Consider the following 72089-nt stretch of genomic DNA (forward strand, 5'->3'; position numbering starts at 1 on the left):
TCCCTGAGATGATATGCCCCCTATAGCTTACAGGATTTATGACGTGGTTTTGTAATAAATATGACTGTCTTTGCTATTGTCAGACAGAGCGGTCTCGGAGCCTGCAGAGTCCTTTGCATGCCCTACATTGATTACATAAAAACCCCTTTTACATCGCCCGCACTTGGTCCTGGTCGCATTTCATTCCCTCCTGGGGATTGTCCTTATTGCCTCTCATTGTGGGGAGGTTACTGCCTTTTTGGGGATGCTTGCTTTCACTTTCCAGCTCTGTTTCCCAGGGTAGTCATATGATATGTCTTGTTTCTAATATGATTTCTATCATCAACACATGGGATGAGAACAACAAAGCTTTCACCCCTCGGGGCTGGGGGGGGTATTTTTTCTTTATCTCCATGAGAACTAAGTCTTTAATTTCTTATGTTTCTATCTAGGTTACCATAAGATGGTATTGTTTTAAGCGTTTTAAATGTTTGATGTTGAAGACAGAGGAGCATATTACTCCTATGCTTTTTTCCTGCCTCTTACTGTAGGAAGTCTTTTTAACCAGTTGATTTTGGTGGCCAGTGAGAAATGCTGGAGTTGGCTCATCTTCCTAGTTCTTTGCAGTTAAGACTGCTATGCCTTATACGACCGTTATTGGGGCAGTTTAGCCTGGGGGAATACATTTTGCAATCAGTTGATAGATCAAACTAGAAACATTTAAAACACTTCTTCTCCTATTATTGTATTGTTGCTATTGTATTGATCAGGTTGTAATTAATGTGATGCAAGGGCTTCAAACTTGCATAATATGAGCCTCCTGTCTTGCCATAGAATGACTAATCCCCCTCACTAGCATGAGAAGGGGGTTTAGATTCTATTAAAGATATGGAGCCAAGTATTATCCCACCAACCCACCCTTGATATGATATGATATGGCATTTGTAGCGCGCCTATACACAGGTGTTTCAAGAGAGAACATTCTTTGGTTTGTTCTTCCCATCCATCCACCCGTGTTTGTTGGTTGTTCTTACAGCTCCGGGCTGAGAGGTTCTGTTCAGAATCGTTGGTCACAGTTTCAAGATGTGGAAAGTGCGTGATCCGGGAGCTTTGCTGGATTTTGTCTTCATAATTTATCATCTGGTCTGTGCAGTGGACGTCTGGTTCAAGACAGCTTCAGAAAGAGGAGTTGGGATTGGAGTAAAGGACTTGTATAGAAGAGGGTCCCTGCTCATTGGTCTCCTGCAGGGCGGGACCTGTCCTCCATGATGGTTTGGGGAGTCACCCCCTGCATTGACATTGAACTCTATTTAGTTCTGTTTCTTGAACTTTTTTTGTTTGTAAAAGTTTTTTCTTTGTTGCTGTGGTTTCAGAGTAAAGATTGTAATGCATAATACTCGCCTCCTTGTCTTTAATAGAATCTAAACCCCCTTCTCACGCTAGTGAGGGGGATTAGTCATTGCATTACTTTGCATGATCCCACTGCAATCTTCCGTTCAGATCGGGAAAATAAAGCTATAATCAATCTGTTGGCTTTGTATGTTCCTGCTACACTTTGTATAATGTGAGGTTACATCCTTATGTTATTAAATTCATTTTTATGAAACTATTTTTTGATCTCCTGGGTAGATATCTGATAAAGTGTTTAAACTGCCGACTGGCCCCAGATCCGGGCAAAGTGTGTGCTATAGTGCCAGTCATTGAATCCCAATTTATCTGCCCACATTGGAGGTCCCCAGAAGTGAAACCTTTTGCTATTTTTCCAACTTTTGCCATTAAACAATCCTCTCTCATGGTTTAATAAACAATAGAAATGTTCCATATTGATAATATTGAGCTTCATACACTGTATCGCGCAGTTATTGGTCTCTTGGCTTCCATGTGGAAGCTTCTTTTACTGTTACTACCAATGATGCCATGAAGCAGGGGTTTGCAAGCTTTCACTCTCAATTTATTTTAGACCTCTCCCATCAGCCATGGGCATTACAGTCAATGATGAATGAAGGATCATGGCAGTTCAAGTCTAAACCATCTGGTGAAGCATAGGTGTCAGACTCCTGCCCTAGAGCATCAAAGACTGATGACAATCCTTGTAATGTTATTTTCCGGTATGTCACTTCCCGTGATGTCAACACATATCCATGCTAAGGGGTTGCCATGTGTTTTGCTGCATAGTGATGTAGAGATCCCAGTATACTCCCGTCAGCGGCCTGTATGCATGTAGGAAACACGACAGAAGGCGGTATTGATGCTCAAACAATACTTTATTTCCTTAATGCTCAAAGAGTCCTTGTTCCTTGCGTAACAAGCGATAACTTGCTTTGGAGGTAGTTTCTTCACTACTCTCAAAGCCTCGGGGTTAGACTGTCCCTCTGTAGTCTCCTTCTACTCACATGAGCCCAGATAGGCCCACCATTCACCTCCTCTCTCTCCTCTCCTTGGGTCTGAAAACAACACACAAAGGAGAATTCACGTTACTCCTTATATACGCTGTGATAGGCTCAGGTCCCCACCAATCACAAGAGGTTCCTGGCTTCCCTTAATGTACCGAACCCTTTTTATAAAAAATCACAAAAAGAAAACCAATGCATGACTTTGAAATGCATAATCAGCAAAATAAATAAAAAAGCTGTACCCTTCACATCTATTTTTGTCTGTATCCAATGAGTATTACTACATCAAGAATGTCTCTGCTAGATTGTGACATGATAGAATAAACCTAGGCCTGTTATATTTAATGAGTAGACCTCAAGACCAAAGACGTCAGGGCAGACCCCTCTTTGTATCATGTTCCCCACCCTGATAGGCTGTTGTCTAGAGGATCCCACCCTTATAAGGTGGTTTGCCGTCCCCACCTCCTCCCCAGCTGTACCAGTTAGCAGGCCAGAACCTCCCCCTCCAATACCATGTCCATCCTGGCAATGGGGTCCCTGCTGCTCCCTCATGCTTCCGTTCCCTGTCAGGGAGCGTTGAGTCTCACATACGGCCTCTGCCCGCTTCCATCTGGCATCTCTCCGGCTCCGCCCCCTGTCATTGGGCCTCTTCCCTGGAGACGCGACGGCCATGATGGCCGTATCTGCGGGATTAGCAGGCGAGTCATGTTGGTATGGAGTTTTTGATGGGAGCATGTCTTGAGGGACTACTCTCCCTCCGGCGCTGGTCCGGCAGGCAGTGTAAGGGGCAGTGCTCCTCCCTGCGTGCCGCCGGACGCCATCAGAGTAGGAGGGTGATCCTTCCCCAGCCGTCAGCCGTGGCAAGAGCGAGGGCACACCACGCCGTTGCCGAACCCGGCGCAGCCGTATGCAGCGGCCGTGGCAAAAGGGCATTAAGCCCTGAGTTTGCCGCGCCCGGTGCACTTGGTGTCAGGGTCTCCCTGCAACCCGCATCCCCAAGTGGGCCGACTCCCGTATCGCCCACCACACTCTCACAATGCATAATAGAAACATATGGTGAAGGGCATCCAGGGGCAGTTGTGGCAAGGAGAGGCTGCAGGGGCTATCTGCCCTGCTGCCAGAGCCGGATTATCCACGACTTGACAAGAGAGAGGCTTGAATGGTCTATTGCGGATTGAGACAGGAGCTGCTGTGCACAGCTGTTAAGCGAGTACTTCTTTCTCAGGAATTTTGAACATCGTTTGTATTTGACGATACAATACGCAGACTGGGTTGGCTGATTGTGTCCACTTATACTATAGATGCAATCTCTAGCGTGAAAGCAGGAATTCAAGGTGGCAAGGGCTGGTGGCCATTTTTTTTAATTTTTTTTTATTTGTATTTGGTTAAAATTAAACCTTTACAAAAATGAATCATAATCACATCTTAAAAATACAATTCATACAAAACACATTAAAACAGTATTAAACATTTTTACATTCTTATCATTTCACATATTCATCTGTTACAAAAACATATATTATACAAAATATTTCAAATGCATTTTAGGTTAAAGAAAAATTGTGAATTAAAATCGCACGGCTTTGTTAGTTAATTTCATCTTGAGTTTCAAAGCTCCTGAGTTCTTTTTCTACAATTTTAAAAACATGTTCCTAATGCTAAAATGAGTGGGTGATGTGCACCGTTCATGAGCCTTTCCCGTAGAGATTCAGTGCAATCAATCAATTCCAATGAAACCTGCGTAATCTTTAGAGTTTCATGCGGTTCTTTGCATAACGGAAATCTACATTGCATTGCTTGCATTGCTTGCATATACATTGCTTTTCCTGCCCAGTGCTGGCAACGTTCTTTAGTATGAAATTGATTTAGTTTGAAACGTATGTACAATCCCCCAATAAAAGGGCAAGGGAATAGAATAGCATAAGGATTACATGGCAAACGTTTCCGCATAAATTTAGCATATTCTAACTATGTAGAGTACTGCTTTGTTTGGTCAATTGTGCGAATCCAGTCTTCCTCAAATAATTTCTTTTTGCCTGTCAACACCACTCCCACATGGACCAAGTGGCCCGATTTAGTGAGCATAAAACGTAGCCCCATTACACTTTACAGGCCACTGAGACTCATTTTGAGCTTTAACTCGCCGCAATGCCAAAACCCAACCTATGTAAGTACAGCTTACGTAGCAGTGAGCAGCACAAGGGCAAACGCCCAAGAACCCAAACTGCAGGGAAGCAAGATCTAGGAGGCCTCCCACGCCCTGAAAAGGGCAAGAAGGACTGGAGCTGCAAGGCTATGGACCATATTGTAGCCATCAAGTTGGAAAGGGGAGGTCATCCAAGTTTTCTGCAGGGTGAAGACCTCAGTCCCAGTCAAATCTGCTAGCCCTCATGTGTTTCCAAGAAAAGAGTTGTACCCTCTTGTGATGCTGGACAGCTTTCAACATCAGCCAGTTTACCTCATACTTGAGCACTACCACGAAAACGTATGAGATATTACTTAGCGGACATGATTGGGAACTGAAACATTTGCTGGATAGGTACAACCTATACATGAGGCAGCGAGTCACGCGACCAAGAAATACAACCAGCTCACACAAAGGCTTCTCTGGCGAAGTCCAAGGCTGAGCCAAAGCCAAAGGGGAAACTCAAGGCTAAAGGAGTAAAACAACTCAGAAGAGGGAAAGAGAATATTCCCCCTAACTCACCTACCACTGAGGTGGAGGTAGTTGGCCAAGCACCTGAACCTGATGAGGAAGAGGTGCCTGAAATTCTCAAACCACATGTCCATCCTGAACTCCAAAGTATATTGGTTGAAGGTGGTCCTGATAGGGAAGAGTTTAGTAAGTACCAACGTGAGTGCCCATCTTTAGAAGGCCTAAGGAGACAGGCCTAGACCCAGCTTGAGGGCAAACCTCCTGGGAAACATAGGATTTACAGTGAGTCCACAGAGTCTACTGAAAGTGACCATAGGAGGTTGGTGGTGCCCCTTCAAGTAAGACCCATGCTCCCACAACTGGCTCATGAAGTTCCTTTAGCTGGTCTCCTTGGGATCAAGAGAACCAAGCAGAGGCTATCCGTGCATTTCTACTGGCCCAAGATGGGGGTCCACGTAGAAGGCCATTGTAGGTGTTGGGACACTTGTCAGATTTCTGGTAAGAGTGGCTCAACAATCCAAGCTCCATTGGTGCCACTCCCTGTGGTGGGGGTGCCATTTGAAAGGGTAAGGATGAACATTGTTGGCTCCCTTGACCTTCAGACATACTCTGGCAATAGGTTTATCTTGATGCAGGTTGACCATGCCACCAGAAAAATGTGACTGCATTACTTGGAATTTGTACCAGGGTTGGCTTCCCTAAGGACTTTTTGTCTGACTGAGTACATGCAAGCCATGTGAAAAGAGTGTGGGGGCATTTATTTTCATTGACTTATCATCCACAAACAAATGGCTTAGTTGAGAAGTTTAATAGAACTCTCAAAAGCATTATTAGGGGGCATGGAAGAACCCCAAAAGAGAAAGTGGGATCTCCTGTTACCATGCTTACTCTTTGCCTACAGAGAAGTGCCTCCAGAGGGTGGTGGTTTTAGCCCCTTTGAGCTTCTTTTTGGTCAACCTGTAAGGGGACCACAGGCCATAGTCAAAGAAGGGTGGGAGCTCTCTACTTCTTCTATTACTACCAATGCAGTAGATTATGTGCTAGGGTTAATGAAGAGAATGATCCTTCTGATGTCTCAGTGATAAGTCGAAGGCTGGCACAGCTCTGGTAAAACATTGGTATGACCAGAAGGCTTTGCTTATTCACTTTACTCCAGGCCAGACAGTCCTAATTATGAACTCTATAAGGCCTAGAGCTCTACAGGATCAATGGTCAGGCCCTTACACAGTTGTGGCGCAGCTGAGTGAGCTAAACTATTTAGTGGACCTTAAGAGGCCCGGTCAAGCCCCAATATGTTCCACATAAATAGGCTGAAGGCTTTCATCCCTAGGGTTGAAATAGCTGCACTACTTTTAGCATCCGACAAAGAAGAGGAGGAATCATAACCTATTCCTGACTTATTCCAAAGTAGCCCTTCAGATGGCTCCTTTGTGTGTGTCAAAGTGCCCCCTCACCTGACTCCTAATCAACAAGAGGAAGTAAGAACTTTGCCGAGGCAGTTCTCCCCCTTAATCTCACTAACCCCAGGTTTGACACCTTGCTGCAAACACGACATTGACACTGGGGATAGTGTACCTTCCAAAAGTATAGGGTACAGGGTGTCAGACAAGGTGAGATCCTACATCAAAACAGAGGTCAACAAGATGTTGGATCTTGGGGTGATTGAACCCTCCAGTAGTCCATGGTCTAATCCGGTGGTTCTGGTGCCAAAGGCAGGTACCTCTGAGCTGCGGTGCTGTGTGGACTACAGGGCTCTGAATGCAGTCACCAGGTCAGATGCACACCCTTTGCCTAGAACTGATGAGCTGGTGGATACCTTGGGTGCCTCCAAGTACCTCTGCACATTTGACCTCACTGCAGGGCATTGGCAAATAGCCCTAGCAGAACATGCCAAGGAGAAGACAGCATTTGTCAACCCCAGAGGGCCTTTACCAGTTCAGGGTAATGCCATTTGGATTAGAAAATGCACCTGCCACTTCCAGAGGCTTGTGAATCATGTGTTGAATGGGTTGGATGAATTCTGCTTGGCGTATCTAGATGATACAGCAGCGTTCAGTGCCACCTGGGAAGAACATGTGAAACACCTGGGAATAGTGTTGCAGACTCTTCAGAAGGCCCACTTGACCACAAAGGCCAGTAAATGCCAGATTGGACAGGGATCTGTGGTCTCCTTGGACATGAAGTAGGTGGAGGGAGGATTCAGCATCTATCCAGTAAAGTACAAGCAGTACAAGACTGGCCTACCCGCACTACACAAACCCAGGTGAGAGCCTTCTTGGGTCTCACTGGGTATTACTGAAACGTCATGACAGACTATGGTACCATAGCTGCCCCTCTGACTGGTCTACTACTCAGAAGAAACCAAAAAAGGTCTCTTGGTCTGAGCAGTGTGATAAGGCCTTGAATGGCTTAAAAGACTCCCTGTCCCAGACCCCTGTTCTCAGGGCCCCTGACCACAAACATGCTTTTATTGTGCAGACAAATGCCTCTGACACTGGGATAGGAGCTGTATTATCACAGGTAGATGAGAATGGTAAGGAACACCCGATTGGACTTATTAGTCGCCATCTTAAGGACAGAGAGCTCAGGTGGTCCACTGTAGAGAAAGAATCTTTCTCTGTTGTGTGGGCCTTAAGGAAGCTGAGGCCCTACCTCTATGGGACCCACTTCACTGTGCAAACTGACTATAAGCCCTCAAAGTGGCTAATGAACATGAAGGGAGAGAATCTGAAGTTGCTTGGGTGGTCCACAAGCCTGCAGAGGTTTGACTTCACCATTTAGCACAGGCCAGGTGTCCAACATGAGACTCATTCAGGGGTTGATTAATTCCCCCTGTCCTTGGTCCAGGAGTGTTAGGAAAGATTTCCCTTAGGTACAATTTTCTCTCCATTTATGGACCCCCCCAAACATTTTGCTTTGGTTTGGCTATCCTAACCTGACTTTTTCCAGTGGAGCACAGCCTTCGGCAGCACTCCTTTGGGCTTTTGCACACCTGTGATGGGGAAACTGACACGCCCTTCAGGCTGTCAATACTGGGAAACTATGTCTTTGACTATGTTGCCATTTCTTGATAACTTTTTATCTATGTGCCAAGTACCTTAAAGTAGCGTGCATAGGGGTCCTTTTGTTTTATGGCACTAGCCATCCTCTAAGGATTTATGGTTATTGTACAAGTGTGCCTAGCATGAACTGGTGGCAGCAGTTTACTTTTAAAGTATTTTTACTTCGTTTTTATGGACCATACCATGTTTGGCTCAAGACTGTGCCCAGTGCCAAAAATGGCCACGCCACAAAGTCTTTTCTTGTGTCCTTTGGCCATTTTCTCCCTTTGCCTTCCCCCATGTCAAGTTACCTGGGTATTCCCTATTTGGGCATGCAGCCTCCCGCAAAAACCGCATTTTTTGCAGGCTCCTGCATGTCACGTGTGTTAGTGCCCAGAAAGAGGGTTGGTACTGTTTAGTCCCAATCCACACTACTGGTGCCTGTATGTCTGGTATGCCTGAATAACTGGAACCAGCTCCTAGTAGTTCTGGCTCCTATGGGTCACAATTTATGAGAGTGCGTCAGGCAGTGAGCATTTGTGGTTCCTGTGTCATCCTGCTGTGGTGACGGTCATTGTAGGAGCCTTGCATAGCTGCCCCCCCGGTGCCCTGAGATGTGCTTTACTGGAACTGTCTTCTTTTCTTCATCGAAAACTGAGAAAAGGCTACTGTCCTGCCACGGACGATTGTGCCGTCCCGTAGCCACTGAAAGCCGGAGGGACGGTGTAATGCTATTGCGAAATTTTAGCTAAAGCAACATGGCGTCAATCGCAACAATTTTGGACACTCATCTCCCATTGTAGTATTAAAGCCTGCGTTTTCACTGACCTTGTAGAATAAACAAGCATTTCAGGAGTGAAGACAGACCAAGGTCATATAACGGTATAAATATTATTACTGAATGGGCTTACTGTGGAGAATGGTTATTGTCCTATCCACTGAAGGTTGAACACGGGAAGGGAGTCAGAACATCCTGCAGGTGCATAAGAGGCTGGGAATGGATGCAACGAGAGGGCCGTTGGGTTTTTCCACTTCTGACTGTTTTTTTCTACCTTCTGTCCCTTCGACTTGTGATCTGCTCTTCGGCCGAGGGCAGACATAACTGAGAAGGGCGGGGAAATGCCCCATAAAGGAGAGGGCATTGAGTGGCAATAGTTAGTTGGAATTTGCATCCCCAGGTGATGCAGTCAGGCTGAGAGGGAGGACGATCCGTCTCAGATCCCGTTCGCATAAGAGATCTCTTTGCCTACCTGCTGAGGGACTTAGCAGTGTTGCAGTGGCCAAGATGAAGGTGTCTTCCGCATCAGTTCTAACGGTGAAGTATATTATGTCTATCTTTTTGTATATCTAATTTTATGTATATGTTGTGCGAATAAAGGGCCTGTAACAAGCCATTTGTTTATTATACGAGTAGTTCATGTGTGGTTCTTTTTTCCCGTCTGTCTGAGTCCAATAACTTGTTTTGCTAAAGGGGGCCAGGGAAAGTATAAGGGTGCTCCTCACGTGGCCAGGGAAAAGCAGAAAATGTTGGCGCTGTGAGCAGGGTCTTTGTGCTGATATGAATGCCAAAGGATTCTGCTAGTAAATTGAAATTAAAGTTTTGGACTCGGAACGAGAGAAAAACAAACAAGAGAAATAGTTTTTTCTTCTTGGTGTTGTGAGGAGAAATAAAAGAGAGAAAACTGATATATTTGTGTGAGTGTTGAAGTATTATTGATGGGAACGTGAAACATCCATTCAATATAATAAGTTCCTTATTTAGGAAAAAGGGCCGAGTGGGTCCAGAGGTGACAATCCCAGGGTAGACAAAGGGCCCATATGACAAGATTGTGCAAAATTGGGCATGTGGTGCAGACTTGAGTGAGATGTGGGATTTGAGTATAGAAGAAGCGACCACACACAAACTGATTAAATGTTTGCAACAGGTCCCTGTTCAAAAAGGAAAATAAGTTCGTCTCTTGGGAGAAGAGGTTGGATTTTGTTGCATTCTTTCTGAAAAATGCAGCAGCTAAATATGGAATTACAGGAGGATATTCAGGGATTGGAGAAAGAATTAGCTGCCGAAAAGCAAATTGCATTAATTCAGCAACTTCAAATGAAATGATATCATGACAAAGATGACAAATATCAAGGTGTGGCTGATCGTGCTGCGATAAGAGTGGCCCGCTATAAATACTGGAAAAGAAGAGGTAGGGTTAATACTCGTAAAGTATCAACTGTGATTGCTTCTGCAGGTGTAGACTGGGATCCTGATCAGTTGTTCCGAACTAGACCTGGTTTCCAAGCAGGAACCTACATGTAAAGAGGTGACAGTTAACCCCGTGATACGTAGAAAAATGGGTTGCCATCCGCTAAATCCAGGGGGTGGTGTAGTGGATTCGACAGCTCTTGAAGATTATTCGCAACAAGAAGTTGGTGAAATACATAACCGATTGAAACAACGTACTGGTGAATCATTACTTACTTGGATGGTTTGATTGTTTGATGGAGGGGCACCGGGTTTCTTAGTGGATACAACGAATGCTGCTAGATTTTTGTCATTGTCAAATGATGTTCAAATACAGGAGACCCTGCGTGCAGGTCCTCCTCGTGATGGTATTGGAGACGAGGGGCAGTTGTCTCTTTTACAATTGGCATCGCAGGGATGTAATCGTAAATACCCCATTACGTCGGATTGGCCGACAAATGATAGAAAATAGTATATGCTGAAGGAAGCCATTCACAGAATTCGAGAACATGCTATGAAGGAAGCCATTCATCTGGAAACTCCAGAGCATATGGGATTGATAAATGTGTCTGTTTCCACTAGAAACACTCTAGTCGCATACAAAAATGTCATTATGGCCTTATTAGTCGGCATGACGGGTAGAGTCACTGATGAAGTAGTTGATGCAATTAGATAACTTGCAGATCTGGGTGAATGGGATAAACCGGAAGAACAATCTAGAGCATGAGAGGGGCGGAGTGATAAACGTACTCCTGGCAGGAGGTTTGACAGCCGAGATTCTTGCGTGTCTGGAAAAGACATGTTCCTGGCTTCATTCAGGAAGAGATTGATGGGATTGCAACATGAGACATGTATGTGTCATATGAAAAACGAGGTTTAGATGCGAAAGAGCGATATAAACAGGTGAAAAGACAGGATGATGATGAATGTTCCGACAAGTCGGCATCTTCCCAGCCCACTTATGCTGCTTTGAGAAAAATGGTTAGTGTGTTAGTGGAAAGGGAGTCCAAATATATACACTCTAAAAACGAATAGGATGTGGGTCAAACTCCGGTAGCGACAACCCGTGTTAAGGTAGATAGACAACCTCATGTAAAAGTTCAATTGTTTTGGCATTCAGGAAATGTACAAGAGGTTTGAGCCTTAATTGATACCAGGGCGGAGGCCTCTTTAATACATGGGAACCCTTCTCGATTTAAAGAAAAACATTTTATGATTACTGGATTAGGAGATAATGAAACCTCTGCGGTGCAAACAGAAATTGATATGAAAATTGGTCCTTTGAAAAGAAACACCTATCAAGTATTGATTTTTCCCATTGCTGAATATATTAGTGGTTTTGATATTTTGGAAGGATTGACTTTAGGATTAGAAGGCAAAATGTATCAATTTGGTGGGAGTGCATTCACTTGCACGCCAGTGGTTGTTGGTCAGCTGAAAATGCCCCAGGTGCAGGTCCCGATAGCCACGAAAAGGGTATCCGGGGGACAGAAAGAAACTTCGGGAACTATCAAAAACTATGTTGATGCAGGCGTATTGCGTTCCATAACCACAGCTTGGAACAATCTGATCTGGCCTGTTAAAAAGCCAGAGGGTAGCTTCAGAATGACAATTGATTACCGCAAATGTAATAAATACACTCCTCCATTAGTTCCGGCGGGGGCGGATGCAGTGACTTTGATTGAAAATGTACAAAAATGTGAACGTACTTGGTATGCAGTGTTAGATTTGGCTAATGCCTTCTTCACTGTACCAATTGCGGCTGAATGCCAAGAGCAGTTAGCACTTTCTTGGAATGGAAGACAATATACGTTCCATTGTTTGCCAATGGGCTATATGCATAGTCCAACGATCTGTCACCGGCTGGTGGCAGGACATTTAGACAAGATTCCATGTAACCCTGATGTACAGATAGTGCATTACATGGATGACATACTGATGCAAGGCAAAAATGAACAGAGTATGCAGTTACACTTGAATCTCATTAAAGAAGGATTGCGTAAGGAAGGATGGGAAATCAATGATCTAAAACCCAAAATCCAGCAGAGACAGTGATTCTCCTGGGCATACAATGGCATAATGAGCACCGTGAGATGGTGCCGAAACAGAAAATCCTTAAATTTTTCAACTCCAAAGACTAAAAAACAAGCACAACAGTTTATCGGATTGTTTGGATTTTCGAGGCAACACATCCCACATTTGGGACAGATTTTGGCTCCCCTTTACAAAGTTACTCGTGAAAAGTTGACTTTCCAATGGGGTGAAGAGCAAGATTTGGCATCTCAAGTGGCAAAAGATACTGTTAAAAAGTGCTTGATTTGTGGCCACTGAGAGAGGGTGATGTGGAACTAAATGTATGCAATCATGCAATAGATACTAAGTTCCCCAAAAACACAGAATTCATCATGCACAGGAAGCTAGTGTTATCAATTGGAAATGGTCCATCCAAGATTGTGCCAAGCCTGGTAAAAGTGGTGTAGCTAAATTGCATGAACAAGTGGTAGATGTCCCGCTGATGGACATTGGCTCAGAAAATGAGAGAATTGTTGAGCAGTCTCCAGTTAATTGGGGATTCCATATGGAGAATTATCGATTGAACAAGTGGAACATGCATGGTTTACTGATGGCGCAGCCAAATATGCAGGAATTGATTGATATTGAAGGCGGTAGTTTACAATCCAAAACTCACCACCTCAGGGAAAGAGAAGAGTAGTCAATTTGCAGAATGATACACTGTTTATCAAGCAATGAGACAGGAAATGCCAGGGAGTTGTCACTGTTAGGCAGAAACCTGCACAGTTGCCTCTGGGACCACTGCAAAAGATTTAGGACTGCAGGTGTTTGGCAGTAAACCCACTTGGTAGCAGTCTGTACCACACAGATTCACTTGGTAGCTGTGGCTGAGCAGTCAGACTTCCCTCAAGAAGAGCTAGGCAGTATACAGAGTATTCACAATAGGTCAAGAGCACACAATAGAACAAGTAAACACTGACCAGGGCTTGGTGTAAAAGAGATATAATTATTTATTTAAAACCACATCTAGAAAAAACACACAGGCACTAATAGTAAGCAATTCAAAAACACGGTCACTAAAAGATATACACTCCCTTAAAAGAATATTAGACAAGTCTTAAGTAAAGCCCCACTTATTTTCAGACAGCGGTGAGCGCTTAACGTAGATGGCACTCTAATAATTCGTTTTTAAAAAGGGAGAGAAAAGCAGAGAATAAATTTGAACACATCCCAACACGTTTACAAGAACATAGCAAGAGAGGAAGGCAAAGTTAAACCGTGAATTCAGAGTTGTTAGGCCGGAGCCGCTTTAAGAGGATCCAAACGAAATGTGTCCACGGTCACACGGTTGCAGTGCACAAAAGTCTTGTAATGGTTCAAAAAAAAGTTGGATCAAAGAAAAGGGACCAGTTAGAGGGTCAAGGCGGCCAGCCCAGTCCAGAAGGTTAAGGAGTTATTATTACCTTGTTGCAATCTTTAGAAAGGGAGGCCTGGCGGACACAGTACCTTAAAGTGGTGAGAACGCTCCAGCGGGGGCAGTTGTTCCTGGCAGCGGGTGCATGTCAGTGCTTCGTCCGGGGGAAGAGAGGATCTCGTTGTGGAGGAAGACAGGGGCCCGTTGCACTGCCAGGGAAGAAACCAGCCGCAAAGTTTCTCAGGTACAAGGTGCGGTCCGGTGATTAGCGGTTCAGTGTTGAGTGGCTATCCGGCCGCCGGGGTGCTTGGCACGGGCAGCTCGACCACAAACCGAGCTGGGGTGCGAAGAAAGAAAGGTAAACTGGTTGTGCCCACCAGTCAGGGGAAGAAGCCTCTCCAGCCGGGAGATCTTCTCTGTCATCGGGAAGTGGTGAGTCGGTTCTGCAGGGCTCCACCGGTGGTGTCATTGTGGTAGGTCGGCTCAGCTTCTCCCTCGTCAGATTCTCAGGTCCTGTGGCGACTTCTGAAGTTCCAGTCCCCAAAGCCCTGCTTTTATGCAGAAAACCCCCATTCACTCAGCCTAGCTGTCACTCAAACATGCTAAGTGGTGAGCCGGCCGGCTCACCACTTGGGCCAATCACACAAGAATTAACTCAGTCCAGGGTGCCTAAACCCCCTCCCAGACCCCCTGTGGTACCCAGACAGAGTGGCACCACTTTTGGAGGCTTCTGTGGAGAAGCCCGCCAAAAAGTGGAACAAAGGGCTCGACTTGGGTTGGAGTCACAGAAGAGAACACAAACGGCATTTTACAATCGAGTCTTGGCAAAAAATACCAACCAGAGAATTAATATTAATTAAATAAACCGGCGGTATGTTCGAGGCTATGAGAATTAAATAAGTAAAGTTGGTAGCCTCGAACAATGGGAAAATCCCATAGGAAAATATTCGCGGTCGAATATAAAAAGTAGTTTCCACTGCCACCAGCCAAAACTCGATCAGGGGGGAGAGACGTGCCACCTCGACTAACAGACCCCGGGGCAATTGAATTGCCTCGACAAGTACGTCCACAATATGATGGTTTGTACTGGTTTCTGTTAATAATTTGGGACTAGTAAAGCCAATGGTGACTTTACATGCCCTGCGAGACAGTAGTCAGTCCCAGGGTATGGAGTCTATGGTGGGGTGTCATTATGACACCCCTGTTTTACTGCACGGAGGGTGCTGTGTAACACACATAGGAAAAACGCATGAGACCCTATGGAGTAAAGGACCCCATAGCCCATAAAACACATTACCAGTCAAAGGAATACCATAATCATGTCCAAGAGTGGGAGGAAAAGAGTCTCACTCTTGGCAGGAGGAAAAAAAACAAACTCCAGAAATCCAGCAAAGCTGCTGGGGGACTCACTAGGTTAGGAAATTCACATAAAGAGAGAATTCTCCCTAACAGTCACATTTATACTGATTCATCGTCTGTTGCAAATGGGTTGGTCGTTTGGTTACCCACTTGGAAAAAGAATGGATGGAAAATTCATAATAAGAAAGTGTGGGGAAAAGAAGTATGGCAAGACTGCTAAAATGCGGATGCATACTACTGTGACTGTATATCACGTTGATGCACATTGCGCAACAGACTCATTAGAACGCTGGTTCAATTCTGTTGCAGATGAACATGCAAATATTGAAATCATGGACGCGAGAGCTGAAGAGGATGATTTGGAGGGAACTGCCAAATGGGCCCACCAGAAAAGTGGACATCTCAGAGAGAAGGCTACTATCAGGTGGGCACAAGATAGGGGATTCAGTATCTCTTTAGAAATTGTGCAGACTATAAATTTGCAATGCCCTACGTGTAAACATCAAAAACATCGTTCCATTCCACAAATTATTCATGGTACATTAAAACGTGGTAAATTACCTAGACAGATTTGGTAAATGGATTATATTGGCCCTATGCCCACGAGTAGAGGATGTCAATATGTGTGTACTAAAGTGGACGTGTATTCCAGCTACCTAATGGTTCTGCCATGTAAAAGAGCTACTCAATTGAATACAATATTAATTAAACTATTAGATCAAGTGGAGGTATACTATGGTGTCCCTTTGCAGATTCAAAGTGATAACGGAACCCATTTTAAAGGGAAAATGGTCCTACAATATTGTCAGAATAAGGGAATTGAGTGGATTTTTCACGTCCCTTATCACCCGGAAGCATCTGGTTTGATTGAGAAAATGAACGCTTTGATGAAAGAACAATTACGCAAGCTGAGTGATGGTACTTTGAAAGGTTGGCGAGAACATATTTCCGAAGCTGTTCAGATTTTAAATAACCCGCTTATTGCAAATGGTGAAACCCCATTAATGCGTATGTTAACGCCAACATTACAGAGTAAACCATATTGCGCATCTGAAACTTTGATATATTGGGAAGTGACCCCTGGTGCGTTAGCCCCTTATCGTGCCACTCCTGAGTCTGCTGGGGTGGATTTGCATTCAAAGGAAGAAATCCGGCTTGAAGCAAGAGGTATTAGTGTTATTGACACCAGAATTGGAGTGCATATTCCATCTGCACATATGGGATTAATTGCCCCTAGATCAGGTTTGGCCCTGAAGGGTGTTAAAGGTTTGCGAGGAATTATAGCTTCTGACTATCAAGGAGTGATCAAAGTCATTCTCATGAATAGTGGTGAAAATATGCTACCTGTACACAAGGGGGACAGAGTAGCCCAATTGATATTGATTTCTGTAAAGAAATCTGAGGTGAAAAAAGGACAGCCACCCACTGTCTTGACAGTTCGTGGTGACAGGGGTTTTGGCTCATTAGATTTCATGGTCCCTGGTGCTAAAGTATGGGTCGATAAACCTATTGGTCCACCTGTACCTGCCGATGTAATTGCACCCGGGGACAATCAATTAGTCCTTGTGATGGAACCAGGGAAAAGGAAATGGACTCATATCCCCGCTGACAAATGTTATTTACGTGAGTGATGTACTCCACTGATATCTTCTTTTAGAATTTAGATCCTGAGTTTGCTGAGTGCCTGTGTGTGGCACATTGGGGTCCATTCGGGAGAGAGCGGGTTCATGTTAGAGGATGCTGCAAATGTTTCTATTCTCCAAGTGGAACGGGGGATATGGCTGAAGACTAATATTCCTCCAACCAGTTTTTCACTTGAGGATGATGCGTCGATTGCAGCCTATCGTATCGCATTCAGGAAACGGCTTGAGCAGCGCAATCAACTTTTGCCTGTACGCCCTTCTGGAAATTCTACGTCTTTTTCATACCATGGATATTCAGTGCTTGTCAGGCAACCAGAAAATGTATGGGTTTATTTAGCCCGTCGCGTTTTGAACATTTTGCACTTTTGCCTGACTAATGTGCACAGTTCTGCTGATCTAATTTCAACATGTCTTGTGGCGATTCCAACGCCTACCCTGGTCTTATTTGGAATATTGCATAATGATTCCTTGGTAGAGCAATCAGATGTTCGAAATTCTTTTTCGGTACATGAGTATTGTAAATTTTGTTCTGATACTATTCACAAATGGAAGTTTATGACCAGTATCATGACTCATAATATTGCCCCTGCTGATGTTTGCTATCAAATGACTTGTGATCCAGCATACATTAGGAAATGTTAACAACTAATACTTGACAAGAGGGCTAAATGGACTGATTTTGAAAAGTGATTATGTACAAGATCTGTGAAAATTTGTGTGGATGTTTCAAATAACATGACATGCAATTTTACGATTTCTTCTGCTAGCCACCTGAATCATGTAAAACTTCCACCTGGTTGGTTATTCCCATGTGGCAACTTCACTTACTCTTATATTCCTGCTAATATTTCGTGTGGGCCATGTGCTTTAACACGTCTCGGTCTGATGATGTATCCTCTGAAACCCGCTATTACACGTTCTATACGTGCTGCTTCATATCCTGCTTTGACTCCAGACTGTAATTCTGAAGTACATTTGCTGTCAGAGGCAGAGGTGTTAGCATTCGCCATTTCCATTATTGGTGTTTGGGGCTTAGCTGCTGGATGTTATAAAACTATGATTAAATTAGCATGCCTTGTAGTTAAAGGACTTAATGAGACCTTGCAGGCCTTAATGGCTAGATAGTAGACATTTTAGAAAAGCTATTTTGCAGAATAGGGCAGCTATTGATTATTTGTTTTTAAAGCATAATTTAAGTTGTGAGATGATAGAAGGCACGTGTTGTTTTGACCTGGATGACCATTCCCGTTCTATTGAAAAACATATTAGAAACATAAAGGAATTAGTGGCCCAGTTGACAGAAGATAAAGGCAGTATTGGTGGGAAAATGTATTCTCATGTATTGTATTTGTATTTATTACATTTTATATAGCGCTTTACGCCAAAGCACTTTACATTACAACAAGATATATTAGAAGCATGAGTACCAAACTTGATTCAAATAATCAAGAACAGTATGCAGAACAATTTGATGAGCATTAAGAACAAGATAAAATGGAGGAAGAGAAGGAATGAAGCAATAGGGAGCAGTCAGGAGGGAGGATGAAGAAGGTAAGATTTTAAGGAGGAGCGGAAGGAGGGGTAAGAAGAAATGGAGAGGATAAGGAGAGGTAGCGAGTTCCAGTGTAGAGGGGCCAGGAGCTGAAAGGATCGGATGCCAGAAGAGGCACAAGGTGAGGGTGGAACAGTGAGGAGGAAGAGGTCAGCAGAATGGAGGGGACAAGAGGGGGTGTAGAAAGAGAGGAGGGAGGAGAGGTTGGGAGGGGCAAGATCATGAAGAGATTTAAAGACGAGGCAGAGAAAGTTACATTTAAGTAGTGAATGAAATGGAAGCCAGCCAAGAGAAGAAAGCGAGGAGGAGTCATGAGGAGAGAGAAAGCAGAGATTACAGATAGCAGAGTGATAAAGGGATTTGAGGGGTGGAAGATGAGAGTCGGGAGGCCAAAGAGGAGAGCAGAACAGTAGAAAAGACAGGAAAAGATAAGGGATGAAATTAAGAGTTTGGTAGCATGGAAGGTGAGGGAAGATCTGATTTTGTGAACATTTAAGAGGTGATACCGACAAGCTTGATGGGTAAGAGAAATGTGGTGAGTAAATGAGAGATTACAGTCAAAGTGGATACCAAGATTGCGGCCAGAGGTTGAGAAGGGAAGATCGGTAGGTGGAAAGAGGACAAAAGGAGAGGGAGAGGGGGAAGAAGGGTATTGGCCAGAAAGAATAAGACTTCAGTCTTATCAGTATTAAGGGAGAGAAGTGTGAAGACATCCAGTTTTTGATAGTTGTGAGACAGGAGGAGAGTTTGAGGTTGATCTCGGGAGTGAAGGAAGAGAAGGAGAGGAAAAGTTGGGTATCGTCAGCATAGAAATGTTGAGAGATACCGAAGGAGGAGATAATAGGGGCAAGAAGGGAGGTGTAGAGTGAGAAGAGGAAAGGGCCAAGCACAGAGCCTTGGTGAACACGAAAGTTGAGGGAGTGAGTAGCGGAGGAACGGCCGCTCCAAGAAACAGCAAAGGAACGGTTAGAGAGGTAAGAGGAGAACCAGTTGAGGACAGAGCCTTTGAGACCAAAGGAGGAAAGATTGTTGAGGAGTAAGGGGTGATCAACTGTCAAAGGCGGCAGAGAGGTCAAGGAGAATGAGAATGGAGGATTGCTTAGAGTAGCAAGCAGTGAGGAGGGAGTTGAGGATGGGGGTGAGAGCAGTTTCGGTGGAATGTTTAGGGCAGAATCCAGATTGAGTAGGGGGGAGGAGAGAGAGGTTGGAGACAAAATCGGAGAGTAGACTAGGCGTTCAAGGAGCTTAGAGTGGAATGGTAGAAGAGGAGGGGGTCAGAAGAGGGTTTTTAAGTATGGGGATGAAAGTAGCATGCTTGAAGGCTGAAGGAAAGGTAGCCGAAGTGAGACATGTGTTTGAAGAAGGAGGTGAGGTAGGGGATTAGGAGAGGATGGATTTTGGGAATCGGGGGTGAGGAGAGGATCAGAGGGAACAGCTATAGGGTGAGTTTTAGACAGGAGGAGGGACACGTCAGAATGAGAGATGGGGCTGAAGTTAGACATGAAGGAGGAAGGGATGGTATGAGGAGGAGAGTCAGAGGGGGAGCGTAGAATACTTTGGCGTAGAGGGACTATCTTTGTATTTGTATTTTATTGAATTTATATAGTGCTTTAATCCAAAGTGCTTTACAAGAGGAACATGAAAATATACAACAAGCATTAAATGGCAATTGAATCACAACCAGAAAACAGTACAAGGAACAATTTACATTATTTCTGAGGTAAGGAGGGAGTAGAGAGGGACTGAGGTGTGAAAGAGAGTGGGAGGTATGAGTAGAGGTAGAAGCAGAAGTTGGCGAAGTCGGAGGGAGAGAGGGAAGAGGTTACTGAATGATCAGGAGTGGGAGGGGAGAGAAGACGAGTTAGAGTCTGAAAGATTCGACGAGGGTGGAAAGCTTGAGAGTGGAGAAGGTTAGAAAAGTAGGAAAACTTGGCAGAGCTAAGGCAGGAGTCATAGAGAGAGTGGTAAGAGAAGTAAGAGGATTGGTTAGCGGTAGAGCGGTGCTTAAGCCAACGTCACTCAATGCAGCGGAGAAAGTGGTGCATAGACTGAAGGTGAGGGGAAAGCCAGGGCTGAGCAGGTTTGCGGGAGGGGCAGTAAGAGGAGAGAGGATGAAGTTGATCAAGACAAGATGAGATGGTGGAAGACAGAGTGGATCAAGCTTCAGTAGCCGAGAGAGAGGAAAAGGCGGGAAGAGGGGGTAGGGAGGAGGAACAGGTATCGAGGAAGAGAGAGGGCTTAAAGTTACGGAGGTCCCGTCGAGAGAAGGAAATAGAGGAGAGGGGAGAGGGAGGAGAGAGAGGGGGAGAGTGGGAGAATGAGAGTAAAGCGTGATCAGAAAGATAATTGGGAAAGGTGGAGACAGAGGAAGAGGAAAAAGAAGAGACAAAGATAAAATCGAGTGTGAATCCAGAAGAGTGGGTAGGGGAGTAGGGAGGGGCGTGAGAAGGTAGGAGTCAAGAATAGCTAGCAGAGGGGAGGGATGGAGGGAGGTAGGGAGATGAAGATTAAAGTCACCAAGTACAGTAAGGGGTGATGTGGAGGGTGAGAGGAGGGAAAGGAGGTGGTCAAGGTCATCATAGAAGGAGGTGAGGGGCCAGGTGCCTGTAGATGATGAGAAAGGAAATAGCGTGAGGGGAGGAGAACGATTTATACAAGTATTCAAAGGAAGGGGAGACAGGGCGAGACGTTGGACAGGGGGAGGTAGGCATTTAGGATGAAAAAGAAGACCAATGCCGCCTCTGCGGCCAGAAGGGTGGGAGACGTGAGAGAAGGAGGAGGAAGAGGTGGTGAAGGAAGCAGGGACAGTAAGAGTTAAAGAGGGGGATCCATGTTTCAGTTATACAGAGGAATTGAAGGTTGAGTCACAGGAACAAGTCCAGAACAGCTGCAGTCTTGCTGCAAATGAATCTTGCATTCCAGGGGGCAACGTTGAATTTGCTGAAGGACTCAATGATGGGGGGATAAAAGAGGGTGGGACGATGAGAGAGGGTAGAGGGGGGATGGAACGGACTTGGTGGGGGAGGTTGAGCGTGGAGATAGTCATGAGAATAAGGCAAGAAATTGGAGAAGGGGCCAGGAGAGAGGGTGGGGGAAGGTAGAAAAATGCAAAGAACAAGAAGGTGTGGAGAGGTGGAGAGAGGGGACACGCATGCCTGGGGGGTGGAAGAAAGGGCAGGGCTGAGGAGAAAGATGGTGTTGTGAGCCAAAGGGAACTGATAAGAGTGTGGAGAGAGTTGATGGGTAGAGAGCTGAAGGGGGGTTGGAAAATTAAGGAAGGCAGCAGAAATGGGGTCCAGCCAGTGAAGACTGAGAAAGAGTTGTCAGGAACTTGAAAAGGAGAAAGGGCAGGGGAACCAGCAGCCAGTAGGACAAAGGTGGGGTTGAGGGAAGTGTGGGGGCTATGCAACGAGAGAGACGATCAGGAGAGCCCATTGGAGAGGGTTCAGGTAGTGGGGCTCATGGATTCCTGATGCACTGCGTTCCGCCTTGATTTGGCTTTTTTGTATTACTATTATTATTTGTATATGTTACTGTTGTGTTTCGTATATTCCTAATGTATGGAGGACGATTCAAAGGTTTTGGATGTCTCCTGAACGTCCATTAGGTTATGGTAGTTGAGTGTCCAAGGGGTGGAATGAAATACTAGTCCGAAATATAGCCTAAAACAACGTGGCATTGATGCGCAACCATTTTGGCACTCGTCTCCCATTGTGGTAATAAAGGTTGCGTTTTCGTGGGTCTTGTAGAATAAACAAGCAATTCAGTAGCGAAGACAGAGCAAGGTCACATAATGGCATACATATTATTGCAGAATGGGCTTACTGTGGAGAATAGTTCTCCTATCCACTGAAGGACAAACACGGGAAGAGTGTCAGGAGTGTCCTGCAGGTGCATGATAAGGGGCTGGGTTTTTCCACTTCTGACTGGTTTTTTCCACCCTCTGTCTCTTCAACTTGTGATCTGCTCTTCGGCCAAGGGCAGACATAACTGAGAAGGGTGGGGAAATGCCCCATAAAGGAGAGGGCATTGCCTGGCAATAGTTAGTTGGAATTTGCATCCCCAGGTGATGCAGTCAGGCTGAGAGGGAGGACGATCCATCTCAGAACCCGTTAGCATAAGTGATCTCCTTGCCTACCTGCTGAGGGGCTTAGCAGTGTTGCAGTGGCCAAGATGAAGGTGTCTTCCGCATCAGTTCTAACGGTGAAGTATATTATGTCTATCTTTTTGTATATCTAATTTTATGTATATGTTGTGCGAATAAAGGGCTTGTAAAAAGCCATTTGTTTATTATACGAGTAGTTCATGTGTGGTTCTTTTTCCTGTCTGTCTGAGTCCAATATCTTGTTTTGCTAAAGGGAGCCAGGGAAAGTATAAGTGGTCCACTGGTGTGGCCAAGCAAAAGCAGAACAGACGTGTAAGTGCAGAGGCTGAACTTACAAGCGAACTGGACTAGACTGGCAAAGTTTGGGCCAGACTGTGTCAAGGATCAGTGAGTACTTGCATCACTTACCAGTGGCCTCCTGGTACAGCCATCTTTTTTAACTCATGAAAATCCCTGAAAAGACACTCACCTTAACTGGGCTAGCCGGCACACCCGAGCTGTTCCCAAAACTCGAAGGTCGCTCTACCTGCAAGCGTAGAGACTCCTCGCATAATAGGACACTGTTCTTCATCACCTCAAGCCCCTTCCTAAACTGCTAGCGCTCCCTGAAGAGGACCCGCTTTCACTTTTACGCATGACTGCGCATTGTTAGCGCACTGATGTGCCGTTGAGCATAAGGCTCCCCACTTCGTAGGGCAGTACTGCATAAGCTACGGATCGACTCTGAAAAAGTGCCTAATGCGATATCTGTGTGAACTTACCTCTTCTGTTGCAGGTTGTGGTTGTGTTCTCCCCCTTATCGCATTAGGCAAAATACATTTGTATATATATGGTAAATAGTGAAAGGCATGTATGGTCATTGTTTATTATTACTGTGGTTTATTCGTGTTTAGTTATATGGCCTATAAAAAATGTATTTTTGATATACACTTGTCTAAGAGTAATTTGTGGAGATTTACTGTGTGTGCTCATTGTGGGCTTCCGATCACTCTCACTCCTCCTGAGACTTAGTCTTGACCGCCTGCCAACCTACCTAGATTGGTCTGATTTGTCCAGATGGTGCCCCATTTCCACTAAACCAGGGTGGCCTCTTAAACCTCTGCCCACCAGTTCAGAATTTCGAAATCCATCTTAACAACTGTCAATCTAAGGGCTATATCTCACCCTCACCTCCCTTGTTTTTCATCCCGAAAAAGGAAGGCACACTCAGGCCTTGTGTGGACTACTGTGACATGAATGACATCACCTTACCACTGATACAGAACATTTTGGAGGCCTTAAACCCGGCTCATATTTTTTGCCAGGTTGGATCTCAGGGGTGCCTACCACTTGTTGCGGATTAAGGCCTCTAAACCACTTTGAGACTCAGTGCACCAGCCACATTCCAACGGATCAGGGACCACATTTTTTCAGATCTGTTGGGCCTCTCCGTATGGGAGTATTTAGAAGACATGTTGGTCTTTTTCCCCACTCTTGGAAGAACATGAAGCACATGTGCGCTCTGTCCTGTATAGGCTGGCAGAGAATCATGTATATGCCAAGATGGAAACATGCATTTTCCATCAGACACACATTGAGTTCTTGGGTGTGCAAATGGATCCACAGCAGGTCTCAGCCATACAGGAATGGCGTAGGCCTCGGCCAGTAAAAGCTCTGCAGCGATTCATACGCGGATTCACTCATACAACCGCAGACTTGACACCAGTACCAAGCTCACCTCTCAGTGGAATGAAAAAGCTGAAGCTGCATTTGGAGCCCTTGAGAAAGCCTTCATGTCGGCCCTAGTTCTACTCCAACCTGATGATACTGAAGGCAAGTCCCTGAACGCTCACACCAGAGAGAATACAACCCGCTAGGGAAGAAAGGCCCAAGTCGATCTTGCAAGCATAACAAGTTGTTATCACACACACAGATGAGAGCAACAGCAAAGAACTCTGCTGCTAAGAACGTTCTGCCAAAGAAGTGTACAACCAGAGGCTTAAGAGGAGACACATTGTCATAGTGACGCAATACATACAGTAAACATCTGCTCGGCTGTTTGGTGCGCGCCTATACAGGATCCGCCTGCCCATAAGTGATGCCAGGTCATTGGTTCCAGCCCAGTCCGTCTGTCTTCCATCACATGGGTGCCGTGGAGATCATCTTCTTCTCACAAAGGTCAAAAACAAATTAACTGCACTCCTGACGCAATGCTACTTTATCATCATACCGTGCACCTGGCAGGCCTTAAGACACTCAAACCTCCACACACACACATTTCACTCATTACCTTTTATGCCAATCGGCTCCAAGGTCTCCACCCTTGTTTGAATGTATCCCTCCAGCACCTCGCAAGGCAAATCAGCTTGGTTCCTTTCGAAGTATCTCAGGCAACTCATTCGAAGCTTGAGTGATCAAGAAGGGAAAAGAGCGGCCATTTCCCCTACTTCTCTTGGTACGGGGAGTAGCAAGGCCATGTGCATCAGAAGACCAGAGATTGCGAGCTGGTTTGTGAACTTCCAATTTCTCCCTCAAGTAAGATGGCGAGCTCCAAACAGGCATTTGTAGCCAAGCGTAAGTGTCCTAAACCGGACCCTGGCGGGTACAGGGAGCCATTAGAGTTGCCTGCCGGTCGCATATACCGTTTCTCTTCACGCAACGTTACAAACAACTCGCACTGCATCATTCTGAATCTTTTGTCATTTACCCAGACATTTCTTGCTACCCCCACCTAGCAATGTGTTACAGTAGTCAGGTCTGGGTAACATTATGAACACTATGACTTGAACTAGCTTCTCGCGATTTTTCTGGGTTACCAGGGGGCAGATCTACCTCAGAACCGTCAAGTAGTAATTGGAGTTTTATACCACATAATTTACATGAGCGTCCCCATTTAATGATGCCTCTATGAAAATGCCTAACGTTTTAACCTTAACAACCACAGGGATGTAACCTCCATCTATGCTGAAACTCTTTTAAGCCGGACTCAGTCTTTCTCTGGCGTGTTTTGACCTGTAAACCATGAGTTCGGTTTTAGCTGCATTTAAACACAACCAATTAGAGGTCACCCGGTCTTTGATGAGTTTGTGAATTTGATTTAAGTTGTCTTGGTCAGCTTCATAGTGCCCACTCAATTCCACAGACAGTTGTAAATCGTCGGCATAGTTTGCAAAGAAACCCCCCAGTTTTTCTATTTAAACACAAAGTGGTTTTATATAAATGTTGAAAAGAGATAGGGACAAACAAGCCCCCTGTGGAATTCTACACAAGATTGGAGCACGATTGGATGCAGCCTCTCCACAACAGAGAACACATTCCATCCATACTATAGCTTCCTCTGAGGGGTGGCCGGTATGACTGTGTGTATACAGCAGCCGTTTATGATCCAGAAGGTCGAAGGCTGCCGATGGATCTAGAAGAACCACTCTTTCCTGAAGCGGTAAGCATGTGAGTGCGTAGATCAGGAAGGGCGTCTCAGTTCCATAAGTGCTACATAAGCCGGATTGCTTCTTAAGGAGGAGGCCCATCAGTTATATGGGCTATAACCTGTGTTCGCGTCGGGATGGGCTGGATCATGCTTTGGCCAGTGTGAGATAACATGCACACCAGGCGCCGGTCTGTGATCACAGCCTTATAGGGCACATTCCTCTCAAACATCTTTGCAACACTGTTAGAACAATTAATAGCCGTTGTGGCGGCTGGGGTGTGGGCTGTCCTCATGGGAGCTCGGGCATGTCTGGAGATTTCCCTCATCTTGCAATTTGGGCCTAGTGCACGCAATGCCTCATTTAGCATGCAGGCCTTCCCTTCTACCTATGGTGACTAATATCGATGCAAAATGGCAATGCTGCTTGCGCCTTATGCTGTACTATGTGGATAGACTATATTTGGTTATATTGAAGTAGGGTCCTGTGAACTGGGAGGTGGCTCTCTCACCGTCCCCCATTGGCCCATCATAGTGCTTCAAATGCATCTCGCCTCACTCTAAAGTGCCTTAGGGGGTAGGGCGGGGCTGCCCCCTCCCCAACATTCCCCCCTTTCATGACTTCTACAGTAACAAACTCTGCTATACTTCTGTGCCCCAGCTCCCCTGTCTTTGCTCCCACATATGGCTGAGTTCCTTTTATTGGCACCCATGACCTACACACTGACTGCAAACTCTCCCCCCTGCATGCGTACTCTTCAGGTGAGCAAGTCATATAGATGAAACCCCCCATTCCTCCCCGCCAGGTCCACCAAAACCTCTGTGTAATTTTCTAGATCAGGGGGTGGAGAAATGATAGCGCAGCATGGATGATCAACTTCAACCCCTACACAGGAAAAGGAGCATTTCATGCTTAGGGCCACTTTGTGGGACATCAGTTTGTACTTAAATATTTATTGTCTCCAAAGGTGCTTTTGTAACCCCAATTGATACCATCATTCTTGCGCTATCAGGTGCCGCATTGGCACAACATTGAAGAACCAGCTGACAAGTGCAGAAAATAACAAGAATGAACACAATGATGGGCACTAACATCTTCATGATCGCTCCGAGCCACCACGGGGCCCAGTCAAATGCCCAGGTGAACCAGCCACTCTCCTGCACCCCTCCCTCCTTCTTCATATGAACACCCAGGTCATGGACAGCTGTGATGAGGTGAGATAATAATGCGTTCTCTGCATCCTCTGGAATCGCCAAACAGTTTGCAAACCCCACCTTCCATTGCTGTTAACATGTCTAACACATGGTGGTTTTGCATCATCATAAGTCTTAATGCACGCAGCCAAACCTTGATCACTTTGAACCCATTCTCTGTGTCGTTTGCGAGCTGGACCAGCTCCCATCTTATGATCTGCAACCATTTGGCATTTACTGCAACCTCCACTCCCGGCAAAAGTAAAGATGCAAAAAAGGATTCTACTGAGCTGAAGAGCCGTATCCTCCTTGTATTTCCGCAAGCAATGTTGAAAAGTCTTTGGATATTGGGAGAACCCTGATGGTGTCTGCCTGACTAGTCCCCAGAGATCTGTCATCCAGGTGGCCAGGACACGGCCATCCCTATTGGATCCAGTTCCTGGGAGTGGACCAGTGGGGGAGGATCACCTGGATGAGGGGTCCTCGGGCGTGGGAGTGGGACACTGACGGGTGAGACGCGGTATCCCCTTCTTGCAACACCTTTTCCCCATCCTACCACATAGGATATCCAAAATACTGCCCCCCCTTTCTTCACAGGAACACTTTGGCTCACCACGAAAGAAAACGGACTAACACCAGAGCTGTTTACCTGACATGCAATGGAGAGCACCCCAGCAAAAGGAAAATGTTCTTGTTTTTTCTTGCCTTTTCATTTGAAAAGGTTAAGGGGGTGCTACCTGTAGGTGGAACCTCAGGCTCAGTGGTGGGGCTCCACTGAGAATCAGAGCGTCCGCTGTGATGCAGCTGCAAATGCAAATAAAAAAAGCAAACAAATAAAAATATGTTGTGCCGTCGCGGGGGAGCCCGTGGCCTGAACCTGCTGCGGGCGCTGGAAGGCCCTCCCCCCCTGCCCCCCTCCTCAGTGCCTGCAAGTTATCACATGCAAGCTGTTAGGATCAGCTGCAGCTGAGCCCAGACTGGAGAACTGGCTGTTATTGGAACTAAGAAACGGAGGAATGGACTATAAGTTAAGCGTGGTGCTTGCGGACCACTACACTAATCAGTATCTACCTCATAATATTTAAACGGTTGCCCCAGTCACCCTGCAGTGCACAATAGTGTGAATCGGGGGCTGTGAATAGATGCAAATGACAATGCCAGTTGTTGGGTGCAGTATATTCTTGTGGTTGATGGGGCTGGAAGGGCAGGGTGTCACAGAAAATGTTTCTAGTCAGAGCATATCAGCACCCCACAAATCCACAATACAGATTGACACTGTCAAAGTGATCTCATTAAAGGGCTGATACAGCACTGCCCAGCGCCGTCCACGTCGGTGCTGAAAGGGCAATGTGCCCAGACACGGCCGGGCATCTGCTCAGAAACAAGCTGCCGCCTGCCCACCTCCCAGCACCCCTGGGACCAGTTTGTTGTTAGTACATGCGCATATATATGTGTGCGGATGTGTGTGCAGGCAACACACTGACAGTCACTCAGCCACCTAGGGAGTCCCGGACCCACCACGACGCCTTTCCTGCCCAGTCCTCGAATCTCTCAAGCACACACTGGCATAATTGGACGGAACCGCTTCCCAGCTGGATTTCGGAAGCAGCTGCCGAGAAGGACCTTGTTTTTACCAGATATGTCCATTCTCTTTGGTGGATCCGCCAGGCACAAGGGATGTGAGTTTGCGGTGCGGGATGCATTCATTTTAAATAATATAATATTATTTAATAATACTAGACACCAGCCTCTACTCCTCTGCAAAGAAGCTTCTCTTGCAGAAAATGCTGAGCCGTCAGACATGTGCAGAGAACAGGCTAGGCTGCGTCCAGTCGAACAATACATCAAGTGTCTGAGCTGTAGTGTTACCGAGACTTGATTGCAAGTAAAACAGGCACAGACAATATAAACTATAGGTTTCCTGGAGCATATAAACCCCCTCGAAAAACCTTCAAAGGTGGTAACTAGCTACACTTAGCTACTCTGGATGCTTGCTCTGCGGTCAAACACTCCTCTGACATCTGTCTCCTTCTCAAAGACCTTGACTTGGACTCCCTCGCTCTTACCAAGACATGGTTCAATCCCAGCTCTGTCACTGCTGTTGACACCCTCCTTCCTGAGGGCTACAAAATCCTCTCCAAACCCAGACACAACAGGACTGGAGGTGGAGTGGCCCTGATCTTCCCTGAGTGGGTCCCGGCTTCCATCATTCCGGCTCAATCCTACTCCTCTTTTGAATGCCTCGTCTGTAAGCTTGGGGTCTCACCTACTCTCTCTCACCCTCGCCACTATCTACAGACCCCTTGGCCCCATCTCTCTCTTCCTCTCTGAATGAGCCGACCTCACCTCATCTCTTTCAACCTCCTCCTCCTTGGTGACTTTAACATCCACCTCAACTCTCTTGACTCATCCACAGCTCAGTTCTGGGTCCTCTGTGACTCCCGGTCCTCTTCCTTCTGGCCCGACTCACTCTGCCAGCCACACTCGTGATGCCCTCATCTCTTGCGACATCCCTATCTCTAATCCGGTCACCACTCCCCTCTCCTGGTCCAACAACTCTCTACTCTACTCCCACCTGGGGCCCCTTGGCCTTCTATCCAAGCCAACCCCTGCACTGCCAGCCTCCTTTGCCGTCATTCGACCGATGAAGCAAGTGTCAGTTGCTGCTTTTGCCTCCACCTTCATTCCCCCCTCCAACTCCTACTCCAGACTCTCCCTCTGACTCTGTCTTTCCTAATCTGCATCTTACCATCTCCAACACTTTCGACATCCTTGCCCCTGCCATGAGGTTCCACCTAAAACCTGCCACGAAGAACGGCAGCTGGTATGACTGATCTAGCATCTCTGAAACGCAAGTGCAGAGTTGCTGAACAGAAGGGGCAGACCTTGCCTCTCTATCCGCTCCAAAGAGCGGGCCCTCATCCAAGCCGCATCACTGCAGCCTCCCACAACATGGCCGAACATTTCAAAATCTGCAAGGAACTTGCCAATCCACTTGCAGTCTTCACCTCTCTCCTTCCTTCCCAGGCTCTCTGCACAATCTTGACCTCCCACTGCACATCCAAAACTCAGGACATCCTATTCTCACTCTCTTTCACCCCCATCTTCTCTCCCACTCATATTCCCCTGCCTCCCTTGGCCCCACTCCTCTCACTCTCCTCCCTCCTGCCCATAAATCTGACGAAGTCTCAAAAGCGGTCTGCTCTATGAAGGCCTCCTCCAAACAGATGCTCCTCTGCTCCTCCAGAAACATTAAGGACAACATCTTGCCTCTTGTCCCAGCCCTTGCGGACATCTGGAACCACTCCTTTGCCACTGGCTCTTTCCCTCTATCTCGCAAGCACTCCCTTGTGCACCCTCACTTAAGAAACCTAGCTGCTGACCCCTCCTGCCTGGCTAACTATCACCCTATTTCCACTACCCCTTCCTGGGTGAACTCTTGAAGAAGCTGGTCCTCCCCCAACTGACCCTCCTCACTGATCTTGTTGGCTGCCTTCATGACCATCCATCTGGATTCCGGGCATTCAGAGGCATGGAAACTGCTCTCCTGAACACCTGTGAAACCATGCTTACAAATCCCAACTCTGCTGCTGTTCTCATTCTCCTCAATCTCTCCTCTGCATTTGACACAGTCAACCATTCCATCCTCATAAAACGACTCGATGACACCCTCGGCATCACTGACCAGGCACTGGACTGGCTGACCTCTTTCCTCCTCCACCACCCTCTCTACCTGGGGCGCCCCCCAGGGCTCTATCCTATCACCATGGCTCTTCAATACCTATTGCGCCGCTCTTGCTCACCTGATATCCTCCTTCTCCCCTCATTTCCAGTGTTATGCCGATGACACACAGCTTTCCTTCAAACTTCCCTCTACTTGCCCATCGTCTTCCTCCTCACTCATCCCCAACTATCTGTCAGGCATTCAGGCATGGTGTGTCTCAATGCCAGTAAGACGGAAGTCCTCCTCAATGGGACATGTGCCCTCTTTTTCTCCTACCCTTTGGCCACCCTCTTTGGGACCACTACCCCCACCACCTTGTGAGGCCAAAAACCTCGGTGTCATCTTTGTCTCCGCTCTTTCCTTCACCCCTCACCTCATGGTTTTTACTAAGAAGTCACACTACCAGCTCAACCTCCTCAGAGGCGTTCTCCCTTTCCTCACGTTGCCCCTGAAGCTCAATGTCTCTGAGCTCTAGTCCTTTCCAGGCTGGACTACTGGAACAGCCTCTTTCTCAATCTCCCTCTCTCCTCTCTTAGCCCCCTTCAACTAATGCAGAATAAGGCTACAAGACTTATCCTTGGCCTCAAGCCCAGGGACCGCATCTCTCCACTGGCTCCCGGTGGCTGCAAGGAACACATTCAAAACCCTCTGCATCATGCACAAGGCCTATGGGGCCTGGGACCACACCATCTCCAACTTTCCCTCGCTAATACTACCCTGCTCGAGCCCTACGCTCCTCTAATTCCAACTCTCTGATTGTCAAACATTTCTCTAAGCAGAGATTGGGGGCAGATCTCTCTGCGGCTGGTGCCTCCCTTTGGAACAGCCTCCCAGCCTCTCTCAGATTTGAGACTGACCTGTTTAGGTTCCAGAAACTGCTCAAAACTCTGCTCTTCTCTACCTCTTTCTCCCCTTCCCTTCCCTGCCAATCACCCCACTGCCGCTGTGACCGGTGGCCTGATCTTCATGACCTTCACAGGCTCTCAGGCCGTCCCCCCCCCCCCGTAATTACCAGCACCCTCTGCCCCCGCATTGCCCTGCGAGCCCCTGCCTAGTGACTTCACACACCACCCATGAGAGCTGCCTGTACTAGCACTTAGCCTGAGGTGCTCCTCCTGGCTCCCCTTAGCACTTCCCTCTTGGGCCCTCCTCCAGCACTTTCCCACTCCTCTGCTCCCCTTTCCCTCCCCCTCCCCTGCACTTCTCCTCACTGCACTTGCACGGCCGAATGCCACAAGGCCTCGTAGGACTACGACTGTGTGTATATTATTGTTGCTTTTTATTTTTGCCACTATTGTTATCTCCTCTGTTCCCTTCCCATTTACCCGTGTGGCGCTTTGAACCACAAATCTGTTGTATAAAGCGCCTTACAAAGGATCAATAAATAAATCAATACATATAGGAGTGATGCTGCAAGAGGCATAGGTCGCTGCAAGAATGAATATACCAGGGGTCTGGCAATACATGCACTTCATGCTATGGCATTATGCACTTATAACATATAAGGTAATCAACATGCCAGACGTTTGTCTCATGAGAAAATGAAGTTTGTGAGCTACAAAGCTGTTAATCCACAGGGGGAACTTGCATATCAGCTGCAGTGAGGTTCACATGGGGTTATTGTCAACTTTGTAGTACCCCTGCAGGGATCTGAGTAGTGTGAATTGGATGGTTTCTGAAGAGAACACGGTTGTTTTTAATTTTGGCTCATAGAGGTGGCGCTAGCCGACCATGTAAAAGGAAACGGATTGGTATATGGAGAGTGTATGTGCACCTGGCCCTTTCCCTGTCATTTCTGTGTGGATATATATATCAGTGCAAGGACTAGTGTCCCATGCAATGTTATCTAAATGCTCGTCACATTAAGGTGATGTAAATCAGCCACTTCTTTATGTGCCTGGAGGGTGGAGGGCAGGCAGGCAGGCACCTGAAAGGGAATGAGCTAATAATAGAAAGGGCAAGATAGCTTTGCTGCTGTGTTCCGGGTTCTGTGTCTATGTTGGGGGCAGGGTCCCTTGTGTCCACATGGGAGCCTTGTGGGCCTGTGGTTCAAGGCTGCATTCCAATTTATACACAAGGTGTCATGTTACAGATATATGCCTGCCTATAGAAGAGCCAAAATTGGGGCTTTGCGAAAGGTTTTTATTTTATCACACAGAGTTGCGTTTGCAGTGCAGGGGACGAAACATGGGGCAGAGGCGATACACCGATTTGCTCAGGATCACACTGATTTCTTGAGTTCCGGTCACCCTCAGACAGTTGTAATTTAGAAGGGTGTTTGCAGGCAAGTGGCTCTTAGTCGCAGCTTCCTTTAGGAGTGTGTGATCCAGGGCTGTACACTCTTATCAATAAGAGTGATGTTTGCAGATGTAGGGTCTGAGCATGGAGGAACAGCGATATAGCGATTTGCCCAGGATCACACAGCATAAGTCAGGTGCGAGCTACACTGTCTAACACTGTCAGACCCTTTCCCTAACCTACCACCGGCCTGCCTGTCCGTGTTTGCGTGCTGTGGTGGCCCTGGCTTTAGGCTGCCTGCATGCATCAAGCCAGACACTGCACGGACAGAGAGCAGAGCAGATGAGCCATGTGGGGCGAGAGGGACAGACCGCTGAGCCGGACACTGCACGGAGAGAGAGCGGGGCAGATGAGCCATGTGGGGGCAAGAGTGACAGACCGCCGAGCGGGACACTGCACGGAGAGAGAGCAGAGCAGATGAGCCATGTGGGGGCGAGAGTGACAGAGTGCTGAGCGGGACACTGCACGGAGAGAGAGCGGAGCAGATGAGCCATGTGGGGGCGAGAGTGACAGACTGCTGAGCGGGACACTGCACGGAGAGAGAGCGGAGCAGATGAGCCATGTGGGGGCGAGAGTGACAGAGTGCTGAGCGGGACACTGCACGGAGAGAGGCGGAGCAGATGAGCCATGTGGGGGCGAGAGTGACAGATCGCTGAGCCGGACACTGCACAGAGAGAGCAGAGCAGATGAGCCATGTGGGGGCGAGAGTGGGACACCGCTGAGCGGGACACTGCACGGAGAGAGAGCGGAGCAGATGAGCCATGTGGGGGCGAGAGTGACAGAGTGCTGAGCCGGACACTGCACGGAGAGAGAGCGGAGCAGATGAGCCATGTGGGGGCGAGAGTGACAGACTGCTGAGCGGGACACTGCACGGAGAGAGAGCGGAGCAGATGAGCCATGTGGGGGCGAGAGTGACAGAGTGCTGAGCGGGACACTGCACGGAGAGAGGCGGAGCAGATGAGCCATGTGGGGGCGAGAGTGACAGATCGCTGAGCCGGACACTGCACAGAGAGAGCAGAGCAGATGAGCCATGTGGGGGCGAGAGTGGGACACCGCTGAGCGGGACACTGCACGGAGAGAGAGCGGAGCAGATGAGCCATGTGGGGGCGAGAGTGACAGAGTGCTGAGCCGGACACTGCACGGAGAGAGAGCGGGGCAGATGAGCCATGTGGGGTGAGAGGGACGGACTGCTGAGCCGGACACTGCGTGGAGAGAGAGCAGAGCAGATGAACCATGTGGGGGTGGGAGTGACAGAGTGCTGAACCGGACACTGCACGGAGAGAGAGCGGAGCAGATGAGCCATGTGGGGCGAGAGGGACAGACCGCTGAGCCGGACACTGCACGGAGAGAGAGCGGGGCAGATGAGCCATGTGGGGGCGAGAGGGACAGACCGCTGAGCCGGACACTGCACGGAGAGAGAGCGGGGCAGATGAGCCATGTGGGGGCGAGAGTGACAGACCGCTGAGCGGGACACTGCACGGAGAGAGAGCGGAGCAGATGAGCCATGTGGGAGCGAGAGTGACAGAGTGCTGAGCGGGACACTGCACGGAGAGAGAGCGGAGCAGATGAGCCATGTGGGAGCGAGAGTGACAGAGTGCTGAGCGGGACACTGCACGGAGAGAGGCGGAGCAGATGAGCCATGTGGGGGCGAGAGTGACAGATCGCTGAGCCGGACACTGCACAGAGAGAGCAGAGCAGATGAGCCATGTGGGGGCGAGAGTGACAGAGTGCTGAGCCGGACACTGCACGGAGAGAGAGCGGAGCAGATGAGCCATGTGGGGGCGAAAGTGACAGAATGCTGAGCTGGACACTGCACGGAGAGAGAGCGGGGCAGATGAGCCATGTGGGGTGAGAGGGACGGACTGCTGAGCCGGACACTGCGTGGAGAGAGAGCAGAGCAGATGAACCATGTGGGGGCGAGAGGGACAGATCGCTGAGCCGGACACTGCACAGAGAGAGCAGAGCAGATGAGCCATGTGGGGGCGAGAGTGACAGAGTGCTGAGCCGGACACTGCACGGAGAGAGAGCGGAGCAGATGAGCCATGTGGGGGCGAAAGTGACAGAATGCTGAGCTGGACACTGCACGGAGAGAGAGCGGGGCAGATGAGCCATGTGGGGTGAGAGGGACGGACTGCTGAGCCGGACACTGCACGGAGAGAGAGCGGGGCAGATGAGCCATGTGGGGGCGAGAGGGACAGACCGCTGAGCCGGACACTGCACGGAGAGAGAGCGGGGCAGATGAGCCATGTGGGGGCGAGAGTGACAGACCGCTGAGCGGGACACTGCACGGAGAGAGAGCGGAGCAGATGAGCCATGTGGGGGCGAGAGTGACAGAGTGCTGAGCGGGACACTGCACGGAGAGAGGCGGAGCAGATGAGCCATGTGGGGGCGAGAGTGACAGATCGCTGAGCCGGACACTGCACAGAGAGAGCAGAGCAGATGAGCCATGTGGGGGCGAGAGTGACAGACCGCTGAGCGGGACACTGCACGGAGAGAGAGCGGAGCAGATGAGCCATGTGGGGGCGAGAGTGACAGAGTGCTGAGCCGGACACTGCACGGAGAGAGAGCGGAGCAGATGAGCCATGTGGGGGCGAAAGTGACAGAATGCTGAGCTGGACACTGCACGGAGAGAGAGCGGGGCAGATGAGCCATGTGGGGGCGAGAGTGACAGACCGCTGAGCGGGACACTGCACAGAGAGAGAGCAGAGCAGATGAGCCATGTGGGGGCGAGAGTGACAGACCGCTGAGCGGGACACTGCACGGAGAGAGAGCGGAGCAGATGAGCCATGTGGGGGCGAGAGTGACAGAGTGCTGAGCCGGACACTGCACGGAGAGAGAGCGGAGCAGATGAGCCATGTGGGGGCGAAAGTGACAGAATGCTGAGCTGGACACTGCACGGAGAGAGAGCGGAGCAGATGAGCCATGTGGGGTGAGAGGGACGGACTGCTGAGCCGGACACTGCGTGGAGAGAGAGCAGAGCAGATGAACCATGTGGGGGTGGGAGTGACAGAGTGCTGAACCGGACACTGCACGGAGAGAGAGCGGAGCAGATGAGCCATGTGGGGCGAGAGGGACAGACTGCTGAGCCGGACACTGCACGGAGAGAGAGCGGAGCAGATGAGCCATGTGGGGGCGAGAGTGACAGACCGCTGAGCGGGACACTGCACGGAGAGAGAGCGGAGCAGATGAGCCATGTGGGAGCGAGAGTGACAGAATGCTGAGCCGGACACTGCACGGAGAGAGAGCGGAGCAGATGAGCCTGTGGGGCGAGAGGGACAGACTGCTGATCCGGACACTGCGCGGAGAGAGAGCGGAGCAGATGATGCATGTGGGGGCGAGAGTGACAGACTGCTGAGCCGGACACTGTGCGGAGAGAGAGCAGAGCAGATGAGCCATGTGGGGATGGGAGGGACAGCCTGCTGAGCCGGACACTGTACGGAGAGAGAGCAGAGCAGATGAGCCATGTGGGGGCGGGAGGGACAGCCTGCTGAGCCGGACACTGCACTGAGAGAGAGCGGAGCAGATGAGCCATGTGGAGGCGAGAGGGACAGACTGCTGAGCCGGACACTGCACGGAGAGAGAGCGGAGCAGATGAGCCATGTGGAGGCGAGAGGGACAGACTGCTGAGCGGGACACTGCACGGAGACAGAGCAGAGCAGATGAGCCATGTGGGGGCGAGAGTGACAGAGTGCTGAGCGGGACACTGCACGGAGAGAGGCGGAGCAGATGAGCCATGTGGGGGCGAGAGTGACAGACTGCTGAGCGGGACACTGCACGGAGAGAGAGCGGAGCAGATGATGCATGTGGGGGCGAGAGTGACAGACTGCTGAGCCGGACACTGCATGGAGAGAGAGCGGAGCAGATGAGCCATGTGGTAGCAAGAGGGAACAGGTAGCTGAGCGGGACACTGCACGGAGAGAGAGCAGAGCAGATGAGCCATGTGGGGCAAGAGGGACAGACTGCTGATCTGGACACTGCACGGAGAGAGAGCGGAGCAGATGAGCCATGTGGGGGCGAGAGGGACAGACTGCTGAGCGGGACACTGCACGGAGAGAGAGCGGAGCAGATGATGCATGTGGGGGCGAGAGTGACAGACTGCTGAGCCGGACACTGCACGGAGAGAGAGCGGAGCAGATGAGCCATGTGGGGGTGAGAGGGACAGACTGCTGAGCGGGACACTGCACGGAGAGAGAGCGGAGCAGATGATGCATGTGGGGGCGAGAGTGACAGACTGCTGAGCCGGACACTGCACAGCGAGAGAGCGGAGCAGATGAGCCATATGGGGCGAGAGGGACAGACCGCTGAGCCGGACACTGCACGGAGAGAGAGCAGAGCAGATGAGCCATGTGGGGGCGAGAGTGACAAAACGCTGAGCGGGACACTGCACGGAGAGAGAGCGGAGCAGATGAGCCATGTGGGGGTGAGAGTGACAGAGTGCTGAGCCGGACACTGCACAGAGAGAGAGCGGAGTAGATGAGCCATGTGGGGGTGAAAATGACAGAATGCTGAGCCGGACACTGCACGGAGAGATAGCGGAGCAGATGAGCCATGTGGGGCGAGAGGGACAGACTGCTGAGACGGACACTGCACAGAGAGAGAGCGGAACAGATGAGCCATGTGGGGGCAGAAGGGACAGCCTGCTGAGCCGGACACTGCACGGAAAGAGAGCGGAGCAGATGAGCCATGTGGGCTGAGAGGGACAGACTGCTGAGCCGGACACTGCACGGAGAGAGAGCGGAGCAGATGAGCCATGTGGGGGCGAGAGTGACAGACTGCTGAGTGGGACACTGCACGGAGAGAGAGTGGAGCAGATGAGCCATGTGGAGGCGAGAGTGACAGACTGCTGAGCGGGATACTGCACGGCAAGAGAGCAGAGCCGATGAGCCATGTGGGGCGAGAGGGAAAGTCTCCTGAGCCAGACACTGCACGGAGAGAGCGGAGCAGATGAGCCATGTGGGGGTGAGAGGGACAGACTGCTGAGCCGGACACTGCACGGAGAGAGAGCGGAGCAGATGAGCCATGTGGAGGGAGAGGGGCAGACTGCTGAGCCGGACACCGCATGGAGAGAGAGCAGAGCAGATGAGCCATGTGGGAGTGAGAGGGACAGACTGCTGAGCCGGACACTGCATGGAGAGAGAGCGGAGCAGATGAGCCATGTGGGGGTGAGAGGGACAGACTGCTGAGACGGACACTGCCCGGAGAGAGAGCGGAACAGATGAGCCATGTGGGGGCAGAAGGGACACCCTGCTGAGCCGGACACTGCACGGAGAGAGAGCGGAGCAGATGAGCCATGTGGGCTCAGAGGGACACACTGCTGAGCCGGACACTGCACGGAGAGCGAGCGGAGCAGATGCGCCATGTGGGGGCGAGAGTCTCAGACTGCTGAGCCGGACACTGCACGGAGAGAGAGCAGATGAGCCATGTGGGGGTGAGAGGGACAGACTGCTGAGCCGGACACTGCACGGAGAGAGAGCGGAGCAGATGAGCCATGTGTGCTCAGAAGGGCACACTGCTGAGCCGGACACTGCACGAGAGAGAGCGGAGCAGATGAGCCATGTGGGGGCGAGAGTGACAGACTGCTGAGCGGGACACTGCACAGAGAGAGAGCAGAGCAGATGAGCCATGTGGGGGTGAGAGGGACAGACTGCTGAGCCAGACACTGCACGGTGAGCGAGCGGAGCAGATGCGCCATGTGGGGGTGAGAGTGGCAGACTGCTGAGCCAGGCACTGCACAGAGAGAGAGCAGAGCAGATGAGCCATGTGGAGCGAGAGGGACAGACTGCTGAGCCGGACACTGCATGGCGAGAGAGCGAAGCAGATGAGCCATGTGGAGCGAGAGGGACAGACTGCTGAGCCGGACACTGCACGGAGAGAGAGCGGAGCAGATGAGCCATGTGGGGCTGAGAGGGACAGACTGCTGAGCCGGACACTGCACGGAGAGAGAGTGGAGCAGATCAGCCATGTGGAGGCGAGAGTGACAGACTGCTGAGTGGGATACTGCACGACGAGAGAGCAGAGCAGATGAGCCACGTGGGGGCGAGAGTGACAGACCGCTGAGCGGGACACTGCACGGAGAGAGAGCGGAGAAGATGAGCCATGTGGGGGTGAAAATGACAGAATGCTGAGCCGGACACTGCACGGAGAGATAGCGGAGCAGATGAGCCATTTGGGGCGGGAGGGACAGACTGCTGAGACGGACACTGCACAGAGAGAGAGCGGAACAGATGAGCCATGTGGGGGCAGAAGGGACAGCCTGCTGAGCCGGACACTGCACGGAAAGAGAGCGGAGCAGATGAGCCATGTGGGCTGAGAGGGACAGACTGCTGAGCCGGACACTGCACGGAGAGAGAGCGGAGCAGATAACCCATGTGGGAGTGAGAGGGACAGACTGCTGAGCCGGACACTGCATGGAGAGAGAGCGGAGCAGATGAGCCATGTGGAGGTGAGAGTGACAGACTGCTGAACGGGATACTGCACAGCGAGAGAGCAGAGCAGATGAGCCATGTGGGGCGAGAGGGACAGACTGCTGAGCCCGACACTGCATGGAGAGAGAGCAGAGCAGATGAGCCATGTGGGAGTGAGAGGGACAGACTGCTGAGACGGACACTGCACAGAGAGAGAGCGGAACAGATGAGCCATGTGGGGGCAGATGGGACAGCCTGCTGAGCCGGACACTGCACGGAAAGAGAGCGGAGCAGATGAGCCATGTCGGCTGAGAGGGACAGACTGCTGAGACGGACACTGCACGGAGAGAGAGCGGAGCAGATGAGCCATGTGGGGGCGAGAGTGACAGACTGCTGAGTGGGACACTGCACGGAGAGAGAGTAAAGCAGATGAGCCATGTGGAGGCGAGAGTGACAGACTGCTGAGCGGGATACTGCTCGGCGAGAGAGCAGAGCAGATGAGCCATGTGGGGCGAGAGGGACAGACTCCTGAGCCGGACACTGCACGGAGAGAGCGGAGCAGATGAGCCATGTGGGGGTGAGAGGGACAGACTGCTGAGCCGGACACTGCACGGAGAGAGCGCGGAGCAGATGAGCCATTTGGAGGGAGAGGGGCAGACTGCTGAGCCGGACACTGCACGGAGAGAGAGCAGAGTAGATGTGCCATGTGGGAGTGAGAGGGACAGACTGCTGAGCTGGACACTGCATGGAGAGAGAGCGGAGCAGATGAGCCATGTGGGGGCGAGAGGGACAGACTGCTGAGACGGACACTGCACGGAGAGAGAGCGGAACAGATGAGCCATGTGGGGGCAGAAGGGACACCCTGCTGAGTCGGACACTGCACGGAGAGAGAGCGGAGCAGATGAGCCATTTGGGCTCAGAGGGACACACTGCTGAGCCGGACACTGCACGGAGAGAGAGCGGAGCAGATGAGCCATGTGGGGGCGAGAGTGACAGACTGCTGAGCGGGACACTGCACGGAGAGAGAGCAGAGCAGATGAGCCATGTGGGGGTGAGAGGGACAGACTGCTGAGCCGGACACTGCATGGAGAGCGAACAGAGCAGATGCGCCATGTGGGGGCGAGAGTGGCAGACTGCTGAGCCAGGCACTGCACGGAGAGAGAGCGGAGCAGATGAGCCATGTGGAGCGAGAGGGACAGACTGCTGAGCCGTACACTGCACGGAGAGAGAGCGGAGCAGATGAGCCATGTGGGGGCGAGAGGGACAGACTGCTGAGCCGGACACTGCACGGAGAGAGAGCGGAGCAGATGAGCCATGTCGGGGCGAGAGTGACAGACTGCTGCGCGGGACACTGCATGGCGAGAGAGCGGAGCAGATGAGCCATGTGGAGCGAGAGGGACAGACTGCTGAGCCGGACACTGCACGGAAAGAGAGCGGAGCAGATGAGCCATGTGGGGGTGAGAAAGACAGACTGCTGAGCCGGACACTGCACGGAGAGCGAGCAGAGCAGATGCGCCATGTGGGGGTGAGAGTGGCAGACTGCTGAGCCAGGCACTGCACGGAGAGAGAGAGCGGAGCAAATGAGCCATGTGGAGCGAGAGGGACAGACTGCCGAGCGAGACACTGCATGGTGAGAGAGCGGAGCAGATGAGCCATGTGGAGCGAGAGGGACAGACTGCTGAGCCGGACACTGCACGGAGAGAGAGCGGAGCAGATGAGCCATGTGGGGCTGAGAGGGACAGACTGCTGAGCCGGGCACTGCACGGAGAGAGAGCGGAGCAGATGAGCCATGTGGGGGCGAGAGGGACAGACTGCTGAGCCGGACACTGCACGGAGAGAGAGTGGAGCAGATGAGCCATGTGGAGGGGAGAGTGACAGACTGCTGAGCGGGATACTGCACGACGAGAGAGCAGAGCAGATGAGCCATGTGGGCTGAAAGGGACAGACTCCTGAGCCGGTCACTGCACGGAGAGAGCGGAGCAGATGAACCATGTGAGGGCGAGAGGGACAGACTGCTGAGTCCCCATTGATTTACTAGTCAAATCTTATGAACAAAACCAGTACAACCCATCTTACTATGGAGCTACTGGGAAGGGTTAATAGTTTTTCCCTAGTGTTCATTTTCGAGGGGGTACCGTACGGTCCTTCTCTCAAAGGTTTCTGGCTGGTGGCAGTGGTTACTACCGTAAATATTCGACCACGAATATTTCCCTATGGGATTTTCCCATTTTTCGAGGCTACCACTTTTACTGACAGCCTCTAACATACCGCCGGTTTATTTTAATATTAACTTTACTTCGGTAGGTTTTTATTGCCAGACTTTGATTTAATTTCTTTTTCGTGTCTTTCTCTATAGTCCTAACCCAGGTCGGGAATCCTTTGTTCGCCTTTTGGCGGGCTTCTGCACAGAAGCCCTCCTCTAGGCGCCAGTGAGTCTGGGGTAGACAGGATGTGTGGGAGGGGGAATAGGCACCCTGGACAGGGTTGCCAACGCAACCGAAGTCGCACTCTGTTCTGATAGGCTGGGGGGTTCTCCCGCCAGGAGAGCCACCCCACTGTGTGAGTGACAGCTAGGCTGTATGGATGGGGGTCTTGCTGCATAAAAGCAGGGTCCTGAGGACTGGAAAAGCAAGACGTCGCCACTGGAACTAAGAAGCCGAAGAGGAGAGAAGCCAAAGACATCTGCAACGACTGAACGACTGGTGAAGCCCTGCTGCAGATACTCACCACTTTTCTCCAACGACTCGAGAAGATCTTCACCTGCAAGAGTCTTCTTCCCTTGAGCTGGTGGGGCCAACCAGTTTGCCAATCGCCTTCCCGGACCTTTCTTGGTCGAATCGCCAGTGCCAAGCACTAGGAGACCGGATAGCCAGGCACCCGTCCACCCGGACCGTGACTTAAAGCAGCGTACCTTTTATTCGTTTGGCAACACCGCGGCTGGTTTCATCCCTGGGCAGTGCAGTAACCCGAACCTTCTTCCATGACGAGAGCCTCTCTTCCTCTGCTGGATCTCCCGAACTGCAAGAACTACCATGAACTACCGCCACCGCAGGAGCCTCTTCCACTTTTAAGGTACATTGTTCCGCCAGGCGTCCCTTTTCATTGGGTACTGCTAAAGGTGTTTTAAATCCTTTACTTACCTACTGGGTTGGCGGCCCCTATCATCTAACATTGTCTTTCACTTTCTGCAACCGCCTTTTCGAATCGTTTAACAAAGACTTGACTGCAGCGACAAGAACATTTTTCTCCTGGCACTTTGCCCCGTACCACTGTCTCTGGCACAGGCCTATTGACTCTGGCTAAATCTGTTACAACTGCCTTCTCTAGATTGCTTCTCACCTAGAAATGTGTTGGTGCACCTTCTATAACCACCTTTTCCTTCCCTCTTTTTAAACTTGTGAAGTGCCATTTTGCTTGGTTTTCACCTCGGTATTACACATGCTAAAGTACTGCCTTGCCTAGCTTGTTCACAATCTTCTTGGGAAGTGTTGCTGGTGTGTTTAAGAGTATATTCCTGTATAACTTGGCCTTTCCCTCCCTTTTAAGAAATTGTTAGTGCCATTTCTGCTGGGTTTTCAATTTGCCGTGTTGCTCAGTTTTCACTCTTGCTCAAACTTTTCTACAATCTAAATAGGGAGTTGTGTATACTTTTCTTGACTGAATTTAACTTGCTTTAATAACTGTGATTAATGTGTTGAATTAGAAGTGTGTAAAATAAATCTATATATTCTTTTTACTACAAAGCTTTGGTCAGTGTTTCCTTGTACCATAGTGCTATAGCCCTATTGTGTAAACCCTAAATACTGCTCATCTCCCTCTTGAGATAAGCCTGACTGCTCAGCCACAGCTACCAACTAAATCTTTGTGGTACAGACTGATACCAAAGGGGATTTTTCTTGCTCAGACCTGTAGTCTTAATCTTCTGTAGTGCTCCCGAAGGGAACTGGACAGGATTCTGCCTAACACACTGCATGGAGAGAGAGAGCGGAGCTGATGAGCCATGTGGGGGCGAGAGTGGCAGACTGCTGAGCAGAACACTGCACGGAGAGAGAGCGGAGCAGATGAGCCATGTGGGGCGAGAGGGACAGACTGCTGAGCTGGACACTGCACGGAGAGAGAGCGGAGCAGATGAGCCATGTGGAGGCGAGAGGGACAGACTGCTGAGCGGGACACTGCACGGAGAGAGAGCGGAGCAGATGAGCCATGTGGGGCGAGAGGGACAGACTGCTGAGCCGGACACTGCATGGAGAGAGAGCGGAGCAGATACGCTATGTGAGGGCGGGAGGGACAGACTGCTTGGCTGAGTTTGGGCGATGCTGTTATGCATGTACACACACCCTAGATTGTGCTGCCGGGTTGTGTTACTTAATCACAGCGGCATTGCTGGGAAGCGTGAGCAGAGCACCCACAGCTCCGGGAACAGGTCAATAAAAACTGCTTGCAAAGAGTGACATGTTAAAGTGAGAATTTCCATCAGCATGTGGGATCTGCGTGTTGCGTGTAAGCTAAAGCAGGCACTCTACTACACTGAGCTGCCTTCGTTCCTTGGAGATTAGGCGAAGCTGCAGACCTCCTCAGCAGGCATCTAACCCTGAGCCCGGAACATGCCCACACTTCTCACCCCTACTCACTCACCCGCATAAGGTCTTTCGGGGACCCTGCACGCTGTTCTGCACACGCTGACCTCCCCCTACAGACACGTGCAGCCGCGCAGAAGCTTCTTTTTTTTCTTTTTTTTATTTTACTTGATTCAATTTACAAGAAATTTTTACAAGAAAATGAAAATTTCCCATCATTTCCCATCATTTTTCACTTTGATATGTCCGTTCCAACTTAAAAGATACAAAGAGGGAAAGTTCCTTGACAAAAAGCTGGTTATAGGCACGGGTGACAAAACCAGGATGGGGCTCACTTCTGGTCTGGAAAGGAGAGAGAAAAGCTCTCAGTCGAGTCTCATTCGTGATCTTGAAGTTTCAAATTCACAAAGAATTGCGAGACCGCAATCACATATGAAGTGTTATCCCCCTCTATTAATCTATTCCACCAGTCCTCTTCTCCACATAGAGTCGACTCTTTGAGTATGTGTGCCAGGTGCCTTCTTCTCAAGTTCGTCAGGTTTGTACATGACAATAACAGATGTGGTAGTGACTCAATTTGATGTTTCCTTTTGCAGAAACGGCAGCTGTTGTCCATCGAGATTTTTCTTATCGCCCTGATTTCATTTGTTGGCAGGAGATTCATTCGGAATCGCATAAAATTGTTTCTCAGACGTCTTTTTGGAAACTTTTTTAGGTAATTTGGTATGTCATCTATCCTCCTTGTGTCAAACTAGAAATGATATCGTGCCTCCTATTGCTATGAATATATGTATATTGGCCTACGCAAAGCTGCTAACAAGCTGCTTATAAACTACATGTGAATAAATTCGCATTGCAAGGTCCTGACCTTAGAAACCATGTAAACTGTCATTTTGGGTCAAGCCGCCATTTTAGGTTTTCTTGCTCTATAAAGTCACCATGTGAGCTAAAATTGTAGCCTATGTTATTCAGAACAGAACTTGATTGTCATGACCTCTGTACAGCTAATGTATAACTTGCCTGCAGGCCACTTGTTAGGGTCATGAGCTGAGACCTTGTCCTTCTGCTGACTTTTGTGCAATGGATTACCTGTATCACCGAAACTGATCTATAATTGAATGAGAACACCTGCTTAACTATATTGTATAAATTAAGTCCCGCATTGTAATGTTAGGCCTAGAGCATACATTATTACCATTTCTTCTTGTTAATGTATAAACCTAAAATGAACTAGATTTGACCTGGCAAGGGACCCTAGAGTAGTAACTTATTTATGGAATGGTTAACCTGAAGAAAGGCTGGACAACAGGCTGGAGAAATGTATAAAAGCCTGACTGTTTCAATGAATATTTGCACTCACTGAGCACACCAAACCACGCCGGAGTTCGCTGTGTTGTACTGAGGGTCGATAGCTATCTGAATTTTGTTGTGTTCTTTTGTAACTGGATTCAGTATAAAATAAAGTACTTTGTATGTTCCTTTGTAACCTGTGTTTGGTGTGTTTCCTTTTTGGTTACGCTGCCTCATATTATTTCCTTGTTTTCACAGTTGGCGCCCGGAATAGGGACCCTCAAGATTGATGCCGGATTATTGAAGGTTGACGCACGCTATCGGACCGGGATCGGACGGTGTGACATAACGGGCCCGACTGAACGAGACGCGACACCTGAACAGCGCTGCACGATCCGTTCCCTGGACGATAGCCGTGTGGTCTGAGACGGCATCTTGACGAGGGTTAATTTTTTGAGGAGGGCAGATTTGCCGAAATCACCATACACAAGGTAAAATTCGTTAGGTAAGTCCTTTGTAAACCGATCGGTCCTCCTTAGGTTTGGTCAGGTGAGTCGTTACCCGACTCTTAATTCAACCCTGACAATTTGAATTTGGCGGATTGTATCTGCAGACACAATTATTGACCAGGTAACACCGAGTATTTGAGAAATGCCTGGGAAATTGTCTAGCTGCTTTAGGGCATTATTCCGCAGCTATAGACAATCTTTGGAATTTAGCCGTCCGGCACCACAGGAGGGGTCACCGGCATGTTCTATGTACTGTAAGCATGGCATTGGAAGTGTAGTATTTAATAAAATTTGGCACAGACAAACCAGACATGCCTCCGAACTTCAGTGGCCAGTCAATGGTAGTTTTGAGATCCCTCGTATTAAATATTTAGAGTCAGTCTTGTTAAAAAAGAAGGCCAGACCTGCAGCATTTGATGTTTTGCAAAATTGGAAAAGAGAAGCGTTGCAGCAGCTTAAAAGTAGGGAAAAACATGTGCGCCGTCATAAAAAAAATGCTGAAAAGGCGTTGTTATATGATCAGGACAAACAGTCTGAGTCGGTTAGGAATATGGACAGGGCTTTCTCACTCGGTATTCAGAAAATCTATCCTTCTAAAGATCTTCATGTTTCTGATGAGTTTATCGACAAATTGTTAAATGAACGAAGGCCTGGTGCCTCTGCACCACCTCCGTATGTACCTCTTACTCCTGCTGTACCTCTTCCTGCTGTTATTCCTGCTCTTCCTGCTAAACCTGTTGTTCCTATTCCTCCAGTTGTTGTTCCTCCACCTGCTCCTCTGCCTCTTCCAATTGCACCAGTAATAGTACCTCCATTGAATTTGCCTGCACCCTCACTCCCAAGAAGTTCTGTACCGCTTGTAGTTGATCAGGGTGCGGGGTCGAGGATTGTTACTCGTAATACTGTTCGTACAGAAAAGAAACAGGATTTGTTTGCATGGGCTAAGCATTGTATGGAGAGAGATGATCGAGCTAATGTTCTTGCCACACTTTCTAATATGGATAATTTTCCTGAGAAAAATGTTTTCATTGAAGGTTTAGGGATTCATTTATGTGTAATGTGGGGTAAATTAAATAATGCAGACCTCCCGCAAGGGTTGAGGGACCTGAATACTTTAGCGTTTTAAAGAGACACTGTGGAGAAGGTACATGAGCATGTTGAGAGGATATTTGAGTATAGAAAGGAGTTGGAAAGGTTACGGAATGAGGATGACGAAGAAGAAAGTATGTATGTACAGAAATGATTTCTTCCGTGACGTAAATCGACATCTGAGGAGGCGCAAATTTGTACAAAAGATGCGATTAGATGGATTTCAGACATATCGATAACTCCAGTTGAGGTATATGACACATACAGTCAATATACGCTAGAAATGCAGAGGAAAGTGATACAGGTAATGGTAGAGTACCTGCAGGATGAATGTTTAAAGAGAAAGGTTAGCTGTCCCACAGAGTTATTGAGCATTTATAAGAGAGCTTTTTCACTTGACACTTCTTCAACTGCTTTAGCGCTCGACTTAGCTCTGTTGCTTAGTAAGCGTTCGGAGTTGCCTACATCTCAGTTGCCTATGAGAGAGGTTCCTCCGACATTTGTCCCAAAGGTTGAGATTCCTGCTAATGCTGCAGCAGGTACACCTGCTGTGGACATTCCTGCACATTATGTATCGCAGTTTGTTCACGTCCCGTTTTCATGACAGGAAGTGAATACTATTAGACAAACTATTCCTGACATTAGGAAAAATCCGACAGGGTTCTATAAAGAGATAGAGTCCGTTTTGCAGTCCTCAGTGTTTACCCTAGGCAACATTGATTTGCTATTCCCTGTACTCCTGCCTGTAGATTTGTGGAAACAAGTTAGAACTATAGACGATGTACCAGGGTTGGGAGATACATGGGCTAACATAGTTAGGCTTGATGGGGAAAGGCCAGCTGGTGAGAGACCACCTCAGGTGATACTGACTTTGCCTGACAGAATCATTGCAAAACTGAAAACTATAATCCCCGAAAAGAGAATTATTTGGGACATGCTTACGGCCTGTGTCCAAGGAAAATCTGAGGGTGCTACCGAGTTCTTTAATCGGTTCGAACAGGTATTCTCGGATTTCAGTGGACAAGACTTAGGCACAGAGTCTGGGAAAAGATTATTTGTGGACAAATTTGTACGTGGATTGCTGCCTGACATCCAGTCACAAATTATGTCTTCTGAGAGCGCTTGGCAGGCGAAATCCCAATAAGAAGTACTGCACATGGCTCAGTACTACGAGAACCGTGTCAATAATGAAAAAGATAGAGTCGAGAACAGAAAAGGTGATTTGAAGACTAAAGTATTGTTACAGCAAATTGTTAGAGGCCCCAGAAGGGGTAGTTCGCAGATTAGAGGTCAGTATGTTCCACAAGGGAATGTGCCCTTGGGTCCTGTGAATATTAACAAGTGTGCCTATTGTCGCCAGGAGGGTCATTGGCGTGCACAATGCCCCGTCCTTCGACAGAGGTCGAATAACACATTTGGAAATATGGGTAGACGATCCAGAGGTCGCCCGGGTGTAGGGGGCCCTGGTAGAGGCCAGTTTTCGCAGGATCCCCAACAACCTTTTTCACAGGATAATCAGACTTCGAGTGTGGATACTAGAAACATATTTGATCATCCTTCTGCTGCATATCAATCTGAAGAGCTTCCTTTTGATGATATTTTGTTTCGTTAGGATTGCCCGAAGCAGGGTTTGGAACCTACACCTATTCCCTTTAATCAGAAAGGTCCCTACGTTGAAATGGTAGTGGGAAGTAGGAAACATCAATTTTTGATAGACACTGGAGCACAGAAGTGCTCCATTGATCATTCTCGGGTTCCAAACATTCCACTGTCAGGGCAAACCAATGTTTCTGTAGGGTTTTCTGGCACACCAGTTGTTTGTCCGGTTTCTTCACCGTACCTATTTCTTTGGGTCCCTTTACGGACCACTGTCCATTTCTCTTGACTTCGAATTGTGGAGAGAATTTGCTGGGGTTGAATCTGTTGAAGGAAATAAATGCGGTAATTCATTGTTCTTCTGATGGAGTGTGTTTGATGATTTCACCACAGCAATGTTCTGTTTCGCAATTCTTGACTAGACCTTTGCTGCCAGAATTCAGTAATGTACCAGAGTGTTTGTGGGCAGTTGATGACAATGATGTTGGTGTTTTTCAGATTGAGCCTGTTAAAATAGTTTTGAAACATGGAATTAAGCTGCCCCGTATTCCACAGTATAAGATCTCAATTGAAGGCGAGCGAACTTTGAAGAGCATTGTTTCCGATTTTGAGCATCGTGGGGTGATTGAGGAGATTGCAGGAAGTTTGTGCAATAGTCCGATTTTACCCGTGTACAAAAAAGGTGATAATGCAATTCCATTTCGTTTTATAATTGATTTACGTGCCATTAATAAAGTCGCTGCTCCGCAATTTCCAATTGTGCCTGATGTGACAACAATATTAACCATGATTCCAGCTACAGCTACTTACTTTAGTGTTGTGGACCTGAAGAATGCTTTCTTCAGTATTCCTATACATGAGGATAGTAGATACTTGTTCGCGTTCACCTTAGGGGGACGCTCATTCACATTTACTCGTGCACCTCAAGGTTATACTGAGAGTCCTAGTATTTATAGTAGGGCTTTGAAAGAGCAGCTTGATACCCTTGGATTGCCCCCTACTTGTACGTTGCTTCAATATGTTGATGATTTGCTTTTAGCCGCTGACTCTGAGAGCTCTTGTAAAGAGGGCACTGTGTTGTTGCTCATCCATCTAGCTAAGCATGGTCACAAAGCTTCGCTTAAAAAGTTTCAATATTGTTGCCAGGAGGTCACCTATTTAGGCTATATCCTGTCAAAGGAGGGAAGAAGATTGACACCTGAAAGAATAAAACACATTTCTGGCATGTCTGTCCCAAATACACAAAAGGAAGTTAGAGTCTTGATAGGTATGGCTTCTTACTGTAGGTTATGGATCCCAAACTTCTCACTAGTGATAAAACCGATGTTGGCCTTGACGAAGAAGGGTATTTCTTCGCCATTGCCATGGAATACGGAGCATCAACATTCATTCGAGTTGCTCAAGACTGCATTATGTTCGGCGCCAGTTTTGGGCACACCGAACTATGAGAAGGCCTTTGTGTTGTTTGTGCATGAATGTGATGGATGTGCTTTGGCTGTATTAACGCAGGAACATGGAGGGAAGAATAGGCCATGCGGTTACTACTCTTCCGCCCTTGATCCTCTTGCACGCGCTTTGCCAAGATGTTTGCGCGCTGTCGCTGCTGCTGCTGCGTCTGTAAAACAGAGTGAGGGAATGGTGGCTCACTCTGTAGATATTCTATTGAACAAAACCCAAACGCAACACCTCACTTCCGCACGACTGACAAGATATGAATTAATCTTGTTTGCTCCCCACATTCAAATTAGGAGGTGCAGCGTTCTTAATCCGGCTGAACTCCTACCTTTCCCGCAAAATACTGTTTGCGGTGACGAAGAGTCACATGACTGCCTGTATACTACTGAACAAGATACAAAAGGCAGAGTTGATTTGAGGGACACTCCTTTGGATAACCCACAAGGGGAGCTGTTTTGTGATGGCTCCTGCTTCAAACTACTGGATGGTACATCCACAGCTGCTTATGCAGTCACTACATTGAGTACGGTTGTGGAGACCAAGAGAATTACGCATAACTCTGCGCAGGCCGCAGAGATTATAGCATTGACTCGAGCTTGTGAGCTTTCCAAGGGCTAACAGTAAACATATATACTGATAGCCAGTATGCCTTTGGGGTGGCTCACAACTTTGGGAGACTTTGGTCAGAGAGAGGGTTTTTAACTTCGCATGGCACCAAGATCCAACATGGCTCCCTGATAGTACAATTGCTTTCAGTGCTTGCGCTCCCTAGTCAGTTAGCAATCATTAAGTGCGCAGCACATCGCAAGATTATAGATGATGTAGGGAAAGGGAATGCTTTCGCTGATCAAATAGCTAGACAAACTGCCTCTGATCTCTTCACGGAGATGTATGTTTCAAGGGAGACTGTAGATGCCTATGCAATGGATGAGGGTGTTGGGTCTGTACGGGATATCCAAGCCGATGCCACATTAGAAGAATCCAAGAGGTGGGCTGAGGGCTTGGGGAAACTCGATGATGATGGGTGTTGGGTGGAAATGGTTGAAGGGAAATGGTTGCTTCCTAATACCTATATAGTAATGATGGTTACCATGGCACACGGTCCCACACATGTGTGCGCTCAACAGATCACGAGAATGTTAGAGAAAGTCTGGGTAAATGATAAGATTTCAAAAATTGCCCAGCATTATGTCCAAAATTGCATGATTTGCCTACAACACAATGTGGGAAAGGGGACAGCAACTCCAAGAGGTAGCTTTGGGCCTCCTTCTGTCCCGTTTGAAGTGATTCACTTTGACTTTATTGAAATGGAGCGATGTAACAATCTAAAATATGTCCTTGTGGTCATTTGCGCCTTTAGTAAGTGGGTCGAGGCTTTCCCTGTTAAAGACGCTACAGCCATGACCACTGCAAAGACCATGTTAAAGGAATTCTTCCCACGGTTCGGTTTGCCGAGAGTTATCTGGTCGGATAATGGTCCGCATTTTATCGCTGCTGTAATTCTACAGATATGTACGGCATTGCAAATTGACAAACGATTCCATTCGGCCAGACATGCTCAGAGCGCCGGATTAGTGGAAAGACACAATGGTATCATAAAAAACAAGCTCGCTAAGACGTGTGCCGGCACCAAACTAAAATGGCCGGACGCCTTACCGATCGTGTTACTTTCAATGAGGACAACCCCTCAAACTAAGACTGGGCTCTCTGTCAGGAAAAAGGGCCTGTGGTGCAGGAGGAAGCAGGTACGGCATATCTAAAGACTACAATTCCCCGCAGGCATGGGGAAATGTGTAGTTCCTTGGGCCTGTCGGTACTCAGCTGCCGGCACTTTGCAATTAGGAATTGGGCTTTTAACGGCCGCCCGCCCGTGCTCATGTGCTGTTGATTAATGTTGGAGAGCATGGGCGACGGCGGCGACGGCGGCAGGAGCGAAGCAGGAACGCTGAAGGTGTAAGCGAGCGGCGGGAAGGATATCCAGGGGTGCGGCGGCACACGCTGCTTATTCTGCTCCAGAGCTACAGGTCCGGGTCAGCCGCAGTAGGCTCCCGGACCCTCAGTTAAGTGTTTCTATGTTTGTTCACTTGGCCGGTTTACGGCATTAATATGGAGTACTCCAAAGCTTCAAGTATTTATGTCCGGACGTCTCAGGAAAACGTCCGGACCAAAAGTTAAGTGCTGGCACATTGCTTCCTCACGTTCTAAGCACCAGGGATAATTCAACCCTTCTAATCCGCATTTCCAGTATTAAGTTTTTTCTATGTGCAGTGCATTATGTTAATTCATGTTTTGTGAGACATGTGAAATTCTCAATGTTCTCTGTTCATTATCAGTGTATTATGGTTCTAAGTTATTTCGAGTTAAAGCGCCTTTCTATGTGCATTATGTTGTGTTAATCCATGTTTGCTCATGATGTGTGTAGGGTGGCGTGTTATGTGTTAGTGAATTACTGAAGAGAGAGTCAGGTCAGGTTACAGGAGTATTAAGTTATTTAGGCAGGACTTGTAGGGGTCTTTTGTCGTTTTATGTCTTGTTGTCTTCCCTTCCTTCCCTTTATTGGTCCATCCCCTTTCCCTAACTCCTTCTTCCCCCCATTGGCTGCCACGTGGCTACCTGTAATTCGAACATCCAGGCGCCCGTTCCAACCACGGTGGGAGGGGTCGATCCATTCGGCTTCTGTGGTTCGGGAGAGGGGATTGAACATCCTCCTCCCTTAAGTTCAGGCTTGACAGAATCAACAGCCCCCGATTTCGGGATTACTGAACCACCCAGGCCAAATGGATAACCCACCCTCGTTAGCGGAAGTGCTAAAGGCACTTCAGGAGATTCAGGTGGAATTGATACATGTCAGACAGGAATCTAGTACTCTGAAGAATCAAGTACAAGGATTGGTAGCACAAGGGACTCCTTTGGAGCAAGCAGGGGCTTCGACCAGTAGAGCAGGAACAAGAACGCCCACCGTGGTGGTTCAAGCTCCCAGTAGTGTACCATTGGCCGCGCCCGAAAGATTTTCGGGGGATCAAAAAAAATACATGACGTTCTTGACCCAGTGTAGGTTACATTTCCTGTGTAAACCATCGGCCTTTGAGACTATTCAGGCAAGAACTGCCTTTGTGATTTCATATCTAACAGGAGATGCGGCCGCTTGGGCAATGCCATTGGTACAGAAAGATGATCCATTATTGTATAATTGGGATAATTTTCTGGCAGAATTTGGTCGATTATTTGACCGAAGGGAAGTGTCATTGGTACAAGACAAGGAGTTATTGGCACAAAACAAGGTACCAGGGATTTGGTTTCTTATGTGACACACTTCAATAGACTGGTAATTAAAACAGATTGGCCAGAAAATAAACAGACAGTTTTATTCTATCAGGGATTGAAAGAAGAATTAAAAGACGCTATGGCACAGGTGGAGCCTCAGCCCAACACATGTACAGCTATGATTGATTTGGCATTAAGGTTGGACCATAGGATGAATGAACGAAAAGGAGATAGGAAAAAACCAGAGGTGGTACCTTTTGTACGATTAGATAGAGGAAGGGTGAACAGAAACGGTGAAGGGGAACCTATGCAGATTGGAGGGGTGAGGGGACCTTTATCGGCTATAGAAAAGGAGCAGAGGAAGATTAATAATTTGTGTTTGTACTGTGGTCAACCGGGACATTATATTCGTACTTGTCCAAATACCCCCAAGAAGATAGTTGGTGGAGACAAGAGCAAAAGTGAGTCGGGAAAAGGATTGGGCCGGCCTTAGGGGGAACACAGGTGTCAGGCTCAGTGGTTGAAAAGTTCCCCACTTGGGTAGTAAATACTTCACGAAAAGGTAATTCTCATTTGTATATCTTGGTAACTTTATTTTTTCTTTGTACAAAACAGATGGTGTCAGCCATGATAGATTCAGGGGCAACTGGAAACTTTATTGACATTGATTTGGCCAAAAGACTGGGGTTACCATTGCGAGAAAAGACTCAGGTGGAAGGGGTGCAGTCGGTGGATGGGTCGCCTTTAATTTCAGGACCCATTTGTCAACAAACTAAACCCATAGAAATGAGGTGTCAGTCTGGACATGTGGAGGACATTGTACTGGATCTAATTGCAGCTCCCCAATTTGGTCTTATCTTAGGAATTCCTTGGTTGACTCAGCATAATCCAAGAATTGATTGGGTAGCTAGAGAGATTTTTTTTGAGAATCCAGAATGCATTGGTCACATTGAGGAGGAGGTGAGTCCTGCATTGTTTTTGGCAGATCAGCCACGGGCAGTGCAAGTGGTGGGGGCTGTGGGGTTACAGGTTCCGGCTCAATATCAAGAGTTTGCAAATGTGTTTGACAAAGGAGGAGCGGAACAATTGCCTCCCCATAGACCATATGACTGTGTTATAGAGTTAGAACCCGGGGCTAAACTGCCATGTAGCAGAATTTATGCATTAACAGAAACCGAAAACCAACATCTGAGAGAGTATTTGGATGATATGTTAAAGAAAGGATTCATTCGACACTCCACATCACCAGTCTCATCTCCATTGTTTTCCGTGCCTAAAAAAGAAGGTACGTTGAGGACATGTATTGATTATCGTGCCTTGAACAAAGTGACAGTAAAAAACAGATATCCACTCCCTTTAATTTCTGGATTGCTGGATCAAGTGAAAACAGCAGTGGTATATACAAAACTTGATTTATGTGGAGCTTATCATTTGATTCGTGTCAAAGAGGGTGATGAGTGGAAGACTGCATTTAGAACTAAGTTTGGACTGTTTGAATATTTGGTTATGCCTTTTGGTTTGTGTAATGCTCCTGCGGCATTTCAATTTTTTATGCAGGAGGTTTTGAGTGAGTTTTTGGACATTTTTGTTATTGTATATATTGATGACATTCTAATTTATTCTAATTCACAAGAACAGCATGTGAATCATGTAAGGGCAGTGTTAAAGAAATTGCAAGAACATCAGTTATATGTGAAATTGGAAAAATGTGCCTTTCATGTGAAATGAGTGGAGTTTTTGGGTTTCATTTTGACCCCGGAAGGGATAATCATGGACAAAAGCAAGGTGCAAGCATTCCTGGACTGGCCAAAACCCCAGTGTGTCAAAGATATTCAATCTTTTTTAGGGTTCGCCAATTTCTATAGACGATTCATTACTAATTTTTCTCAGATTGTGGCACTGATAACAAGGTTATTAAGAAAAGCAACAAGCTTTTGTTGGGATGTGGGGGCGGAGAAGGCTTTTCAAGAACTAAAAATGGCATTTACCACAGCTCCAGTATTACGACATCCAGATTTGGATAGAATGTTTCAAGTAGAAACTGATGCATCCAATGTGGCCATAGGAGCAGTATTATCTCAGAAGGATCTGGAGGGAGTTGGCATCCAGTAGCCTATTATTCACGAAAGCTCACTCAATGTGAACAAAATTATTCCATCACTGATAAAGAATTGTTAGCTATCAGGGCAGCTTTCTTGGAATGGAGACATTATTTACTGGGGCTAAACATCAGGTGGTGGTAGTGACAGACCATAAAAACCTACAGTACTTTAAGACGGCTCACACATTGAGTCCTAGACAACTACGGTGGTCTCAATTTTTCAACGAATTTGATTTTGTGGTGACCTTTCGCCCGGGAAAAAGAAATGGAAAAGCAGATGCCTTATCATGCCAACAAAACATGGACAACATGGTAGCGGAAACTAAACCTATAATTCCGGCAGAGAAGGTGGTAGGAGCCGTAGTCTCTAAGTTGATGAAGCAGGTGAAACAGGCAATGAGGAATCAAAAGAATCTGAGTTGGGGAGTGAATAACCCTTTGGAAACATTTAAAGACAATATCCCTTATTATGATGGCAGATTATATTTGCCCACTTTGGAACTCCAAACGAAGGCTATGCATTGGTGCCATAATTCCCCTCTGGCTGGACATTCAGGGAGTAAAAAGACACAGACTTTAGTGGAAAGATACTTTTGGTGGCCCAATATGAAACAAGAGATAATCAAGTACGTGCAGGGATGTGAAACATGCGTACGAAGTAAAGCTGATCACACCAAGAAGTCAGCGTTACTTAAACCTTTGCCCACTCCCACCAAAATATGGACACACATATCAATGGAATTTATTACAGACTTACCACCGGATGATCAGTATGATACGATTTGGGTGGTAGTAGATTACTTGTCTAAACAGGCTCACTTTGTGCCTTGTAGAGGCATTCCAGGAGCAGGTGAATTGGCAGAATTGTTTTTGCAACATGTGGTTCGACTGCACGGACTACCACGTACTATTGTGTCTGATAGGGGACCGCAGTTTACATCAAGGTTTTGGCGCGCGTTCTGTCAGATGTTAGGAATCAATTGTGCCCTGTCTACTAGTTACCATCCCCAGACGGATGGACAAACTGAAAGAGTTAACCAGACGCTGGAGCAATATTTGCGTTGTTATTTACATGAAGGAATGGAGTCGTGGGTTCAAGCCTTATGGTTAGCGGAATTCACTTATAATAACGCAGAACATGCTTCCCTGGGAATGGCTCCCAATGAGTGCTTGTATGGGCAGGTACAGGAAATGTTACCAGAACAGCTACCAAATGTTGAGAATTTTCCAACACTCCAAAACAGAAAACAATTGCTTCTAACCATCAGACAGAAGGCGCGAGATAATTTGGAAAATGCAAAAACTCAATATAAGTTGTACGCAGACAGAAAGAGAAGGGAGGCTCCGCAGTACAAGGTGGGGGATAAGGTATGGCTATCCACACGCAATTTGCCTCTAATTGGATCTCGAAAATTTGCTCCCAAATTTATTGGGCCCTATGAAATAGTAAAAATTGTGTCAGAAGTTGCTGTGAAACTGTGTTTGCCTAAATCTCTGAGAATCAACCCGGTATTCCATGTGTGTCTGCTTAAACCCGCAGCGCCTGGAACACGCGTAAAGAGACCTCCAGCTATCCACAAAGAGGGTCATGCGGAATATGAAGTAAAGCAGATCTTGGACTCAAAAAGGAGGAGACAAGTGTTATGGTATTTGATCCGGTGGGCTGGTTATGGACTGGAAGATTGCTCCTGGGAACCTGCTAGTGCAGTGCATGCACCTCGGCTGGTAAGAATATTTCATGCAAAGTATCCGGAAAAGGCAGGCCCTGGGAAGAGCCCTGGAAGGGGAGGTAATGTCAGGAAAAAGGGCCTGTGGTGCAGGAGGAAGCAGGTACGGCATATCTAAAGACTACAATTCCCAGCAGGCATGGGGAAATGTGTAGTTCCTTGGGCCTGTCGGTACTCAGCTGCCGGCACTTTGCAATTAGGAATTGGGCTCTTAATGGCCGCCCGCCCGTGCTCATGTGCTGTTGATTAATGTTGGAGAGCATGGGCGGCGGCGGCGACGGCGGCAGGAGCGAAGCAGGAACGCTGAAGGTGTAAGCGAGCGGCGGGAAGGATATCCCGGGGTGCGGCGGCACACGCTGCTTATTCTGCTCCAGAGCTACAGGTCCGGGTCAGCCGCAGTAGGCTCCCGGTCCCTCAGTTAAGTGTTTCTATGTTTGTTCACTTGGCCGGTTTACGGCATTAATATGGAGTACTCCAAAGCTTCAAGTATTTATGTCCGGACGTCTCAGGAAAACGTCCGGACCAAAAGTTAAGTGCTGGCACATTGCTTCCTCACGTTCTAAGCACCAGGGATAATTCAACTCTTCTAATCCGCATTTCCAGTATTAAGTTTTTTCTATGTGCAGTGCATTATGTTAATTCATGTTTTGTGAGACATGTGAAATTCTCAATGTTCTCTGTTCATTATCAGTGTATTATGGTTCTAAGTCATTTCGAGTTAAAGCGCCTTTCTATGTGCATTATGTTGTGTTAATCCATGTTTGCTCATGATGTGTGTAGGGTGGCGTGTTATGTGTTAGTGAATTACTGAAGAGAGAGTCAGGTCAGGTTACAGGAGTATTAAGTTATTTAGGCAGGACTTGTAGGGGTCTTTTGTCGTTTTATGTCTTGTTGTCTTCCCTTCCTTCCCTTTATTGGTCCATCCCCTTTCCCTAACTCCTTCTTCCCCCCCATTGGCTGCCACGTGGCTACCTGTAATTCGAACATCCAGGCGCCCGTGCCAACCACGGTGGGAGGGGTCTATCCATTCGGCTTCTGTGGTTCGGGAGAGGGGATTGAACATCCTCCTCCCCTAAGTTCAGGCTTGACACTCTCTCCCTTTGAGGTGGTAATGGGGAGACCTGCTAATATTTGGGGTTTGCCTAAAAGCTGCGCATTGCGCGATGTAGAAAATGTACTTCTCTCCGACTATTGTAACCAATTGACTAAAAACCTGTTTTCAATTTATCACCAGGTGTGAGAGGCATTGCCGGTGAGGTACGAGGGCCCCGGTCACAGTCTACGACCAGGGGATTGGATCCTCGTTAAATCCTTCGATAGAGCGTCTTGCCTCGCACCACGTTGGAGGGGCCCCTACCAGGTGCTCCTGGTCACTCAGACTGCGGTGCGGGTAGGAGGACGTCGCCACTGGATCCACGGCAGCCACACCAAACGGATACCACACCCAGTGCCATACGATACAGAACACGCAGAACCCCTTTCCGACATTGAAACCAACGTACCCGAAACGGCAGACGGTGGAGAGAGAGTATCGGATGCCGTTCCGGAAGTTGTAAGGCCCGACAAAACGGCCATCTTGCCTCCTTGCTCTCCCACTGCATCGTTTGTGGATCATCCATCTTCTGATCCATCTTCCGTTCACTCGCCACCTCCTGTGGGAAGTGACGACATCCTGTTTGCTGATTCTTTTGCACCGGAAACTGTGAAGTATAATCTCCGCCCAAGGAGATAGGTTTGCAATACGGCTCTTGCTGTACAATTGAAAGAATTTGAGAGCTTGCCTTTTTTTGGCCCAAATGCATAAAGGGTTCTGCTGGCTAAGGGTTGTGGGAAAAGACATTGAGAAGACGCGCGACCGGAGTCGCCAGCAAACGAACAATTGGTGTTTCTCGATTGAAGACGACAATGCCCGCATCCGCTACCGTTCGTACTGAACTTTTGGACAAAAATGTGACTAGGAGAGACAATGAGCAGATATGTATGGGGGCCCCGAAAACGTTTTGTTATCTACTGGTGATAATCACGGGACTTTTAGTAACTGTTGGTTGTGGGTTTTGGTATTTGGAGAGAATGTACCCTTTGAATGATTTCCTACCTGTTGAAAATATAACTGTTGTTCCCACTCCTTCTGTGCAACTACATACCTTGTCACCTAGAGATCTTTTGCATAGACGGATTTATCAAAATAACACTCTACTTCTAATTATGAATGCTACGCATGCAATCTTTAACAGAACTAATTGTTGGATCTGCCTGCATTTACCGCAACATGGGGATAAGGGGCTAGGTTGGTATATTCACCCTTTACCTTTGACAACTGCTTGTTATGCTTCACTTAGAGCACTGTTCTTTGGCCGATGGAACGATAGCATCTCGGGGAACTTTGATGGCACTAATTTGAATAGTTTTGAGAAACGTGTTCTGACTCCCCTGGGATGCTCGCTTTTCGCAAATAGGAGTAAGCTCAATATTGCTTCTATTAGGCCTTCTGATAGACTGTCTCGTCCTTTCCAATCTTTGATTTCCTTTAAAATGGCTCTCATAGGCAATAAGGATGCCGTGCCTCCTTCTTATACTGTTAACCATAGCCCCGATTCAGTTTCTTTCTGCATACAGAGGAATGGCACCCGGTCAATGGGAGATTTTAAAGGTTGTGCCAACGTTGCAAATTTGACTGGGGAAGACAGACCTTTGTATGTAGGCGAACCTATCTATTTTGTTTGCGGTAATGTAGCATTTCCATGGTTGCCCAGGGATTGGCAGGGAACTTGTTATCTAGGAATCCTGTTACCTGGGGTGTTTATAGCAAGTACTGTAGAGGTTTCGAAGGCTCGTCCACGGCGGGACGAGAAGGGCGACACTCCAGCACAGGTTTTAGGAGATGTAGCAAAATCATTCCTTCCATTCTTTGGGCAGATAGCGAATTCCGAGGATATCAGGAAACTAGCGAGAGTACTCGAGAGAACCATCAACCGGACCACAGATATACTCTATAATATGACTTTACAGCAGAAAGCGATCAGATTGGTAGCGCTTCAGGTGGCATTAGATGTCATTCTGGCTGAACGTGGTGGAGTATGTAAACTAGTGGGGTCCGCTTGCTGTGTTTTCGTACTGGATTCCTCCCCAACTATTTTTAAGGCAATACAGAATCTGCACATTCTTAGTTCAGAAGTGCATGTTCCCGAGGGAAATTGGGATCTTAGCGCTTGGTTCTAGGACTTCTTGCGGTCTTGGGGTTGGAAAGTGCTTTCAGTCTTGCTGATTATTTTGGGAATTCTGCTATTTCTTTGTTGTTGTATCCAATGTCTACCAAGTATATGTTCAATGCTAGGGGGATGTTGCGCTCAGGCGATAGGTACAATAGGACATAAAGTGTATGCCCCGGATAAAACCTCTAAGGAGTATGTACTGAAAGAGATGTTAGTAAAAGATCTAATGGCGATAGATATTTCTGACAGCTATTCAGGGTGTATGGACGATGACACATGGAGTTATTTGCAGGGAGATCAGAAGTAGTTTAGTACTTGGCATAGGCCAAAAGGAGGGTTTGTCAAACTAGAAATTATATCGTGCCTCCTATTGCTATGAATATATGTATATTGGCCTACGCCAAGCTGCTAACAAGCTGCTTATAAACTACATGTGAATAAATTCGCATTGCAAGGTCCTGACCTTAGAAACCATGTAAACTGTCATTTTGGGTCAAGCCGCCATTTTAGGTTTTCTTGCTCTATAAAGTCACCATGTGAGCTAAAATGGTAGCCTATGTTACTCAGAACAGAACTTGATTGTTATGACCTCTGTACAGCTAATGTATAACTTGCCTGCAGGCCACTTGTTAGGGTCATGAGCTGAGACCTTGTCCTTCTGCTGACCTGTGTGCAATGGATTACCTGTATCACCGAAACTGATATATAATTGAATGAGAACACCTGCTTAACTATATTGTATAAATTAAGTCCCGCATTGTAATGTTAGGCCTAGAGCATACATTATTACCATTTATTCTTGTTAATGTATAAACCTAAGATGAACTAGATTTGACCTGGCAAGGGACCCTAGAGCAGTAACTTATTTATGGAATGGTTAACCTGAAGAAAGGCTGGACAACAGGCTGTAGAAATGTATAAAAGCCTGACTGTTTCAATGAATATTTGCACTCACTGAGCACACCGAACCACGCCGGAGTTCGCTGTGTTGTACTGAGGGTCGATAGCTATCTGAATTTTGTTCTGTTCTTTTGTAACTGGATTAGGTATAAAATAAAGTACTTTGTATGTTCCTTTGTAACCTGTGTTTGGTGTGTTTCCTTTTTGGTTACCCTGCCTCATATTATTTCCTTGTTTTCACACTTGTTGTTGGTGGCTGATGTTTTATTAGTTTACTTCTATTTTCCAGAGATGTCGTCTGAATCCAGTCTCGTTCACACAATTTTTGTTTAACTTTGTCTGGGTTTTGAATTAGTTCTTCCTCCGAACTATCTATCTCGTCCAGGATTTTTAGGTTTTCTTTCACCCAGTTAGACAGCCGAGCCAGGCCCTGGGGCTTGCTGCAGGCCCTCCCCCCGCCCGACCCCCTGCAGTGCCTGCATATTGTAGAATCGCAGCGCAGGTTTGCGATCCAGGGTAAGCAACTGTTGGGTTGCTCTCCAGCGTTTTACCCGAGTGTGTACTTGCCTTGCCAAGGCGCTGAACATAGAACATAACACTATTATGCCAGCCAAAGTTGGAACTCATTTATAGACCTCGGAAGGATGAAAGGCAGAGCTGGCAATGCTGGGATTCAAACCTGCAAACTTATGATCAGACATAGATCGCAGTAGCGAGCACTCAACCAACTGAGCTGTGTGACCTGAGCACGCCCTGAAATGACATGTAATGATATAAACTGTTGTGGCCGCAATGAAGCAAGTGAAAGCAAACCCCTCCGGTCCTGTTCCCCGCCCGGGTGGTATTATTTTGCTCACGGCCCGCGGCCTCATATATCTGCAGCTGCCCATTAGCATTGGGGGGGGGGGGGCAGTGCAGGAGGGCAATAGTAATGCTGGCACATGCACGCTATAGAGTTTATCTGTTTTAATATATAATTCAACACCAAATACATGCTGGGACCGGCAGACATAATGCCCCCCCCCATGACCCCGAGCCCACTCTGACCCGACGGCAGGCTCCCCCCCGCTGCCCCCTTTCCCCCTGGCATGAAAGCCTGGCTCCGCCCCTGCGCTGCATACCTGCCATTTCCCAGACAGGCTCATGGGAGGCCTGGACACATGGCAAGCACATGCGACCACATACATGCCAACCCTCCCGATTTAGGCTGGAGACTCCCGGATTTTTGCTGTTTTAAACGTTCTTCCTGGAAATCCTTCTCCAATGGGAGCACTCCATTCCCCCGCTTTTGGTGCCGGAATGTCCCTCCTGAAGGGGGCGCTGTAGTGCCTCGCTGCGTTGCTATGGCTCCCTCTCGGCGCCGTGTCTGCTGCTGTGCGCAGGCGCAGTGCCCCCCTCTCTGGCAGCCCATCCCCGCCCCCCCCTCCTAGATTGCACCCCTGGGCGGGATTAGCTGCCACCCCCTGCAGGGTCTACAGGCCCGGGGTACTCTGACCAGAGATGGCAGGTGAGGTGAGGGGGTTGGGGAAGGGCGTATAGGGAGTCCTGGGAGCCCCCCCCGCTTGCATGCCATTATCATTCTGTGCACGGGCTGCCATCGCCCCTTCCCACGGATACCCTCAGTCATAAGGGGTCGCGCATCACACACTTGGCGTGGCAGTGGTATCTGCCAGGCTCCCCCCCCCAATCCTGTGCAGAGCATTGGGAGGGGCCCCACCAGTCCCAGAGCCTCGGAATTCACGGCTCGCCCCTCCCCTGACCCCAGAAGACTGACATCTCCCCTCTTGCATGTCTCTCTAGGCCTCAGACTAGGGGGGCCCTACATGCTTTTTTAAATTTTGATTGGACATTTGAATGGCCCCTATAAGCAGGATGGGGAGGGAGGGGGCATGGGAATCAAAAGAGGATGTTATGTTATGTAAAAGGTATTTGTAGTGCGCACCGTCACCAACGGGATTTGTCCCTAGGCGCTCTGGCGGATCTGCAAAGGAGAGGGCGGAAGGGTAGGGTTAATCTGGAGGAGGGGAGTAGGCAGTGCCTTAAGTGGCACTACAGAATGAGCCGGGGCTCATTAAGGGGGCGTGGCCTAACGGCCGGGGGGGGGCATCTGAGAGCTCATTAGTCCACGCCCCTCGACAAGCCCCGCCTCAATGGGCTACTGGCACCCCACCCAGGCAGCCTTTTGTAGAGATCAGCATTCTGATCTCAGCATTTATATTCTATAGGCTTGCCTTCAGGGGACAGCATCTCGCCTATTCAGCCTTAATGGTGGCGCTGGGGAGGGGCAGTGTACCCATTAAAGCTAAAAAGGTGAGGCTCTGGAAGCTGAGGCCTTTTTCCTAAAGACTGAAACTCGCGCAAAGGCGTGGGAGCTTCAGGATTTAGAAAACAAGGCCTCTGCTTCCAGCGGCCTCACGTGTTCTCCGTAATGGTGGCGGGAGCCCACGGGCATCTCTTGCTTAAAGGGATGCCTCGCAGGTGCGGCGCCACCATTATGGCTGAAAGGCATTTTTTTCTGAAGCCTGAAGCACTCACACACGAGCGAGAGCTTCAGGCTTTAGAAAAAAAGCCTTTTTGTATAGTGGCTGCCAGGGCAGATTACTGGGCCCCGGCAGGACCCTGCCTAAAAATGAGATTTCGGCAGCCCCGGCAGGCCCCGTCCCACTTAAATCCCTGGGAGTAGGAGAGTGGGAGAGGTGGTGTGCTGTTGGCGGCTTCAGCTCGGTATACACCAAGTGCTGAGCTTTGGTGCAAGTATTGGATCAGGCGAGACCTTGTGTGCTGTAGGTGCTGTTTATGTGTTGTTGATGCGGTGTGGTAAAGTGCGTGCGGATTTCTGGGAGAGAAATGGTTGTGTGACTTTTGTGTGGGTTGAGTATGCCGAAAATTGAGGGTCGGGTTAGTGGCGTCTGTATCCTGATTCAGGTACCTCTGGCTCCGTTTGAGCTGTATCCCTGTGGGTGGGGTTGTTGCTGGTTCCTTATGGGCCGTCTCACTGTGGTGGTGCTGCGCGGATCCGGCTGTATCATATTGAGTATTGTATGGAGTGATGGGTGTGTCTGAACCTTTCCTTTGGGTGTGGAAATAGGTTGGTACTATCTCTTCTCATGTTATCTAATCTGACACTGGTCGTTTGAGGCTTTGAATGGTTCAGGGTCAGGATGCGGTTGATGAGGCAGCCTAGTGCATCCGTCTTGGTCAGGCTGTGTTTAGTTGTTAGTTTCCTCGAATCATGACTATCTTGCAGTTAGTTCTTTGGTTTCCGTGGGTGGCTTCCTTAGGCTATTGTTTGGTTATGGTTTGTGTGTGGTGCTGCATTGTGTTTCCCGCTGTATCTTGATGAACGATGTGTAATGTGGGTGCTTATTCTGTTTCTCGCCCTCTGGATTGTGGTACAGGGTTTCCTATTCCCTTGCTATCTGCCGTGATTAGGTCTTTTGGGGATGGCAATAGTTTAGGGTCATGATCCTAGTGATGAGTCGTCCTGGTGTTTCTGTCTTTCGTCTTGCTATGTATTCGGTCTTTGGTCCTATTACGGGTGTCTCTTGGTTAGTTGTTTGCTATGTCGTGGGATATTTTCCTTTGGGTTTTTCCGTCGATTGCTTGGTGTGGATCAGGGTCTGTCTCTTCGTTCATCGATGTTATAGTTGTGTGTGTGCCCCTGCAGCCGGTCTTTCTTAGTTATGACGTGAAGAGCCAAGTCTTGAGTAGTTTCTTGAATAGAAGGTGGTTTCTGGTGTTTCGTATGTACTTTGGAAGGTCGTTCCAGGTTTTCGGGGCATGGTGAGAGAAGGAGGATCCTCCAAGTTTTCTTTTGTTGTAGGGTTTCGGTTTCAGGCGGATGTCCATGCTTGAAATGAGCGTTCTTGTTGGTTGATGTAGGTGCAGTTTGTCTCTTAGGAACTCAGCGCCTTGGTTGTGTACTGTTCTATGCGTGATGCACATTGTTTTGAATTTTATTTGTTGTTTTATTGGCCAATGTAGTGTTTCAGCGCTGGTGTGGTGTGTTCTCTTCGGGGTAGTTTCACAAGCAGTCTGTCTGCCGCATTTCGTATGCGTTGTAGTTTTTTAAAAAGTCATCAGGCATGCCTAAGTATAGGCTGTTGGCGTAGTCTACTCTCGACATGACGAGGGCGATGACGATGGTTGTTGTGTTGGCGAATGACAGGAACGGTAGGATCCTCTTTGCCGCTCGCAGGAGAAAGAAGCATTTCTTGAGTAGAGCGTTTACTTGTGGCTCTAGCGGGAGATTATTGTCCATCAGGTCCCCCAGGTTTTTTACAATCGGCAAGGTAGCTGCAGTTGTCCCGAGTTCCCTTGGCCAAGGGATGAAGTGGTTTTCTCCTCCATTTTTTGTGGCAATCATTATTTCTGTTTTGTCTGGGTTGATTTTGAGACAGTTGGAGTTCATCCAGATGAATACATCGCAGAGGCAGTTTTCTAGCGTTGAGTTTATTTCCAGGCTGTCTTGTATTTTGAAGATTATTTGTGTATCGTCGGTGTAGTTGTAGCAGGTGAGGCCGTGGCTTTTGATGATTCTGATAAGTAGATATAGGTATGTGTTGAATAGTAACGGGGAGAAGGATGATCCTTGTGCTTCTCCGCAGGTGGAATCTCTTGGGGTGGATTTGAAGGGTTTCATCCATACGGTTTCCGTTCTGTTTGTTAGGAAAGATTTGATCCAAAGTAGGGCGGTGTCTGTTATTCCAAGTCCTTCTAATCTCGTTATGAGGGTGTCATGGTAGACTTTTTCGAATGCTGCTGATAGGTCTAGGAGTATCAAGGCAGTGCTGTTGTCCGAGTCTGCGTTCATTTTTAGATCGTCCCATATTGAGAGGAGGGCTGATTCCGTTCCTCTCATTGGTCTGAAGCCAACTTGTGCCTGGTCTAGTAGGCCGTGCTCTTCTATGAATTCTTGGGTCGTTTTGTAGATGTACGTTTCAAGCAGTTTGGCTGTGTACGGGATTTTGGAGATGGGTCTGTAGTTGGAAAGGTCCTCTACGGTTCCAGTTGTATCTTTGAATAGTGGCCTGATGTATGCAGATTTGAAGGCTTGTGGCACTTTCCCAGTTGTGAGGGAAAGGTTGAGGATGTTCCTGTGATATTCCATGGGCGTTCTTATTTTAAGAATAGATTTGTGTATATCTGTAGAACAACAAAAACGGTTGTATTGGCCTTGTGACAATCCTAAGGTGCAAGTGCTTGACAAGGTGGTAAGTGCAAGGGGAGGGGGTGGAGGGAGAAGTGTAGGAGTGGGCCGCCTACAAGGGTGGGTCCGGACAAGGCGGAAAGTGCCAGGTGAAGGGGGGCGGGGTAGGTGCAATGTACAGGAAGGACCAACTTCGGCTAGTCTAGGAAAGGAAGCCTGAGGGCAAGTGCTGGCAAAGGATGCCGAGGGGCTTGTTAGGTGGTGGTCTGGCCCCTATATGACTCTGAAGGGACCAGGCCCCAGTTGCAGCGGCAGAGGGAATGTTGGCAAGGAAGGGGGAGGAGAAAAGGAAAGTCTTGAGAAGTTTCAGGAACTTAAAAAGATCCAGCTCATATCGAAAGGATGCAGGGAGGCCGTTCCAGAGGCTCGAGCCAGCCGAGGAGAGGGATCTACCTCCCACCCTGTGCTTGGAAAAATGTTTGACCTGCCGAGAGTTGGAGACAGAGGACCATAAGACTTTGGAAGAGAGGTATTTAGGGAGGGAAAGTTGGATGTAGAGAGGTCCCAGGCCCCAGACAGCCTTGTGGATGATGCAAAGGGTCTTGAATTTGATCCTTGCAGTCACCGGAAACCAGTGGAGAGATTTTACCGCTGGAGAGATGCGGTCCCTGGACCCGAGGCCAAGGATAAGTCTCACAGCCCTATGTTGGATTAGTTGAAGGGGGCAAAGGGAGGTAAGAGGCAGGTTGAGGAAGAGGCTGTTGAAGTAGTCAAGCATCAGTAGAACCAGGGCTCAGGAGACATTGAGCTTCAGGGGGAAGGTGAGGAAAGGAAGAATGCCCCTGAGGTGGTGAAGCTGGAAGTTGGACTTTATGGCGAGTTCCGTGATGTGTGGAGAGAAAGAGAAAGAGGAGTCAAAGATGATACCAAGGGTTTTTGCCTCACAAGTGCATGAGGGGAAAGGACCCTGTGAGTCTGGCTAGATGGTGGGGGGGTTAAGCAAGAGGAAGGCGTCCCAATGAGAAGGATCTCAGTCTTACTGGCATTAAGGCAGAGATCATTGGCAGAGCACCATGCCTGAATAGCAGGCAGTCAGGTATGAGGGATGAGGCAGAGGAGGTAGAGGATGGCAGCTTGAAAGAAAGCTGTGTGTCATCTGAGTAACACTGGAAATTAAGTGAGAAAGTGGAGATCAGGTGAGCCAGAGGGGCCAGGTAGATGTTGAAGAGCCAAGGTGATAAGATAGAGCCCTGAGGGACACAACAGGTAGCGAGTGAGGTGGAGGAGAGTAAAGGACCCATTTCTACTTGGGAAGGTCTGTTTGAAAGGAAGGAGGTCCGCCACGCCAGTACCATGTCTGTGACGCCAGGGGTATCACTGTTTATGAGGATGGAGTGGATGACTGTGTCAAACGCAGAAGAGAGTTCGAGGAGGATCAGAACAGAGGGAGTGTTAGAGTCCTGGTTGGAGAGTAGGTCTTCACAGGTGTTCTGGAGAGTAGTTTCCATGCCGCTGGCAGCCCTTAAACCATTTTGACGTTAACAGACACATTAGCTGTGTTAAAGTTGACCTTTGCTTAGGTTTGGGGTTCTTGGCAGTCCGAATATTCCCAGCTGCAGCGTGAGCAGCTTAGGCAGTGCTTTAAGTGGACTCTGAACTCATGGGCCCTGGCCAAACTGTGCTGAGCGTGGCCTGAAGGAGCCAGAGCCATCCTGAGTCATGTGCAGGGTGTGCGGTGGCACACGGCGCACAGCGCGCGGCAGGCACCAGTGCCTGCCTCGACTATAGCAAGCCACATTATTTTAAAGAAAAGTTGTGCTGCTTCGTTGGATGATTTGCGCTTTTTCCCAGCGAGACCACTTTGTCACCTCCCAAGCCATTGTGATGCTCGGAAGACAAATACCCCCACCCAGCGGCCTACCAGATGCCGCAGGCCCCATGATTACTGCTAATCCCTTTCTTTGCTCTAGCCTTGCGTTTAAAGCAGCAGTGATCTACACGTCATGGCTCATTGAAGAGACCATTGTTTTGGGCAAGGCCTTTCCGTTATAAGAAATGCAAAGGGTCATTTTTATTCTAAAAGCACCAGCTGCCTACATCTACACCCTCCTCCAGGCCACTTAACATATATCTCACAGAGCAGTTTTAAACTAACAAAATTATTTTCAGATGTTCATATTTAACACAACAAAAATAGTAGTACGTAATATTTTCATCACACCATATACAAAGCCTGCATTTGTCAACCATTGAAATACACTGGTAACCTTTTCTCACAATAGTCTAAGTCTTGAAAGTTCATTTTCAAAACTCAAAGGCCATGTTTTATCTTCTGCTGAATTGCATTCTGGTATTTGTAGTCTGCCATTTTAGAAGAGGAGAATAATGTCACAATTGAACATTTTTTGCCTAACCTTTTTCTATAAGGGTGTATGTATGTGTGTGACTACCTTACTATGGTTTGTGTACATTGTAAGTCATATTACTGTTCAAAGCCAAACATGGGGGAAAGGGCAAACGATGAGCAGGCAAGCAAGTCATGCATATGCGCCCAGAGGTTGCAATCCTGGAGATGTTCTTGTCCCGCATTCTGGCCATGCGTTGTTTTGTTAGGGCATAAGCAGAGGATACATGTGGGTGGGCACACTTTTTTAAGGTCGCTACCCCGCTTGGGTTTCAGTCCGGAAAACTTGCTCAAATGTTCGGCTGCAAGGATTTCACCCAGGCTGTCCAAGTCCAGACGCTTTCCCACAAGACCACATAAAAGTGTCATCAAAACACATACCACTTACAGGGATTTTGTTTTCCTGGGAATATTTTACGGTAGATTGTTGGGATTAAAAGGTGTGCACCTTTTACACTTTTCCAGCATAGTTATTGGAAATCTCCCCTTTCACGTCATTTTTCTGCTGTTGATTAATGTTTTTTAAATGCCAAAACTCTTTCGTCTGGTGCACCTTCTTCTAAGGGGAAAGGTCAATTGAATCAAAGTTGTGTATTTCACTTTAAGATATGTACACTTACTGTGCATAGTTTCATAGGTGCCATCTTTTGTTTTTTGCTATGGAGCCATAAGTTCCCACCCCTAGTGATGCGACGGAGCCATACCCATCCCACAGTCGAAACACCACATTTTACAGTACATTTTGCAGCAGGACAGGGGGGGAAATCCATACGATTTTCAGGAAGCAACAGTCACCTAACCTGCTCAGCTGCAGCATTCTGTTATGGGGTGCTCTGTTTCCTCTTTCAGTTCCTGCACTCCGCCAAACAGTTGTGGCCTGCTCATCCCCTCCAATGAAGGCTCAGGGGGTGCATTGATGCCACCCCGTCTCATCCTCACTCCTGATTTTGCCGCATGGGTACATGTGAACAGTGACGCATCATATACTGGACGTCACATTGTAGGTGTCTCCTGCCTTACTAATGGCAACATGTTTTTAATTTAGCTGCCCATGATATTTTGTATATTAAAGATTCATTTTGTGAAATCATTTTCTGTAATATCACGGGTCACCATTTATGCAAATAAGGGGGCCCACACATTTTATGCTGCCTAGGGCCCTGCAAATCCTAGGGGCAGCCCTGCAGAAAACATGTCTTTTGTGTCACTCGGCAGAGTGTTACATGGCCTTGTTTGCATCCAGGCTTTTTTCTTCTTTTCAAATAATATTTGCCTGAACGAAACTCTAAACCCAGATACCTGTATTCCAATACAATACCAGATACCTGTATTCCAATACAATCATAACTGGTCTGATAGCACAGCAGAGTAGAGCGCTCGCTTTGTCATCTGAGCAGAGCCTGCGGATGCAGGTTTGAATCCCGGCAGGGCCAAACTCCGTCTTTCATCCTTCCGAGGTTGATAAATGAGCACCACACACCGTGGGTAATAATAAGCAGCGCTCAGATACCTGAGGGTTTGTAGCGCTATATAAATGCTAAATTATTATTAATATCAATAACACCAGTGGGCAACATCAAGGGAGTTCTTTTCCTACTCTGGTTACATAACACATACATGTAGTTTCATCTGTGTTCAGCACCAGGTCATTTTCCCTTGTGTAATCGCACAGTGCCTTGGCTGCCCTATGTAGACCAACATAATTATGGTTCAAAAGGACAATGTCGTCCGCATAGGACAGCCAATCCACATGTACACCACCTACGTTTGCGGGACAATTCTTGGTCCTAGCCAAGTAGCTTGGCAAATCAGCAAGGTACACGTTGAAGAGAAATGTCTTTTTAAAAGTTTCTGGTTGACAAAATGTTCAAAGGAAACAAGAACTTAAAATGAATAAATATCTTTTCAACATACCAATTCAAAGTGAGTTTCCTGGTGCACTGTCCTGCCTGGGAACTCAACAACTGCAACCTCTTGAAATCCTAGTTTACTCTCCTGCCAGGAATATCCCCCTTTTAGCCCACTGGGATCCCCTGGTGTACTCACCTGCCAGGTATCTGTGTCCAAAAAGGATTCGCTGCCTGATAAAAGACGTTCCCCAATAAATTCCCAATGAAAACATCATTGCTGCAAATAAAATGGCCACAAAATGGAGGCCACACTCATAGCTGCACATTCTGGTACTATGAATACTACTCCTATCTACATTTGGAGAATATCTCAGTGTTGTCATCTCCATCGTTGTCATACCTGTACTTTTGGGAAAAAACAGGGTAGGAAGGGAAAAACAAGGAGAAGGGAAGTGGAAAAGGGAAGGAGGGAAGATGGAGAGCGAGAGAGCGATAGAGAAAGACAGACAGCCCGATTCATGGAATTAATGTGCGCTGAAAATTTCCGCGCAAGCGTGCGAAACCGTGCGAATCGCAGTGCAAGTGCGAAAATCGCAGTGCAAGTGCGAAAATCGCAGCAAAACCCGCGCACATCGATTCATGGAAGTCCGTGAGCGAGTAAAATCTGGGATGTGCGCTGAAAATCTGCGTGGCGCACGCTGGCGCACAGGTCATCTAACGGCATGCGCTACGGCCGAAAGCGAAAGCGCACATAGCGCGGCGCACATAACAAAAGTAGACGTAACACGGAGCGTGACACGCGGAATGGGGAACAACGCGTGAAAATGTGGGTGTCACGGGGGAAGTACAGGAGGCAAGTGCGCGGAACGCCCACACGCTCGCCTACAACACGTATTCATGGAATCGAATAGGGCAAACCAGAGCACGGGCAAAGACGCGCACAGGCCTAAACACGTCCGCCACACGAAGGCAGGCGGTAGCGTCCCTGCGCATGAAAAAAATGTGCGCCAAAATGTGCGCTAACAAAAAGCACACATATACAGCTCTGATGAATGTCCCATACTGTGGCCCTCTAGGACAAATGACGTACAAAGGGGTATGCGACAAACACGGACACCCGCTGTGTCAAAAATAGCGTGTGCGTGTATTTCGGGGGTGCGCGGGAAGTTTCACACGCGATTGGCCTTGGGCGAGCGGGGTACGTGTAAATCTGGGGTTCGCGGGAAGTTTCACACGCGATAGGCCCTGTGCGAGTGGGGTGCGTGTATTCCTGGGGTTCGTGTGAAGTTTCACACGCGATTGGCCTGGGTACGTGTAAATCTGGGGTTCGCGGGAAGTCTCACATGCGATTTCAGCAGGGTACGTGTATTTCGGGGGTGCCGTGGAGTCCTACACATCAATTGGCAGTGTGGCTCCTCCCAGGTGTTCGCTCTACACCCTCCACGGCCCCTGCAGGCAGCCCACACCACAGGGGACTACCCTGCACCCCTGGACATGTCCCGCAGGCAGCCCATCCACCATCGGCATGCCCCCCAGGCAAGCCACATGTCAGCTTGCACTA

This window comes from Ambystoma mexicanum, chromosome 9 (assembly GCF_040938575.1).
Source record: "Ambystoma mexicanum isolate Mex_15411 chromosome 9, UKY_AmexF1_1, whole genome shotgun sequence".
Taxonomy (NCBI): domain Eukaryota; kingdom Metazoa; phylum Chordata; class Amphibia; order Caudata; family Ambystomatidae; genus Ambystoma; species Ambystoma mexicanum.